Raw genomic sequence first — 72089 nt, 5'->3', positions numbered from 1 at the left:
AAAAAGAGGACATGTGAGAGTCACAATTTGCTTATGACCCTTGGGATTTCACCCCTTCCTGGTGGATTATTAAACTATGTTATCAGAGTGCATTTTTTGATGTCCTTATTTTAACATACAGCTATAAATATATGCATATATTCTGACCTTCCATTGTTCTCTTCTGTGCTTCTAACTTCCCATCAAGATTATATCTCAGTCCATTGTTTTTCCCGATGATTTATCACATAAAACCCCCAAGAAGAAAAAAGAAAACACTTTAGCCACAACTTACATTTCCTGTAGTTTCCAAAGAATTAAAACTGCTACTGATCATCTTATTTTCAATGTCAGAACAAAAAGCATAATTTTTATCCATACATTAAGATGACAACACAAAACTAAAAAGATAAAACAAACCACTCTATTTAAAGGACACTAGACTAATTATGTTCGTTAGTCCCAGAGGGGGATACTTTCTCAGCAGGAAGTATGTATTCTCAGGAATGGTGGAGGGTCCCTATTGATAGAGACATACTGTGTTAGTAATCTGAGCAAACCCTACAGCTGTCTATAAATCTGAGAGTCTTTGGTGATTTGCATGAGCACAAAGTATATCTTCCTTAAGTGACAATTTTTAGGTGATTGCTCACAGTCCCTTCAGGAGTCAATCCCAGTCAGGATACATAATGGTCATGAAGTCCCCTGCTTGGGCCCTGGCAATTTGGCTACTCTGTCTCTCAGTTAAGTTGTACAGGACAGAAAATTTTCCAGTCCAATTTATCCATTACTTCCCTTCTAATCGGATGATCGCTACTATACCATTGTTAATTATGTTAATTTTTGAGTGTTTGTTATTTACTGTCAGGTGCCATTTGTGACATTCAAGTGAAACAATCTCCATCCCTCATGTCAGCATCTCTAGGAGACAAAGTGACTATCACTTGCCTTGCAAGTCAGAGCATTAGTTATTACATGGGCAGGTACCAGCAGAAATCAGGACAATGCCCTACGCTCCTGATCTATAATGGGAAAAATTTCAATCTGGTGTTCCATCAAGATTCAGTGGACAATATTCTGGGAAAAGTTTCACTCTAAGTCTGGAGTTTGAAGATATTGCAACATATTTTTGTCTACAGCATCACATTGCTCTTCACACAGTGGTACAAGTCATGACATAAATTATTGAAGGAAGCCAAATTTTTACCCTCTGTTGTCCCAGCTGCTTTTTGTGGTGTTTCTGTGCTCAGATTAGTTGTAGATCAAGAAAGAGGTTTGCTTGAAAGTGCCCAGATATCTGCATATTAATCCTTCTCTCTCTGGTTCTCTGCCAGGATTCAGTGTGCCTTTATCATAACAGAATGAATGAACTGACTAGCAATGTGGCCCTTGAAAAGGGCTGAGAAGTTCTAGGAGACACTGTTGCTGCTTCAGTCTTCATGTGACATGACACAGGAGAGGCTCAAGCCTTGTCGAATATAGTTCACCACGTGTGCCAAAAGATGCTAACCGCCAACATCAAATTAAATGGAGGGAAACTCAATCCAATTCCTCTAAAATCAGGAACAAGACAAGGCTGTTGACTCTATCCATACCTCTTCAATATTGTTCTTGAAATTCTAGCTAGAGCAGTAAGACAACAAAAGGAGATCAAGGGAATACAAAGTACAAAGGAAGAAGTCAAACTCTCACTATTTGCAGACGGTATGATAGTCTATATAAGTGACCCAAAAAACTCTACCAAGAAACTCCTACAGCTGATAAACACCTTCAGCAAAGTGGCAGGATACAAGATTAACTCAAAAAATCTGTAGACCTACTATACCAATGACATATTGGAGGAGAAAGAAATCAGAGAGACATCACCCTTTACAATTGCCACAAACAACATAAAATAACTTGGGGTAACACTAACCAAAAATGTGAAAGACCTGTACCATAAGAATGTTGAGTTTCTAAAGAAATAAAGTAAAGAAGATACCAGAAAATGGAAAGATCTCCTATGCTCTTGGGTAGGCTGATCAACATAGTAAAAATTGCAATCTTGCCAAAAGCAATCTACAGATTCAAAGCAATCCCCATCGAAATCCCAAAACAATTATTCACAGAACTTGGATGAACAATTCTCAAATTTCTATGGAGAAACAAAAGACCCAGGATAGCCAAAACAACCCTGTACAATTGAGGAACTTCTGGAGGCATCACCATCCCTGACTTCAAACTATATTACAGAGCTATAGTCCTGAAAACAGCTTGGTATTGGCACACGTAAATGAATGAAATAGAGTTGAAAACCCTGATATTAACCCATACACCTACAAACACCTGATTTTTGATAAATAATCCAAATTCATATGATGGAGCAAAAAGAACATCTTCAACAAATGGTGCTGGCATAACTGGTTGCAGACATGTAGAAAACTGCAGCTAGCAAGAAGCCTATAGCCTTATACAATTCTTAAGTCAAAATGGATCAAAGACCTCAACATAAATCCAGCTACACTGCACCTATTACAAGACAAATTGATAAATAACCTTGAATTAATTGGTACAGGAGACCACTTCCTGAACATTACACCAGTAGTACAGACACTGAGATCAACAATTAATAAATGAATTAAGTAATTAATTAATGAAACTGAGAAGCTTCTGTAAGGCAAAGGACACAGTCAGCAAAACAAAACAGTAGCCCACAGATTGGAAAAGATATTCACCATCCCCACATCTGATAGAGGGCTGTTCTCCAAAATATACAAAGAACACAAGAAGCTAGTCTCCAAAACACCAAACAATCCAAATAAAAAGTGGGGTACAGAACTAAATAGACAATTCTCAATAGAGGAATCTAAAATGGCTGAAAGACAATTAAGAAAGTGTTCAGCATCCTTAGCCATCAGGAAAATGCAAATCAAAATAACTCTGAGACACCATCTTACTCCTGTCAGAATGGCCCAATTAAAACACACCAATGACAGTTCATGATGGAGAGGATGTGGAGAATGGGGAACACTTCTCCACTGCTGGTGGGAGTGCTAACTTGTGCAGCCACTTTGGAAATCAGTATGTTGACTCCTCAAGAAAATGGGAATCAGTCTACCTACAAGATCCAGCAATTCCACTCTTAGGCATATTCCCAAAAGAAGCACATTCATGCAACAAGTACATCTGTTCAAGGATGTTCATAGCAGCACTATTTGTAATAGCCAGAAACTGAAATGAGCCTAGACACCTCTCAACCATAGAATGGATTGAGAAAATTTGTTGCATTTACACAATGGAGTACTATTCAGCAGATAAAAATCAATGGAAACTTGAAATTTGCAGGAAAATGGATGGAACTAGAAGAAACCATTCTGAGTGAGGTAACTCAATTGCAAAAAGACAAACATGGTATGTACTCACTCATGTGCAGATTTTAGACATAGATTAAAGGATTACCAGCTTAATATCCACACTGCCAAAGGAGCTAATAAACAAGGAGGACCCAAAGAGAGACATACATGGTCCCCTGGAGAAGGGGAAAGTGTCAAGATAGGCTGAGAAAAGTGTGAGCATGGGAAGAGGGGGGAGGGAGCTAGGAGAATGAGAAGGGGAGAAGAGCAAGGATGCAGAGGACATGAGGGAGCAGAAAGGTTGAGTCAGTGGATGAATAGATGATAACAAGAATCAAGATATCATAATAGAGGGAGACATTTTTGGTTTACAGTGAAATCAGGCTCTAGGGAAATGTCTGGAAATCTACAAAGATGACACCAACTCACAATCTAAGTAACAGAGTAGAGGCTACCACAAATGCCCTACCCTTATAATGAGATTGATGACTAACTGATATGCCATCCTATAGCCTTCATCCAGTAGCTGGTGGAAGTAGAAGCAGGAACCAACAACAAATCCACGAACTGAACTGAAACCCAGATTCAGAGAAGGACGAGTGAAAAATCACAGGGGTCCAGGCCAGGCTGATGAAACCCACAGAAACAGCTGAACTGAACATCGGGGAACTCTCGCTCCCCAGACTGATAGCTGGAATACCATCATGGGCCTGATCCAGACCCCGGGACCTTGGTATTCTGTGAGGAATCCTCGGAAATCTATGGGACCTCCTGTAGAAGTTCAGTACTTATCCCTAGCATAGGTGTGGACTTTGGGAGCCCATTCCTTGTAGAGCAATGCTTCCTGAGCCAACACACATGGAGGTGGGCCTAGGCCCTTTCCCAAAGGATACAATAAACACTGATGTCAGCCTATGGGAGGCCTCATCATCTGGGGGATCAGAAAGGATATGTGATAGGGTTTTATTTGGGGGGGTCATAAGGGAAGACAGCTGGGAGAAGGGTACTGGGATTGTCAATTAAATCAATCCTGTTTCTAATTCAAATAAAAAAGTTGAAAGAAAAAGACATACACACACACAAAAGATAATAATTTCTTCTTTTTCTTCAAATTTCAGGGAGGATCTCTATTGAACAATCCCTATTCTGCAGAAAATAAGAGAAAAATAAATATTAACAGACAATACATTTACAGAATTACCTTTACTGCAGTTACAGAGATGATCAGATCATGAGAAATACGATTAAATCAATGGGGCAATACCATAATTAGTTTGCTACTTGAAAATATCATAAACAGCTTTTGGAATGAACAAGAATGTACTTGTTTGGAACATAGTTTTTCTATATTGGTTGTTATTCTTGGGAGATGTATCTTATCTGACTATGTCCATTGATCCATGCTTCTTGTGTGTCATGTATTTAATTGCTTCTACCATCTTGTTACACCATCATAATCTTCTACCTCACAGAGTCTAAATTAACAGCACCAATGTGGACTGAAATATATAAGGAGGTAACTTTGGCCACATTTTTGACCATCTGGAGGATATCCTTGTACAAAATATAACTTTGTGCCCTTCTCTCCATTTTCTTCTGGAAATGAACATCAAAACATGATTGTTTTTGTTCATTTGAATTATTATGTGTATAATTATTCATAAAGTCATTTATAATTCTACTACTGTGCTTTGATTTCTTGCTTATTATTTGTTTGTAATTTATTAATATTCCTCATAGAGGGCACCAAAATATTTTTATGAACATATTAAATAAATTCACATTAAGGAATAAAAACAGCAACTTCATCTTGGTCCAAGAAATTCAGACATACTCGACCAAGGAAAATGTATAATTCTCTCTCCTGAAGCTACTCAATGTTGACATATAGCAATTTAAACCACACAATCTAGCAATCTCTGCTCTGATCATTTGCTTACTGAGACAGAGAATTCACATACATTTCAGAATGCAACATCAGTATGCAAAACTATGCAGAGCATTGTCACCTGACAACAATTATAAACTAAACAAGAAATTAAAAATAAAAACTAGAGAATTCAGAATAAAAGAGGAGAGGTAAAGTTTAGAGGAATGAGAGTTAGAAATATATTAACCAAGGGTTTAAAATGCCTAGTTCTAGTTAGATTTCTGTTTATGTAATAAATATTGACCAAAACCATTTTGGAGTGTAAAGATTTATTTGGTTTTCCTGTCTTGCTTACAGTCCACACTTGAGTGACTTTAGGGTGATAAATCAAGCAGGAACTGGAGACAAGAACTGATGTAGAGACCATAGATCAATGCTGCTTATTGGCTCTTCCTTATGGCTCTCTGTTAATAGCTTGCTCATTCTTATTTCCTTATATATTCCAGGCCATCTGCCCAGTGATGCCACCCACATCAATCATCAGCCAAGAAAATATCCCACAGACTTGTCAGTAGGCCAATGTAATGGAAGCACATCTTTAGCTTAGGTTATTCTTTCCTGGATGAGCCACCTTGTGCTAAGTTGATAAATCAACCAACAACTGCCTATGCCTTAGGTGTGAAAACCTCATGAAAAACCCTAAAGCATAAAGATAGAGCAAAGACATCTTGTATTTTTCAAGTGGAGGAATCAATACTGTCAAAAATATATGTACTACACTTTGGTATTTAAAATTCAAAGCACTTTCTATCACAATACCAATGACACTACTCACAGGAATGTTAAGTCAATCTAAAATCATTTGCAATCACAAAATGCTTATTGAAAGAATTCTTCATCATAAATAACAAGCCAAGAGACCTGGTGTACTTTACCTTTAAACACACAGAAAAACTGTGATAAGTAAAACAGTATTTTACTGACATAAAACAAACATGTAGACCAATTGAGTAGATTAGACAGGATAGAAGTAGAATGTCACTTGTGGTTTCTATTATGAAATGTTAAGAACACACAATTGGATAATGCACCATCTTTTAAAAATGACATCATTTTAAATATTTATAATCTTTTAATTTATGTGCCTATATGTCTCTGTGTGTTTATGAAGGCATTGTGCAAGTACCCACAGATGCAAGAAGAGGACTCTGGATATCCAGTAGCTGGAGTTGCAGGTGGTTGTAAGCCACCTACCATTTGGGGTATTCACCAGAGAAGATTGATGAGACATGTGTTTAAGCCTATAGATAGTCTTTATTAGCTGGTGTTTGTGATCCCAGTATAGTGCTGATACTTTCTTAGGTTGAGCTTTTAAGTACAACAATGATGTTCTGGGTTGATACATTTCAGTTAACAAGAAAACTTAGTCAGAATTGGAACTGCAGAAGATTAAAAAGAAAGATTAGTACATTTTGAGACTTCTCAATAAGTACATGGTCTTATAAGTATTAGACCTCTGTTTTAGTTTTTACAGGTCTTCAGGAATGCACTAAATCTATAAAGTACACTGAAATAAAGAAAATTATGTCCTCAATAAGTGTCCCCTCACAAGGTATATATAAAAATAAGCCACATAACTAATAAGAAAAATATTTGTAACTTGGTCAAGAAATGAAACAGTAAATACATATCCTTTACATACATTAATCAATGGCAAATAGTTTCTTGAAAACAAGAATGGTCATTATACTCATGGCCACTTTCTCATAATTGGTATTTTTTTCATTAATAGGAGCAGGAAAATTTATTCATATTCCTCTATTCATTCATTCTTCACTATTTAATTCCCTGCAGTCTATGTGTTGGATATACAGATCTCTGTTGCACTTATGACATCACAAATAATGACTTTATCCATACTTTTGCATAAAGTATTGCAAAATGTATTAAACAACAGAATTAATTTCATTTGAGAGTCTAGAAATAAAAAATTATATCCCTAGTGAAAACAATTTAGTCAGGGTTTGATAAGCACATTTGTGAAAATTCATCTTAAAGACCTTTTTCAAAGTTACGTCTTCATAAAAGTATTACACACAGCATGAGATTTTTGTCCATTTAATATATGTTTGAATTTACTTGTATATATTCACTGTACATGGCACATTAGAACCATATATTGTACCTTGAACATAAAGTCCCATGTTCACCTTAATGTCCTCTGTATGGATAATTTTGAAAATACTTTGGACATTTAAATCAGTATACTTCATAATGTTAAGATTGCATTTGTTAAGTTGAGTAGAGTGAAAGAAGTAATTTCAAGAGTTTAATTATATTGCTTAATATCATCTATTGTAAAAGTGCTCTAGAATCTCTATGGGCAATGGTTCTGAGATACTGACTTATCCCTGGTGCTCAAAAGCTGTGTGTCATTCAGCAAATCCGCTAGATTCTCTTCACTTTACTTGGGCATCTATAGAAATAACTTTAGGTAAATATCACACTAGAACAAAGAAGTTGCTTGTTAATAAACATTCAACACTATTTTCACCTAAACATCCAAGGAAAAATAAAAGTTATTTGGAATTAGAGAAAATATCTAATTAGGATAATCAATCTTAAAAAAATAAAGAACAACCAACTGTGACAAATGTTTGCATGGATAGCTCTGGGAAGTTGAAACAAGGAGATCATTAAATTTATGACAGCCTGTCTAGTTATCTCAACAAAACAAAACAAACAAACACTTGGGACAATAAACAATATACAGTTTTTAATATTCTAAAAAAAATTACATGAATATCTATTAAAATAAAATTCATAGTTTATTCAATAAATCAAGTTGTTCAACATGTCTATTTGAAAATATGTCCTTTATATTTCTCACATTTTAAAAAAGTATAGGCTAGTTGCTATTTATGTAAATATTAGAATTAATACAGACAAGAATTATATAGTTTTCTTTATATCATCTGATATCCTTTTAGCAATCCAGTAACTGTCCTTCTAAAGCATGTGAATTTCACAATATTATCAAGTTCTATTCAGCTTGAAATGACTAGCATTGGTTGAGTGTTTAGGAATTAACATTTTCTCGTCATTTGGTGGGGTTACACCAGTTGACTAACTTTTCTGAGTAGTACTGTCCTACCATCAACTAACCCTAAAACCTTGCCAAGAGAAGACCCGGGGGACAGGATGTCATGTGTTTCACAGATAAGCCTGAGAAATTAAAAATGTGGATCTACGTTTTTGTTCCCTTAGATGGAGTCCTCTGTGAACTTGGACTCCATTGTTGTGACTCCATAACACAGAGACCGATGCGGGACATATATTCTCATTCAAGTTTAATGAGAATTTAACACAGTTTCATTTTCCATATAGAGAAAAACTCAGAATGGGGAAAGTTTTCCTAAAACTCAATAAAGAGGAACTATGAAACTGCTCCTGTTCATTCTTTTCAAGTCTTCTAAAAGTTCCTTTTCTCTTAAGAAGGCTTTCCTCCAGTTGGATATAGGAATTCTGTGACATGTCTGGAGGGCTGTCCTTGCAAGTCTAATCAGAGCCTTGTACATAGTAATGGAAACACCTAATTGGAATGGTACCTGCAGAAGCTAGGTCAGTCTCCAAAGCTCCTGATCTACAAAGCTCCTGATTTTCTGGGGTGCCTGGCAGGTTTAGTGGCAGTGGGTCAGGCACAGATTTCACCCTCAAGATCAGCAGAATGGACCCTGAGGTTTTTGGAGTATATTTCTGCTCTCAAGGTTCTCATGCTCCTCACACAGTGATTCCGATCCTAACAAAAACATCCTTGCTTGGGGTGGCCCAGCTGCCAAATACATTACATATCTGTTTGTTTGAGAGTGAGTCACTGCAGTACTCCAGATTATTTCTTGAAGAAGAGGGACTTATTATAGTGGGAAATTACCAATATGGAGTAAGGTAGAAATATAAGCGTATTTAATAGGGAAAAGCCTTACTTACAGAGCAACCTAGCCAGCCGGAGTGGCAACAGTCTGTACAGTAAGCCCCAAAGAGAAAACCGAAAGCAAAAACACAGTCACCCTACATCCCCTGACCACGCCCTCGCAAGCTTTCGAGGGTGTGGTCAAGCACACCTGTAGCCAGCACCTGAGTAGGCGTGGCTACAGCTTCCCCTACAATTCCCCTTTTAGTCTAAAAGAGGATTAAAACTTAACAATTTAAAGTATCCAAAATTAACAATCATAAAGGTAAAATATAAGAAGATACAACAATCTGCTTATGTCACATCCTAACTATCTATTTTAACTAAACCCTAAATTCATCTGAAAGAGGTGTCCAAGACTGAACACCTCCTTCCAATCCCAACCATAAACAATAGGAAGCTATCCCTAACTAGGTATATACACTATCCTAAGTGACAACAATGAGGAAAGGGGGTGTAGCATTCTCCAAGTTACTTCCTGCTGAAATGGGATGATGATAGTCATGTGGGGTCCTGTAGGAAGAAAATATTAGTGTACTAAAAGTCTTGAATGGATTGTATCCAGTCCACGTTATATGGGATTCTCTTGATAGAAGATCTCCCTTGAAATCCTCAACTTGATTGAAGTCAGTATCCGAAGCTTTGGCAAGAGTGTCAGTTGAAATGGATCAAGTTGGATCCAGTGCAGTTGAGGAGGTGTGGCCCATTTTCTTTCCGGGGTGTCCAGGGATTGCAGTCAGGCAAGTCTTCACTGGCTGTGTGGGACTCAAACATAAATAGTTATCAGAGAAATGTTTGCTTGTGTATGTACACATGCTGGGGAATGTAACCATGAGAGCATAACAATTATGAGAGGTTGTACACCTTGAGAGAAAGATCGAAGAAAAGACAAAGACAGTCCCAAAATTCTTCTTTTATTCTGTATTACACCAATTGGCCTCTTGATACAATACAGAGACACTAAAGTTTAGTTAAATAAGGTGCTTGGATTTTAGAGGAGGAAAGCCAAATCCACCTCTAAATCCAGCATTGGTTTAATTGAATAGGGACTAGGAAATAAAGAGAAATAGAGTTTTTTGAGAGACAGCTGTAAAGTTTACCGTACGACACATTCCTTTTATTTGATGGTTAGAGCTATCTTCTATTCTTAAGTATCTACCCATGCAGTGTCCTTTGCCTTCTGAAGATGAGTTTTCCTGTGAAGATAAAAGCAAAACACTTCCCTTTCCTTTGGGAGGTTTCTATTTAGTTTATAAGATATACCTTAGTAGAATACCTGTCGTTTGTCCTCGTCGAGAGGTTTTTCCTTTTCCACTCGAATCTTGATCAACTTTGATGGTATCCAAAGTTTTTCTTTTCCTGTGGAAACCAATGCAAAACCCCTTACCCAACGTAACACATGTCCTGGTTTCCATTCAGAAGTTAGTACGTATTTGAAGTATACTGGCTGATTGAGTTCAGCAGTTTTTTTCTGTAGTCCAGTGTCTCTCTGCAGCTGTTTGTCCTTTTTCATTGGCATTAAGAAAGTTTAGTGTTAATTAAGCATTATGCAACCTATGTTTGGGGGGTATAGTCGTCCAAGCTTGTTTGTTGAACATCTCCTTTAGTGTTGTATTAGATCTATCAACCACTGCTTGTCCTGTAGGATTGTATGGTATACCAGTAACATGCTTTATGTTATAATATTTGAAAAATTGTTTCAAATTCGTAGAGACATATGCTGGAACATTGTCAGTTTTTATTTGTGCAGGTATACCCATAACTGCCATCACCTCTAGCAGGTGTTTAATAACAGAATCAGCTTTTTCAGAGTTAAGAGCTTTAGCCCATTGGAACCGTGAGAATGTGTCTATTATGATGCACATATTTCAAATTTCCAAACTCTGCAAAGTGAAAGACATCCATCTGCCAAACCTCATTTCTCTGAATGCCCTTAGGATTACAACCTGCTGGCAATGGAGTTTGATTATAAAAGGAACAAGTAGGACAGTTTTTCACTATCTCCTTGGCTTGTTGTCAAGTGATGGAGAAGTCCTTTTTCAAACCTTTGTTATTTACATGATGTTTCTTATGAAATTCTGAGGCTTCTAGCACACTTCCAATTAATAAACGATCAATCTCATCATTGCCTTGTGCTGGTGGGCCTGACAGATCCGTATGGGATCTGATATGTGTAATGTATATAGGATTACTTCTGTTTCTGATAGTTTCCTGTAATTGTAAAAACAGAGAAGTTAATTCTGTATTATCAGGAACGAATTCTGCAGTCTCAATATGTAACACGACTCTCTCTGCATATTGAGAATCAGTAACTATATTAAGAGGTTCTGTAAAATCCATAAGAACCATGAGAAATGCATATTATTCTGCCTTCTGTATAGATTCATATGGACTTTGAACTACTTTACTTACCTCACCGGCTTTATAACCAGCCTTACCTGATTTGTTGGCATTAGAGGAGAAGGTAAGAACTCCAAAAATGGGAGTTTGTCTTACAATACGTGGAAGAATCCAGACTGTCTTTTTTATGAATTTAATTCTTTCAGTTTTGGGATAATTGTTGCCAAAAAAGTCAATAAGAGCTATTTGCCAATATTCATTATCTTTCCATAAGGAGGAAATTTCTTCATTAGTTAAAGGTATTATTATTTCTGCTGGATCTTTTCCAGTCAGTTGACGAAGTCTTAATTTTCCCTTTAAAATCAAATCAGTAATCTTTTCTACATATGTATTTAACTTTTTATTCTGTTTATATGGCAGCTATTCAAATATAGTGTCTTCCCTTTGCATCAAAATTCTAGAAGGGTATTCTCTGGATGGCAAGATAACCAGAATACAGTCTAAATTAAGGTTTATCCGATCTACATGTGCATCCAATATTCTGTTTTCTACCCATTGTAACTCTTTTTCTGCATTAGCAGATAATATTCTAGGACTGTTTATGTCCTTATCACCTTTAAGGGCCATTTTTAAGTCCTTTAAGTCATGTCCTTCTACACCAATAATTGTCTGTAATTGAGAAATTTCCCCTAATAATTTCTGAAGATAATTAAGAGTTTGATACAGATATCTCCTAATTTGTAACTTTTGAGTACAGTATCTTTTACATTATAATCAATGTTGGCTGCATACAAAACACATTCTTCTAGCAGAGCTGATCTGATCTTTAAAGGCAAAGGTATTCTTTTGCATATTGGGTTTGCATTCTCATAAGCTATAGTATATATAATTAATTGTCTTGTTTCTGGATCTGGTACCTGTAATTCTAGTTAACCTTTGTAAGAAGTCCTGGAACAGTTCTGTAGGTCCCTGTTCTATTCTGGTGTAAGCTTCTAGGCATTCTCCTGGCTCACGAACCTTATCCCAGGCATTTAATGCTGCTTTCCTTCATAGAGACAGTATATCGTCATCATATTCAGCCTGAATCTGTGGGTCAGCATAAATACCCTGACCAAGAAGCTTATCTAGAGGGGCTTCAAAACCTTCCTTTATGCCCTGATGCTCAAGGAGCTTTTCCTCTTCCCTTACTAATGCCTTCCACTGGCTTTCACATGAATTCTCAAGTACAGCTGCTACCAATTATTCCCAATCTGTGGGTGTCACCCTGTTAAAGGTTGCCCATGAATGTAATAGCTGTTTTACGTATGGGCTATGGAGACCATATGAGACAACTGATTCTTTAATATTCTTAAGATCCTTCAGCTGTATAGGTTGCCATTCATAAGCCATCCATCCATGAGCGTGTTTCTTAGAAGCTGGCTTTTCTACCATGGTAGCTGTGTACACTAATGGTGTACAAGTAACAAACTTAGAAGAATAGTCAGGATACCTGGGTGGAGTAGGTGCCTGGGATTGGAGTGATTCTGCTTCTTGAGGCATCCCAATGATCTTTAAGCCTAGTAATGATATCCTTTTGAAAAGTTTCAATCCCCTTAATCATAAAAGATTCCAACCATGTTAGTGAATCTGTAAATTGCTCTAACTTCTCATTTACATGTTTTTCTAGGTCTTTAATATGATCATCCTTAGGCAGCATCTTGATGGTATGGAAACTGCCTTCTAGGTATTGGAGTCTAGATTCGAGGTCATGATTTGCTGATTTTGAGTCCTCAGCAATCGACCGTATGGACCCATGTAATCTGTCAGCCCTGTACTATAAATTATCTTCCAAACATTCGAATCTAGACTCAAATTTGTGATCTGCTACCTTGGATGCTTCAATAATTGATTGAGAGCCGATTGGAGACGGGAGCCAACCAGGGCTGCATTGGAGGTTAAAATTGGGCAAGGATCCAACACCTTTTGACAGGTGTTTGAGAGCACCACTAGTACACAGTTCTGACAGTGTTTCATGACAATGGATGGCGACAGTTCCACAACCGACGCTTCTCAACTAGGGATTTCCGCAGACTACATTGGAGGAAGTCATTATGTTATCCAGCCTCATGATGATACTGAGGACAGCATGAATGATCATGAAGATACAAATGGTTCAAAAGAAAGTTTCAGAGAACAAGATATTTATCTTCCCATTGCAAATGTGGCTAGGATAATGAAAAATGCCATACCTCAAACAGGAAAGATTGCAAAAGATGCCAAAGAATGTGTTCAGGAGTGTGTGAGTGAGTTCATAAGCTTCATTACGTCTGAAGCAAGTGACGTCATCAGGAGAAGCGGAAGACCATCAACGGAGAGGACATTCTCTTCGCCATGTCCACTCTAGGCTTCGACAGCTACGTGGAGCCTCTGAAATTGTACCTTCAGAAGTTCAGAGAGGCCATGAAAGGAGAGAAGGGCATTGGTGGAGCGGTCTCGGCTACAGATGGGCTAAGCGAGGAGCTCACAGAAGAAGCATTCACTAACCAGTTACCGGCTGGCTTAATAACTGCAGATGGTCAACAACAAAATGTTATGGTTTACACGACGTCCTATCAACAGATTTCTGGTGTCCAGCAAATTCAGTTTTCGTGATCTGAAGAAATGATGGAACCGGGCTCTGGAGAGATTCCAACCAAGTCTGGAACAGGCATTGGGAGGAAGTGAGGGCGAAGACTCCTCTGTGTAAAATAAGTAGCTGTAATGTAGCTTCCTGACGCTTGACTAATTGAGGTGTTAATTCTGACTTGAGAATCTTTTTCATGAATGATTTTAAAGAAAAAATTGGATTTTAAAGGTATTAAAATATTTTTGTTTTGTACGAGAGTTTGTTGCTCTGTATGACGCCTGTATGCATTGTATATTGCAATTTATTACTGTCAGAGATTTGTAGACAGTTTCTTATTTTCATATTGAATCATGTTATTTTGTAATTCAAGTAAGCAGCTGGGTTAATTCATGATGTTTGCCCTTTTAATAAAATGTAAGGGTAGAGTTCATTTTGAATGAGAGTTGCCTTTATTATAAATTTGTCTTGGCTATATTCTATCTTGCATGATAAGCTAGCTAGATTTTTAGCATTTATTCTATTTATTGAAATTAATTTTTTGGTAAAACAGTCATAGCTTAGGCAGTGTCATTTTTTAAAATGTAATTGAATAATTAAGTTGGATGCAGAAGCAAGTATTGTCTGGCCTATAAACTTGGTGCCCGTCACTGTCCGTTCCTGTTCAGGTAGCTTTAGTTACTATTATGTGTGTTAGAATTCATTTCCCCCGGTGTAGTCCTAGCATCCTTGAAGTGGTCCTATTCTTAAAGTACTATAGTATCCTTGTCAAGGAGAGGGATTGTGTAATCCACTGATAATGTCATACTACCTTTTTCACTGAGGGGTCAGATTTTCTGTTAAGCTGTGGGAACTAAAACAGTGGGTGTAATTCTGCAGACGTTTTAAATCAACCAGTGAACAACCAGGGGAGCAGTGAGCGCTGGGATGATGGATGATGGGACACGGGAGCCTTTGGTTTGCTGTCATGCTATCTGCAATAAACTAACAATAGATGTTGTAAAAAAAAATAATTGATTGAATGGCATTGTCCAATTCTTCAACCCTATCCTAGGTATCTTGAACCTTTGCATCCAATTTCTGGGTAATATTGCCTGTCTGAGTTTTTAGCTGGCTACAGATATTTTTTAGCTCATCACGGTCTTCTGACAGCCTAGCCTCTAAGGTCTCAGACATGGCATAAATACGCTGCATCTCATCTTGGGTAACAGACAGCTCTGTCTTTTGTGTATTGGACACAGAGCCAAGCTTATCATCCAATTTCTGTTCCACTTGCTGCACAATTGTGGTCTGACCTAATCTGTTCTCCAAAGCCTCATTGCGTAAAGCTGTTATTTCCTGTAAGTAGGTGGTGAGGTTATTCTTATCCCTATTCCTGAGTCCTCTGGCTAGTAATATTATTTGTACCAGCAGGCTAACTGCCATTATGGTATATAGGCCGGTAATTGGCAGATTAGCATCCTCCTCAAACACTCAATTCATGTACTAAGCAAAAATATTACCAATTTTAGCAAATGATAAATATTCCGCCATAATTTTACCTGATTTCTACTCCAGATGCAGTAATTATATTTGACCAGCAGGTAGCACAGGCGTTCAGTTAGTCCACAGCATTTGGCAGCAGTTGGTCAGCGGTGGATAGAGGTCACAAAAGCGGCTGTGCTTATCTTAGAGAGTATATGGTCTTGTGGCTGCAACCACTGAAACAGATGGGGATTTACAGCAGCAGCGGCCAGGGGAAGCCTCTGTGAAAGCCAAGGCCTACCTCGACTCTAGGCAGCTAGAAACTGTCTCCGAGCTGTGTGGACGGTTCTGAGCAGCTCAGCGGCAGCGGTTCGGCTGCTAGCCAGGAGCACCTGTGAAGAGAGGGACCTTTCCCCGCCAAGGCCTCAGGTCCGGTGGGAACCACAGCCTGTCCCAAATGGGTTGTAGGTTTCCAATATCCCACTCCTGACAACCATATATAGAGGGAAATTACCAATACAGAGTCGGGTAGAAATATAAGGGTATTTAATAGGGAAAAGCCTTACTTACAGAGTGACCTAGCCAGCCTTCATGGCAGCAGTCTGTACACAAGCCCAAAAGAGAAACCGAATTTGAAAACGCAGTCACACTACGTCCCCTGACCACGCCCTCACAAGCTTTTGAGGGCGTGGTCAGGCATACCTGTAGGCAGCCCCTAAGTAGACGTGGCTACAGCTTCCCCTACAACTTATAATCTGAGCAACTGCCTTGGCTACACCTCATGTGTCATGAGTCTCAGTTCTCTTCATCTGTAATAACAATGAAATTGCCTCAGGAGAATGATTAAACAGTGGCATTCTCAGAAACCACAAATGATGAGGCTAAGGCTGAGTGAAAACTCATTCTGATCTTATAGCCCTCCTCTTTCTTCATCATTCAAAGTTATCATGTAAAAAGACATGAAACTGACATATTTCTTCATTAACCTGTCTCATTTACAACATAATTATTTTATTTGTCATGTTTTATGTTTTTAATTCCATTTTATTAATATATACATTGCATATTTTACTCTTCTTTGTTTCCTGTTTGTATAAAGAATGTTCACTGACTCTCTAAGTTCAGACTCTGTTACTCATGAATTCTTTCACTTCTGTTGAACAAACAGTTCTTTTCATCTCCTTCCAGGTATTTTGTCTCCATATTTTATTTCACACACATGCACAGTTAGTGAAGTTTAAGAAGATATCCATGCTAGTATTTTCTGATTGTTTTTAGTATTTTCCTTCCATTGTTTCAATTTATGTTTTGGTTTGGTGTTTTCATTTATTGATAACATTTTAGGTTTTTTCTTCTATATTTGTGTATATTTGGTCAATTTAATGTGAACCAATTTCCAGTTTAAATTACCTTTCTTTTTTCAAGAGAGTGTTGTGTTTCTTATATTTCTGAAATTTTCTGTTATTGGGGTGGGCAGGGAGATTTTACTTATTTTTTCTTGTTAGAACGTTGGCTATTACCTCCAACTTCTATTCTTATTAAGAAATTAGTGTCTGTTTAGTAGGATTCCCTTCAATGTAACTTATCCCTTTCCCCCTCTCTCTGTGTGTCTTTTATTTTTTCCCTGTGATTTGATATTTGGGACAGGTGTTTTGCATTAAATTTATTTGAAGTCTTTGAGCTTTCAGAAGTTCAGATAGAACTTCATTAGCTATGTTTTCTGTATGTTTAACTTCCTCAGCTCTTTCCATACACTCAACAACATAAGTTTGTATTTATTCAGTTGTGCCCCATATACTTCCTGGTTCTTCATTTTTTTGGAATTTATTACATACTTTGGAAATTTTAAAATGATAAACAATGATTATTTTATATTTTGTTTTTACTTCCAACTTTCTTCTCCAATTAACATTGAAACTATTATTCTCAACAACCTTTTTCAACAGTAATGATTTATTTTGAATCAGTGAGTTAATTTTATTGGCTTAAAAGTACATGGGTTGGATCTTATGTACTAGAACATGGCAGCATATTAATGACTAATGGCAATAATGGCTACAAAACTGCAGACAATGGCACAGTCTTCCCCAGAAGTCAATAACTTTAATAGATTGTTAGTGAAGAGTAGGAACTCATCAGCCTTTATTCCATCCATGATAAACTGTTGATTGTAGCACAAAAAACAAAAGATTCAGATACTGATATTGAGATTCAAGCTTCAATCTAAAGATCAGACAGACAAAGCAGCAAATCCACTAGCTCTTACCTGTATCTCAGACCAAAGAGGAGGCCCTCGGACTCCTACTGACTTCAGTGGTCATCAGATTCAATAAGACTACTAAGGTTTCCTCAACATGGCTAGAGACAAATTCGTAAGACTGAAAGCCTCTAACTTTAATGCCTTTCAATTTCTGGAATTAGAGGCATGAGCTCTTCTTCACTCTCTGGTAGCCCATGTTGGTCTTGGACTCTGAGATCCATCCTCCTTTCTCCTGAGTCCTAGGATGAAAGGTGTGTACAGTATCCAGGCTCCTTGTATATTTTCCATCTTTACATGGCTTTTGAATCTCTCTTCACTCAAAATCTTTACCCTTTTCTGGCACCTGGTCTTTTATGTGCTAAACAACATTGCTAAAATTAAAGCAGTGGTTGTTTTAGCTGCTGTCTTTCTAAGATGGTGGGGCTATATTTACTGCCAGGACTGAAAGCTGTGCTTATCGACTTGGTCTTTGCTGCCATCAAGGAGCATTTTGCCGGCTTGGAGATGTGGTCACTGCCACTGCCACTGCTTGTACACACCATTCAATTGTTAGCAGGGCCTCTTAAAGGGTAGTCCTGCAGCTTTTTCCACTTATGCTGCCTCACAAGACCTCCCTTAAGGGAGCCACTCCAGTCTCTGCTTATTTTTAACAAAACAGAGACCACCACAAAAAATGCTGCTACAAAGAAGTCTTGCTTTTCTCTGTTCTTTTGCTTCTAAAATCCCCTTTTAAGCTTTTGTGGAGTTTTTATGTGGAAGTTTGTAAAACCACCTGGTTACCATTTCTAATGATAACTCTTTCCTCCAGACTCATGAGTTACGCTTCCATGTTAGGGACCCAAATATCACACAGAGTCTTATATTATTGACAATGCTGCTGGCCAATGAGTAGGATTCTCATTTACTAGCTCTGTCTTAGGTATCAACCATAACCATTAATATATATGTTTTATAAAGACTAATCTTATCAAGGCCACCAGAAGCATGTGTCCTTTTTTCCTGGGATCACATGGTGACTCCTGTCTTTACTACATTTCCCAGAATCCTGCTCAAATCCTAGCCTCACCTATCTTACTTCCCTATTGGCCAACAGTGTTTTTATCAACCAATAAGACAAACATATACACAAAAAGAACTCCCCCATCAGTTTCTTTTACAAATGTGTGTGCCCTTATATTTGAGGCATAGATGTTATTATTGACACTTCATCTTGATGGACTTTTCCTGTGATGAATATGCAATGTCTTTCTTCATTTCATTTGATTAATTTTAGCTTGAAATCTACTTTGTTAGGTGTTGGGATACCTACACCAGTTTGTATCTTTAGTTCATTTGATTGGAAAAATCTTTTCCAAACCCTTTACTCTGAGGTAGTACCTGCCTTTTAAGTTAGGGTGTGTTTCTTATATGTAGCAGAAGGAAGGGTTGTGTTTTTGTATATATTTGGTTAGCCTGTGTCTTTTTGTAATCAAAATGAGACCATTGATATTTAGAGACAGTAATGTTCAGTGAATGCTAGTGCCTGTTATTTTAGATTTTGTTGTTGTGGGTTGTACTGTGTGTGTGTGTGTGTGTGTGTGTGTGTGTGTGTGTGTGTGTGTGTGTTTCCCTTCTTTGTGTTTTGCTAGTGTGGGATTATCTATTGTCTGTGTTTTTCTGATGTAAGTAACTTCCTTGAGTGAGAATTTTCATTCTAATACATTCTGTAGGGCTGGTTTTGTGGATATGTATTGTTTAAAACTGGTTTTGTCATGGAATATCCTGTTTTCTCTGTGTATGATTATTGAAAGCATTGCTAGCTGTAGTAGTCTGGACTCGAATCTATGGCCTCTTACTATCTTCAGATCATCTGTCCAAAACCTTCTGGCTTTCAGAGTTTCCATTGAGAAGTTAGTTATACTAGATCTGAAAGAAGTGCCTTTATAAGTTACTTGGCCTTTTTCCTTTGCAACCCTTAATAGTCATTATTATGCATGTTTAGTGTTTTGATGTAAAATAGTGAGAGGTTTTTTGTTTTGTTTTGTTTTTATTTTTGGTCCCGTCTATTTGGTGATATGTATGCTTCTTGTTCTTTCATTTGCATATCCTTTTTTAGGAGGGAAAAGTTTTCTTCTACGATTTTGCTAAATACATTTTATGTGCCTTGAGTTGGACATTTTATTCTATCCCTATTATTTTTAAGTTTGTTCTTTTCATGCTGTCATAGATTTCCTGGGTGTTGGATTTAACATTTCTTTGATGGGATTTCATCCGGGTGAGCATGTCTTGGACTATTTAGATGCATCATTTATGGTGTTTTTATTTTGGATCAATTCTTTTTATTTTACACTAGTTTACATGAAATTATTTGATGTAACTAAAATACTACCTATCATTCCTCTTCAATATTCTTCTACTTTCTCTTAGTATATACTTCAAATTAGAGATTTTCCCCAAGATTGGTTCAAGTAACAGTAAATTAGTTTGAATATATCACAGATAGGTGATTTATTCAAAACCCTTGAATTGATGGTAAGGCAGAATTAGCAGATAATACACAGAAAGACTAATCGATATAAACATTAGTCATTGCCTCTTGGTCTAATTGAGATCTAGTCCCTTTATTCCTTCTTGAATCTTGGGTCACAGGCTCAATGGGATATGAGAGAATACTTTATTATTGTTAAAAAGAAAGGTGCAAGAAAAGAAAGGTGCCCATACAACGAATTTTTTCATATTATGTATTGTTTCATCTTATGAATTAGTTTTTATTATAGACTTCTTCATACTATGGGGTTGAGTAGCTGTTTTCGGCTATTTCCAGATATATTCTCCTGAATTTAGTTTCATTTTCTACATAAGGAAATTGAGTTGCATGTTGATGAAGAGATGTTTCATCAACTTAATGAGATTATATAAATATGTTTCCTGGCTGAGAAATTTGGAACTATCAGCCTTTTTGTCCAATCACCTCCCTCAGTACTAAAGATTGCTCTTAATTTTTTAAAGAAATTATATTGTTATTTTATATGCATGGTTTTTTTGGATGTATGTCTATGTACTAAATGACTGCTTGCTGTCTGCAAAGTCCAATAAAGGGCTGTATCAGTTTATACTAGAGTTAAGGACAGTTGTGAGCTCCTGTTGTGTGTGTGCTATGTATCTAATAGGTCATCTGGAATGGAAGGCAGTCTTTTTAGCCATGAGCCATCTCTGTAGCCCCTGAAGCCTCAGATGTTTTATTGTTCTTGGAACAATGGCCACCAAATGTTAATAATGTAGAATGATTTCCAAAATCATATGACATCCTTCATCTCCAAGAGGATACATTGTGTATATTTTTATGTATCTCCTGTGATAAATGACTATTACATCATACCTTTCAGATTCACAATGAGATGATCTCATAGTAACAGGGTGTAATACTCTGTCTGAGTTAAAATCATATAGTGTCTGGGCTCTAATAAAATACAATGTCTAGTGCTCTAATAAAATAATCAATTTCTGCCTTTTCAACTCCAAGATGCCTAAAACACTTTTCTAAGTTCCCTTCTCTCCTCATTACAATATGCCTTTTTACTCCCATGTGTCCTTTATGGTGAAAATTAACCACCAGCAGTATGAGGACCTCATAATTATACTGATGTTTCCTATGTATTCAAAATATACCACTTTGTCATATACCAAATTTCTTTTAACATTATAAGTTTTTCAGTAACTGAATGCAGCATGTTTAGTTTCCACACCTCATTATAGATATATATTTGATAGAGATTTTGTAAATTTTATAAATTTGTTCTTTAGCTTAAACACTTGTTTTAACATTAAATGACAATATAATTATAGCAAGCCTCCTCCAAAGTATTAACTTTCATGGTACCAGAAGGTGCTATGGAAGCTGTCAAGGAAGGGAAGCCACCTATAGTCCTATTCTGTCTTATCATTCTAGCACAGATGACTGCTTTTTGCTAGATGCTTCCCAATATTTGGAGAGAGCAAAAATAAATTTCTTTTCAAATTCACTGAAAAATCTTTCAGTAGAGAAAAACAATCAATAGTCCTATCCAGATGAAACCCCAGGGAAGATTAGAGAATAATTTGTAAGATACAGGTAACTAACATAACTTCTAAGAGTGCTGGGAGATTATCTCTTCATCACACACACACACACACACACACACACACACACACACACACACACACAAGACAATTTCTCTTTCACACCAACACAGAGACAAAGACACAGGACAGACATTGACAGAGACAGAGAAACAGAGACTCTGAATATATTTTGAATTATTGAAATATTATTTTAAATGATTTATTGTTAAAAGTACCTTGTTTTTAGTGAGAACTTATGCATGTAATAAAGGAGGAGTGATGGTTCAGATGAAAGATTTTCCATAAGAATAAGGTAGAATGGAGTGCTATTTTATTGTCACCCACAGTGGGTGCACCTGAATCTACTGCTATTTCAGCTACTCGCTGGGGCTCTGCAATCACTGTTCCACTGCTCATATGAAGGCTTAATGGGACTGCTATAACCTGTCAGAACTGCCTCTGACTCTGCAGCCAAATTTACTTCTTACCCAAGTCTCTATTGTTCTATTTTTACCAATAAAGAACTGGGAGTCAGACTATGGGGTGCAAAACTTCTAGCTAAGAAAGTCAGGGAAGGAACTATTTGTATTCGTCCTTATCTGGCAACCTTAAGCAAGAGTTTCTTTTGTGATACTCAACCAAAAAGATGACCAAATTCACAAGTCTACAATCAATACTTCCTGGGCATTTTCTATCCAGTTTCTGGAGTCCCTCTAACAATCTATGGCTACTTCCTTTCAACTAGATCTTGGCTCCAAATTCTGGCCCAAGCTTTTATTTAAATAATACAAATTCAGGGTTCAAAATGTGATCAATATTCCACAAAATGAACAGATATCTAAACCAAGTCCTCTTAACCTGAGTGGGAAAGAGTCGTGCATTTTGGATGATGGTGAGTCTGTGAGTGACAAAGTTGCTGATAGAGCATGTTATTAACTCAGTCTCTCAATGTGTTAAGAACAGGTAAGGTGGCAATAGTGGAGGAGAAACCCAGTAATCTTAGTTTCCAATGCTGCAGAGCCTTAGGAAAAGGGTTAGGGAGTATATAATCACAGCCACCTAAAGCGTCCCCTATATGAAGAGGGCATAGCGCAGGGCATACAGCCCCCCTTCCAGCATCCCACAAAAGCCCTTGCCCCACAGACATTTCAAGAAATGACTGCGATCTTATCTGGAAGCAGCTCTGAGGGTATTGGGTCACTTGTTGGTTAAGTTCTGGGTAGTTTTAGAAGATCTTGTTTTTCCTGTTCTTACCTTTACTCTGTAGTAGGTCCCTTCTTAGAAGGGTCTAAATGTGGCATTTTCACTCTTCATTTCTCTAACATTTAATTTCATCTGTCCATTCACAATTGATTATGGAAAATACCATTCAGATTATCTGCAGACATTTGACTTGTTTCAGCCACTCTTCCAACATCCTTCCTTTTCTCTCTCTCTGTATTTCACTGTCTCATTGAGATGCAATTAGTGGTAGTATTATTTTATTTCATGTTCCACAATGTATTTACCTGTTTGGGAAGCATGAATTCTGTTATTTCCAACAGGCTATTAATGAATACAAATGAAATTTGAGATAGGTTAATAACCAGTAATTTATTAGGGTATATATTCACACAAGGGATCCAGTGACCAGGTTGGGACTGCAAGCAGGTCAGACCCAGAATGCTTTCCAGCGCCAGCTCAGCCTAGAGAGAAAGACCATATGCTGGGCCCATTGCTCTTATACACCCTGCTATGTGCCTGTGACTATGCCCAAATTTGGGCATGGTCTGCAGTACCTGTAATCAGGGTCTCTCCTTACTACAGGCTTTTCATTATCTGTTTCTTTTTGTTTCTACAAGTGTTAACTATATGAAGCTATAGCCATCAATACTACCACTTGAATTTAAATTCTAGGAAATTAATTCTATGGAAACTTGAAAACTTATTGTTATTAATTTCTAAACAAGATGCTATTTTCATTCATATTCATCATCTGGGAGGTCAATATATATCAGGAAACATAGGTGTACTAATTCATCTGGTAGTAATAATCTTCCCTCAATTACTTCCTTGAATTTTTGCAATTTGGAACATTCTTATTTTTGGAAGATTAATATGCACTGTCATAATTACTTTAATTTTCTTTCATTCCTCCTAGCATGTGTTGTTTCCAAAAGTCAAAAATTCTCTCAGTTTATATATTCTTTCCAAAAAGAGAAACCCTTTAAACATATTTGTAAGGAATGTGTACACATCAGACCTTGCTCTTTCATGCAGCCCATTTGTGAATTTTGGCTGGATAGGTTGAAATTGTTGCGATTTAGATCCTATTGATGTAGGAGAATGGTCTTACATTAGTATCCAGCAATTTGAGCATTAATACATCTCTAATTAGGATTAGACAGCAATGGGTCACAAAAGTTATTAGGAAAATCTACTGTGGTCCAGGAGGAATACCCTCCATCCCCAGCTGATAGGAAAATTGCTAGCATCATGCATGTGATACCGATTTTGGGAACAAGGAAAATATGGGATTGTGGTTGATATGGCATCTTTTCTGCAGCTTCAGAGTGCTGCTGATGGCAAGTATTCCTTTGGCAGGATGAATTCCCTCTGATGAAGCCCTGAGTGTCCCATCCTGAAGCTGAGACAATGAAGGCTTGTTTGCAAGAAAGACCTCGAAATATTGGATCTAGATGAACCATACAATATCTGAAATGCAGGTCTAACATACAGGTAACAGAAGCAAAACAGATGGAAGGAACTTCAAACATAATGAGTTCTGCACCCCAGCGATGTAACCTCTAAGAACATTGAAGGCTTTATTCTTCATGTTTAGTCCACTTTTGTAATCACAGTTTCATACTCCCGGTTTCATAAAAATTTCTCAAGAAATAATGATCCCCACTCATGTGGCTTAGCCCAAATATGGTCTGTGAAGGAAATTCTTGAAATGTAAAGTTCTCATAATTCTCTTCTCTATAGACTCCTTTGTCTGTATTTTTCTAAACAATTTGTCTAATTATAGTAGAATGAAAATGGCTGTCCATGTTCTTAACTGTGAAGATGGCATCCCTGTCCCTTTGTTATTGCTTTACTTTGAGTTTTCTAGAATCGTCTTACATTTGTACTAATTCATTAATTTCATTTTCTACAATATGCATTGCAATGGTTTAAATAGTATGCTTTTTATTGGTATGATTTGTTCCTAGAAAATTTTATATGTTCATATATTATATTATTATTGCACTCACTAATACCATTTTCCATATCATATCTTTTGTTTTTTTTTTCTGTTTTTCTGTTTAGTGTCCCCTGAGTTTGATTAGGATGTCTCTTTGATTTCTTGATTAGTTTGTATTTATCTGTTTTACATTAGTGAGCTACTTGATGGATACACAAATAAAGACATGGACTTTTCCTCTCCAAGAACATTTCAGTAGCCAGTAGTTCATCCTGATTATGTCTAGTGAAATATTTTCTAAACAACATTCTTTCAGACACAGCCTGTTGTCACTTTCTCATGTACCCAAAAGTGTGTTGTTATTTGCCATACTCCATCACCCACACAATGCCGGTGACTGTCTTCCTAAGTACATGATTACTTAGAATTGCTTCTGAACTTTCTTGAAAGGTATGTTCAATACTCAGACTTGAGGATTTGCTTTCAGGACCATAAACTTTTATAGCTCATGTGCTTCCCTCTCCCAGTATCTCATTCTCATATAACCCTACTATTTTGATCATGCTCTCTCTTTTGTCTTCCTTCTTGGCCCTGTCACTTGCCCCTCTCTCTTGGTCACATTTGTCCACACTCTCTTTGTCTTCCTCTCTCATTATTCGCACCCCCACCCCTGGCCTGGTTAGTCAGCTGGTCTTATTTAGTCTGCCACTTTCTCTCCCTGCTCTGGACATTTTCTAGATGTCTCTGTCTGTATGTTCCCTTAATTTACAATAAAAACTTTCTTCTCAACTGTGAAAAACAAGAATTGCTTTCAGAGGCATTGTTCAGGCAAAGTTTCAGGGATGTGTGGGTTCACTTCTTTATAGTACATGCATAAGTAAGGCTAGAATTCTGTAGCTATATCATTTGTGGTGGTGAGAAGTATTTTCCACAGAGCTCAGGGCATGATCCTGGACATGTTTTCCTTAAAAAGGGGGAAGGGAATGGAAACATCCATTCTATTTTATCTATGGTGCAGAACCCCCAGATTGGGGTGATGAAGGCCTGGTCATCAATGGATTGGGACAATGGCTGTGATGAGTGGTGGCAGGAGATCCATCTTTCTGAGCAAGACATTGGGGCCTTCAGCAAACTGAACCCCAAACCCAAATTCTTTGTTTACTGTGGAAATCTTATTCACACCATGCCAGGAATACCCTGGTGGTAAGAACAGACAAAGGACCTGCAGCAAGTGTTAATGTTCATTAACTAAGACATTGCACTGGTGCTGGTCAGTTGTAACCATGACTTGGGTAATGTTCCCACAGAGAAGACTATGGAGGAGTTCTGCAAGATGTGCAGAGATGACTAATTTAGCTTCTGGATAGTGTGCTCCCTCTTCATTCTGCTCGATTCTTAGTTATTCTTTGATGCCCCGGACTGAGGCCCATCTAGGACCATTCAGTTGACCAGCAATTGAGCATCACAGAGAAGCATGACCAGCATGCCATTGTCATCTAGCACATCCAAAATTTCCTGAAGAGTATTGATGAGGATAGGGACTACTTCAACCTCTCTAATGCTGTGCAAAAGGAGTTGGTAGACAAGGTCTTTAAGGTACCAGAGTTGTGTTATTGGGCCACTACCTCAAGAATGCTGGGGGAACCTAGCAAGAACTTGACATGGTGATTTCATTCCCAACCATGTGCCAGCTAGACAAAGACACACATGACCTCTCTGTGGTGGTCATCACTGCTGAGAAAATTGTTCACCAGTACTACAGCTTAGATGAGCTGAGTGAAAGAGGAATTTACCATGACATGAAGGAGCCGATTAAGGAGTGATTCCTCATGTTATCACTGACTTTTCATTCCTATGACATTCCATTTTGCTAGAATGTTCACAGTCCCTCCTAGCAATGTCTGAGTAGACGGGCAGGTTTTTTAGTGGATTTACTTTTACATATAACAATGTGCTATGTTTTATCCTTAATTATATTTAAAAGAGTGCATCTTCCCTTTAATAAACCAGAAAAGAAGGCTATGGATTTATCTAATTATGATGTGAGACTTTCCACATGATATTTGAATAAATTACCTTTATTGTGCATCTTTCAACAATGCCCTGGAATTCCAATGTTTCTGACAGTTTACAGACAATTCTCACCTCTTGTCCTCAATTCCAGCTCACTACTCAAGTGTGATTCTCAATTAATCCTCAGTGTAAACTACATCTGCATGCTGAAATTGTGGTCATGACTTCCAGAATTCTGGGAATACAAAGGTCCCTCCTCCCTGCATGACATGGCAAATATCACTACTCCCTTACAGGGCCATCTAAATTCCTCATTCCAGGGAGCTTCACAGCCTCCACTGATTGTGAGTTTCAAGATTTCTGTTACTGCTGATGGGATGAAGACAGGTGGTCCACACGATGGTGTGTTTGCTTTTTTGAAGACAGATGTCACACTCATGCACAGACTCTGTTTCAGAACAGAGACTGCAGCATGAAGACCCTGCACGGACCATTTTTCTGCCCTATTTATATTCTCCTGCTGCAGGCAGCTCACAGCATTATCAGATCACAATGAACCTGTTGGGAGAATTGGACTGGATGTAATCTTTTCCCAAGAACAAGACAGAACTGTCATTGGGCAGAATATACCATGTTAATTTCCACAGACATACAATATCCCTATACAAAAGAACAGAGTAAGTTAGTTAAAATCCATTTCCTTGTGGAATCTGCTCTGCTGCCTCCTCTGGGAGCCACCTGTTTGGCTCTTTTTCCATGTATCTCCTGACCTGATGCTAAAGTAATCAGTGTCACTGTATCCTGCTGCAGAAATTTTGCAACCCTGCAGAGGCACAGGGCAATATTAAACTGACTTTTAAAACTCACTGACCATTAAATTAAAAAACTTTCTTGTTAAAAACCTCATGTCACAATAGCAAAACCATGAGAAATTAAATAAAAAGACAGCTGGATATCTAAATTCATATTGAAGAAAAAATGTAACAATTTATTTATGTGAGAGATTAGTTACACACGAGAGCTCATTGCTAGGTTTCTCTAGATTTTGAATCTAGAGAAAAAAGTTTTTTTCAAGTCTTTTTAAGATTTATTTATTATGTATACAGTATTTCCTCTGCATGTATGCCTGCAGGTCAGAAGAGGGCACCAGATCTCATTACAGATGGCTGTGAGCCACCACGTGGTTGCTGAAAATTGAATTCACGACCCCTGGAAGAGCAGTCAGTGCTCTTAACCTCTGAACCATCTCTCCAGCCCAGGATATTTAAAATTATGTATCTTAGGTAGAGTTATAGTACTGTGATGAAAGACCATGGTCAAAATCAAGTTGGGAAGCTAAGGGTATATTTAGCATATGCTTCCACATTACTGCACATCATCAAAGGAAGAAAGGATAGAAACTCTAACATGGCGGGAACTTAAACTCAGGAACCATTATAGAAGACAGAGGAAGACTTTACTCCACATGACTTACTCAGCTTGCCTTCTTATAGAACCTATGTGTGGCATTAGTATAAGCTGGGCCCTCACCCATCAATTAGTAACTTATGTAATTACCCATAGGACTGTATACAGTATTACCTTATGGAGACATTCTCAATTCTTGTTTCCTCTTCTCAGATGACTTTAGCTTGTGTCAAGTTGACATAAGACTAACTAACCAGGTGTCAACCTAGAAGAGATACTTGATGTGGAATTTGCAGGTTTCTGGGTCAGAGTATTTTCAAGGATGGACTCGGTCTGCAGATCCTCTGCTTTTGACAGGGAAGAGCTTGAATAAGAAAGATTATGAATGGTGATCCCAGAGTGTCAGAGACACTGATCTGGGAAATATTTAGTGTTCTGAGAGAAAGAAATATGCCTGAGACTTTCAAAACACAGAGAACAATTAAGATCCTTAAATTGGCTGAGTGAGAAAGGGCTTTGAGAAATATAGGACAACACTCATGTGAGGGTGACATTTCAGTTATGACACTCAGTATCTAGTCTCTTCCCTGTAGAGAAATAAACAATGTTTTTCAAAGTGTAATTTACATGTACTTATTTTTTAAAAATATGTATATATATGTATATATATATATATTTTTCTTTTCCCTTCTATGCATCTAACTTTTAGTAAAAGTTATATCTCAGCCCATTGCTTGTCCTGATGATAAAATATGTAAAACCCCCAAGAAGAAAAAAGAAAATACGTTGGCCTCAAGTTAAATTTCTTGCCATTTCCAAAGAATTAAATGTCCAATTGATCATCTTATATTCAAAGTTAGAATGAAAAGTATAATTTTTATCTGTGCATTAAGAAAACAAATCAAAAGAAAACAAAGTAAAACCAAACCACTGTATTTAAAGGACACTAGACACCTGTCCTGTAGGTGGGAATGCTTTCTCAACAAGAAGTGTTTGTCTCTCAAGACTAGAGGAGGGTCCCTATAGACTAAGATACCCTATGTTACTGAACTGAGCAAAGGCTACAGCTCTCCATAGGACTGACATATTTTTCTGATTTACATGATCCCATTACAAATCCAACTTAACTGGCAGATTCATAGGTGACTGTTCAGAGTCCCTGCAGGAGTCAGTCACTGTCAGGAAATAGCTTGACAATGAAATCTCATGCTCATTCACTTGCAATTTGGCTAATATTGCTGTCAGGTAATTGGTAGAGGACAGAAATTTCATTCAGCCCAGAGTATCAAACAGGTCCTTACTAATCAGGGAATTTCTACTAAACACTGTTAATTGTGTTACTTTTTTTATTTTTCTACTGCCAGGTGCCAGATTGTGATCTTTTAAGGAAACAATTTGCAGTCAAGATTAAGTAGCCAATATTCTGGGAAAAGTTTCATTCTAAGCATCAGCAGCCTGGAGCCTGAATATGTTGCAACCTATTATTGTCTACAGCATTACAGAGTTCCTCAAACAGTGATACAAGCCATGACATAAACTGCTGAGGGAAGCATATGTTGGAAGCTTTGTTGTCCAAGCTGCTACACCCTATGTGTTTATGTGCTCAGATTGCTTATATATACAGAAATATTTTTGCTTGAAATTGCCTAGACATTTGCATATTAATCTCTCTTTTGTCCTCTACCAGCATTCAGAATGCATCTAGAACAACAGAGAGAATAAACTTTCTAGCCACATGATCCTTGGAGAGGTCTCAGAAGTTCAAGGACACACCATGGATGCTTTAATCTGCATGTATGTATCACAGGAGAAGCTCAATCTTCGTTGCATATGATTTACTACAGGGACTAATGGATGCTGGCATGTAGAAGATTGAAGACAAATCCATATCTATCGCCATACACAAAACAAAGTCCAAATGTATCAAAGACCTCAACATAAATCCAGCCACACTGAATCTCTTACAAGAGAAAGTAGGTGGTACCCTTGAACAAATTAGTACAGGAGACCACTTCCTGATCCTAACACCATTAGCAAAGACACTGAGATCTACAATTAATCAATGGGACCTCCTGAAACTGAGAGGTTTTGTAAGGCAAAGGACACAGTCAACAAGACAAAACGGCAGCCCACAGAATGGAAAATGATATTGACAAACCCCACATCTGACAGAGGGCTAATTTCCAAAATATACAAAGAACTCAAGTAGTTAGTTCTAAAACACCAACTAATCCAATTAAAAAGTGGGGTACAGAAGTAAAGAGAAAATTCTCAATGGAGGAAACTAAAATGGCTGAAAGACATAGAAGAAAGTGCTCAACATCTTTAGCCATCAGGGAAATGTAAATCAAAACAACTCTAAGATACCATCTTACTCCTGCCAGAATAGCTACAATCAAAAACACCAATGACAGTTTATGCTGGAGAAGATATAAAGAAAGAGGAATACTCCTCCACTCCTGATGTGAGTGCTAACTCATGCAACCACTTTGGAAATCAGTATGGCGAATCCTCAGGAAAATGAGAACCAGTCTACCACAAGATCCAGCAATTCCACTCTTAGGCATATACCCCTAAGATCCATATTCATACAACAAGAACATCTGTTCAACCATGTTCAGAACAGCATTATTTGTAAACTCCAGAACCTGGAAGCAACCTAGATGCCCCTCAGTTGAATAATGGATAGAGAAAATGTTGTAAGTTTACTCAATGGAGTACTTCTCAGCAGAAAGAAAAAAACAGTGGAATCTTGAAATTTGCAGGCAAATGGATGGAATTAGAAGAAACCATCCTGAGTGAGGTAACCCAGTCACAAAAAGACAAAAATGGTGAACACAGGAGTACCAGCCTAAAATTCACATCACCAGGGAAGCAAGGAAAATCCTAAGAGACACATCATGTTCTCCCAGAGAAGGGGAAAGTGACAAGCTCTCCTGAGTGAATTGGGAGCATGGCAGGAAGGGAGAAGAAGCTAGAAGAAAGATAGGGGGAGAAGAGGAGGGGAGAGGAGGACATGAGAGAGCAGGAAGATTTATTCAGGGGAAGAATAGAGAAGAGGAAGAAAAGAGATACCATAACAGAGGGAGCCATTATATTTAAAGATAATTCTGTCACTAGGGAAATGTCCTGAGATCTACAAGTTTGACCCCAGCTAACAATCTTAGCAACAGTTGAGAGGCTACCTTAAATACCCTTGTCTGATAATGAGAATGATGACTATGCCATCCTAGAATCTTCATCCAGTAGCTGATGGAAGCAGCAGCAGACATGAGCAGCTAAAAAATGAGCTGAACTCTGGAATCCAGTTACATAGAGGGAGGAGTGATGAGCAAAGCAGTCAAGACCAGGCTGGAGAAACCCACAGAAACAGCAAACCAGAACAAGGGGTTGCTCTTGGACCCCAGACTGATATCTGTGAAGCCAGTGTAGGACTGATCCAGACCCCTGTGAACAAGGATGTCAGTTTGGAGGTCTGGGCAATCTCTGGGTTCTCTGGTAGTGGATAGGTATTTATCCCTAGTACATGAATGGATTTCTGGAGCCCATTCCACATAGAGGGATACTCTTTCAGCCTAGACACATGGAGGAGGGTCTGGGCCCTGCTCCAAATGATATGACAGACTTTGAAGATCCCCCGTGGCAGGTCTCACCCTCTCTGGGGAGCAGAAAGGGTTTGGGATGGGGGATGGGGGTAGGGGAGGAGGAGAGTCAATGGGAATTGGGATTGACATGCAAAAGAAACTTGGTTTTAATTTTAAATTGGTCTAATTACAATTATAAAAAATTCTAAAATCATAAGACAATTCCCTTCCCTTCCCTCCCTTCCTTTTAAATGCATGTCTGTTTTGTACTTCCTCACGAGGTAGCTTCGATGAATATCTTCCCATTTTCAGTTTGCTAGGAAAACCCAGAGAAAAGAGTTTGTTATTCTGACTTTGCCTTTGAAAGTGCGCATTGGATACCTCTTCCTGTCTCTGTTCTCCTTCCATCAGTCTCAGAGTTCTGATATTTGTGATGTCCAAATAACACTCCCAGCTGAGTAACACTTAGTGTAATGAAAGCTTCTGTGCCTCACAGTTGCAGGCATTGTTTTAATAAAAAATGAGGAATCTTTCCTAAGGGGTGTCATCAAAACTATCCTAAATTTGATGACATGGATATATTAACAGATTCAAATGATGCCAGAAAAGGAGGAACTAAGTGGGCCTAAAATTTAACTGAGGCCCAGTCCTGTGCATACCACAGAAAAACTGAGGTCAATGAATTAGAGGAATGGCAATGGCTGAAAGTGAGGAATCAGCTCTGGGAATGTTCCTGGTATTGGAAGTAGGAGTCTGGATCAACTTGTACAATGAGTACTCTGCCTCCCATATTCCCCACCACTGTACCTGTAAGTGTTCTCAACCTTAATCTATTGTCTGAAGTTACATATTTTCCATTTTATGAGGATCACAAAACCCATACCATTAATTTGGAGAGGACAGGCTTTATTCAGCTTACAGTTTATAGGCCATTATTAGGTCAAGTCAAGGCAGGAATTAAATGCCTGTAGGCAAGAATTAAAAATGAGGTAACAGATGACAACCTAAGATCATCTGTCCAGCCATGGAACTGCTTACAATGGGCTGATCCCTCCCACATCAATCATTAATGAAGAACAAACTCCAAAGGACAATCCAATGGAAGTATGCTTAGGTCTGCAAATGGATGGAAGAAGTCATAAATGCTTTCACCATGTTAATAGCTGCTTACCTTCAGGCTTCTGGAGGTCATTATACATGTAACACTGGAGAAATTGGAAGAAGATAATATATGTGAAAAGAAATATTGTGAGTAAACTTAAGAAGAGACAGGAAAAATGGTTGTGAAAACTGGTTGAAAATAAAAGAATGACTAAATAGCACTAAGGACACAGATTGCTGGTAAACCTGATAGATCTGATTTTGCCATCACATAGCCTGTACATCCATCAGGGGTCACCATGAACACATGTCTTTCCAGTTAAGAGTCCCCACCTTAAGGATCAGTGAGTGAGCAGAAAGAAGGATAGAATGTACACACCAGGAGAAACTGAATCATAGCAATACAATGAAGGGCTTGCATTTGGCTTTCTTGGAGAATTTCTATCTGGAATTATATTTGGTTTCAATAATCTATTTAATGCACATAAGTTAAAGTTTTTGTAGTCAGTTGGTGTTTACAGAATGTGTATTGATTTGAGTGAGAACATTTTGGTAGTGAGGTTGGAAACATGCTCATTTCCTTTTTCATTCTACAGCATAAACATAAAGGACCACTGGAGAACCATGACTTAAAATCAATCTACTCTCAGTCTATAGTATTACTTAAAACCCAGGATAAAGTTGCACATAATTACATTTTTATATGTATGAAATTGTTTTTTCAAATATTCACAGAAATATTTGAAATTTGAAGTAATTGAGTTATCTTAGCCTGAACAGTATTCGCAAATGGTTTCCTTTGTTACATGAGTCACATATCCAAGAACTTGATGTTCATAGAGAATAGAGGAAAGTGGCTTTGAGCATACATACAAGCGAACATTTTTAAATGAAATTAACAGCAACATTGGTAATCTTCAATGACTCATTCAGCTGACATAGCACATGTTTTATATCGAATAAGTTTTCTCAATTCATTCTTCTTCATGAGATATGCATTAGTTTCTTCAGAAAAAATATACTGCTCTCTATTGGAGCTATAACATGTAAAACACAGAAATTAAAAGACACCAAATTAGACTTGTTTACATAAGAGATGGAACTTATATTTTGCCTCTCCTGATTTTGCATATTGAAGCTGTCGTTTCCTTGATCACATCCAGAGAGGTAAGGCTTTTAACAACAGGTAACAAGTCCTTGAATTGGTCTGTGGATGAGTTTCTCTGATGCTGGCAGGGAATGATTGAACGAAATTTGATAATGGGGCTTCTGTGAGTGCCCCAGGACATTTCCCAACAGGAAAGGATTATCTTGCTTGATATTTCTTGATTTCTATTCATTAGTAAAATGTCATCCATTGCCACATCTTCTTCATCCCACAGAAGTGTAAGGCCTTCTGCTTGGTTTATTTCTTGAAAAAATATTGTTTCTAGGACTGCTTTATCTACAATCCCTTTTAAATGACCTTGTATACCATAAATATAACATCTGACAATTTTATTTTTATTAAATTTCGTGGAAATTACATTTCCTATTAAAGCAACATCCTAAGTGTGAGAGCCATTATCAGCCATATTTCTGATCTTATCATCTATGGGTTATGATATTACCTTTAAAGGCATAATCACTCTTTTGCATTCTGAATTAGCATTTCCAAAATCAAAAAAATCACTGAATATGTATCTAAATTCTGGATCTTACCTCATTATATTTATAGATGAAATAATTCTTCATAAAAAATAAGTGAATAGTTTTGATGATTGACTCAGCCTTCTTTTCTGATTTTCAACCCTGTCCCAAGCATTCAAAGCTGCTAAAGAACACAGGGCCAAGGTGTGATCATCAAATCCAATCTGTCTTTGAAATTCAGCATTTTGGCTTTCACCAAGCATGGGAAATATCAGTACCTCTAGCCCTATTTCATTTTTTCCCTTTTTAAAAATTTGAATTAGAAACAAAATTGTTTTTACATGCCAATCCCAGTTCCTTCTCTCTCCCTTCCTCCCCTACCACACCCCAACTAAAACCCTACCTATCACACATCATTTCTGCTCCCCAGGGATGGTGAGGCCTCCCATAGGGGTTCATCAGAGTGTATTATATCCTTTGAGATATGGCATAGGCCCACCTCCATGTGTCTTGGTTCAGGGAGTATCCCTCTATGTGGAATGGGCTCCAAAGTTCACACCTATTCTAGGGATAAGTACTGTAGATTTCTCAAGTCTCCTTGTGAAACCCACTTTCCTGGGGTCTGAATCTGTCCCATGATGGTATCCTAGCTATCAGTCTGGGGACCAACTGTTCCCCGTTGTTCAGGTCAGCTGTTTCTGTGGGTTTCACCACCCTGGTTTGGACCCCTTTGCCCATCACTCATCCTTCTCTGCAACTGGATTCCAGTTCAATTCAGTGATTATTTGTGGGTGTCTGCTTCTAATTCCACCAGCTGCTGGATGAAGGCTTTGGATGGCATATAAGTCAGTTCAATCTCATTTATCAGGGGAGGGCATTTAAGGTAGCCTCGCCTCTGTTGCTTACATTGTTAACTAGTGTCATCTTTCTAGATCTTCAGACATTTCCCTAGTACCTGATTTCTCTGTAAACCTAAAATGTCTCCCTCTATTATACTATCTCCTTTCTTGTTTTCTTCAATTCTTCCCCTGATTCAATCTTTTTGCTCCCTCACATCATCATCACCCTCCTCTTTTCCCCTTCTCATTTTCCTAGCTCCCTCCCCCTCCTCCTGTGATACGAATTGGGTCAGGAGATCTTGTTCCTTTCCTCTTCTCCAGGGGACCATGTATGTCTCTCTTAGGGTCTTCATTGTTTACTGTTTATTGTTTTATAGGCCTAATTTCCTTGTTCTGCCATGTTCTGCACTATAACTGAGGGCCAGGTTCCAATATTCCTCTACTTAAATCTTTCCAAACTTGGGGGTAATTATATTCTGAGCGGCTCATGAATTTACTATCTGCTTCATATGTTGTGAATGCATACCATCTAATGTTCTCTTCTTTAAATCTCTTCAAATGTAACATTCCTACAAGATTTCATTTTAATTTACCAAAACCTCAGGCTTACCCATTTTCTGCTGCTCATTCTTGCATAGCAACAAGATTAAACAAAGATTTGTTTTCTAATAATCTTGGTCCATTAATCTTCAGCTTCATCATACTGTGGTTTGGTACATTCTTGTCTAAATCCCTCTGTTTGTGTCTGAGTATGCTTCTTGTTTCTGTTTCATATTTTTTCTTTTTTCCTCACTTTTTAAATTTAAATTATAAACAATCTTATTTTATATACCAATCCCATTTCCCTCTCCCTTCTATCTTCCCTACTACCCCCAACTTTCCCCTATCCTGCTGTCCCTGTCCACTACTCAGAAGAGGTGAGACTTCTCACGGATTGTCATCAAACTCTGTCACATCATTTGGGGCAGTAATGAGGTCCCCTTCCTCCACACACTGTATCTAGGTTAAGCAAGGTATCCCGCCATAATGAATGGGTTCCAAAAAGCTAGTTCATGCACAAGGGAGAAATACTGGTTCCACTGGGGGAAGCCCTGTAGACTGCACAAGGCCCCCGACTGACACTCACATTCAGCATGCCTTGTTCAGTCTTATGCACCTTCCCCTGTTTGGAGTCTGTTAGCTCCTACTTGCTCGGTCAGCTGTATCCATTTCTTACCCCGGCATGATCTTGACTCCTTTGCTCATTACTCCTCTCTCTCTAAAACTGGCCTCCAGGAGTTTGGCTCAGTGCTTAGCTGTGAATCTCTGCTTCTGTTTCCATCAGCTGCTCGAGGAAGGCTCTATGATGGCATTTGATGTAGTCATCAATCTCTTTATAGGTGTAGGGAATCTAAGGTAGACACTCCACTACTTCTCAGATTGTTAATTGGCGTCATTCCTGTGTATTTCTGGGAATTTCCCTAGTACCAGGTTTCTCATTAACCCTATAATGCTTCCCTCTATCAAGGTATCTCTTTCCTTGCTCTCCTCTTTCCTTCTCCCAACTTGACACTCCTGATTCCTCATATTCTTTCCTCTCCTCTTCCCCCTTTCTGTTTCTCCTCTCTCCCCCTCACCCCCATGATCCTAATTTACTCAAGAGATCTTGTGCCTTTCCCCTTCTCAGGGGTCCATATATGTCTCTCTTCGGGTACTCCTGGTGTCCTAGCTTCTTGGGGTTGTGTATTATAGGCCATTTATCCTTTCCTCTACGACCAATATCCACTTATAAGTGAGTACATAGTATGTTTATCTTTATGTGTCTGGGTTACCTCACTCAGGATTGTTTCTTCTTGTTCCACCAATTTGACTACAAATTTCAAGATGTCATTATTTATTATTGCTAAGTAGTATTCCATTGTGTATATGTATCATATTTTATCCATTCTTCAGTTGAGGTAGAAAATTTTCTACTCTCAAAATACTATACTAAAATCAGTTCAGTGAGAGAACTGGTGAGAAATTGTAACAAACAAAAATTTCTGCTGACAAGGGACAAGTGCTGGAATAAAAGGTGTATACCACCACTGCCTGGCTGACAATTATTTTTAAAATCCATCATTTTTACATTTTCATGATAAACATGTAAAATATGATTTCCTAGTATGACTATTTGTTTTTGTGCTCCTGCAGAATCAATTCCTATAAACTCATTAAAGATAGATCCTAATTTCTATATTTAACATTCATAAAAGAGGTATTTCTCTGTAAAATTGGTTTGAGAGGAGCAAAAGCATAGTTATTCAGCTCATAGAGGATAATTGCATACCTATCCTCATTTTCACTCCTTCTAGTGCTCCTTTAATACAGTACTGATTAAGTGTCCAGTGTCCTACAGATTGACAGATTTTATTGTGTTCTTTTCCTATAAATCACATTTTGTTTTATTATTATCTTCCCTGGCATACAAGATGCTGCATGCTTTCTGTAATCATGAGAAGTCTTCATTACTGGTTCCTCTATCTATATGGTAACACTAAACCTGACCTTTGCATATTACTCCCTAGGGAGGACCCACCCTTGCTAGTATGAGATAAAAGCTCAGTTGACATCCTGTGGCTAGTGATCAGGCTCCACAGACTGCCTATTCAAAATGAAGTTTCCTTTTCTTCTGTTGGCACTGCTGTTGTTCATGATTCCTGGTGAGGACAAATGGAAGTGAGAAAAGAGGATGGATAGGGAGGATTAACCCTGGGGCCCTCTGCTGATTACATGTATTCTGTCTATGTTTGATAAGACAAGATATATCTTGTCCTACAGGAGGGGAATATGAGGATTACATCTATTACAGGGAGGATTCAGATAGAAGATAAGTTGTTGTATGATGAATATTATGACACAGAACAGCATGATATAATTCATGCCTTGAATCCCTTTTAGGGCTTTCAATTCATTAGGTATATCAATAAAGGTATTTTAATGTATAAAGAATTATATGTAAAAATAAACATCTCATCTGAAATAAATATAAAAAAGAATACATAAGGATTTTTTATGAAGTGTGTCCTTAACATTGTACTTCTCTGTCTGTATTTCAGCTTCCAGAGGTGATGTTGTGATGACCCAAACTCCAACTTTCTTGCCTGTCAGCCTTGGAGAGCAAGTCTCCATCTCTTGCAAGTCTAGTCAGAGCTTTGTACATGGTGATGGAAACACCTATTTGAATTGGCTCCTTCAGAAGCCAGGCCAGTCTCCAAAACTTCTGATCTATAAGATTTCCACACGAGCTTCTGGGGTACCAGACAGGTTCAGTGGCAGTGGGTCAGGCACAGACTTCACACTCAAGATCAGCAGAATGGAACCTGAGGATTTTGGACTTTATTACTGCCTGCAAGCTTCACATGCTCCTCCCACAGTGATTCAGACCCTATCAAAAACATCCTTGCTTGGGGTGATGCAGCTGAGCAGTATGTTACTTATTTCTGTGTAATAGAGGTACTGTGGTGCTCCAGATTATTGCTTGAAGCTGAAGGACTTGTAGTATGAGCACCTGCATTGGCTACACCTCAAGGGTCAAGAGTCTCAGTTCTCTTTATTCACAATAACATTGAAATTGCCTCAGAAAAACCGTGAACAGGGACATTCTCAAAACCATGAATGATGGGCTGAGTGAAAACCCATTTTGATTATATACAGATTCTCTGCTGTCTTTATTCAAAATTATCCTGTGAAGCAGACAGAAAGTGAGACACATCCCTTCTTTAACCTGTCTCCTGAACTATATAATTAATTCATTTTTACATTTGTGCTTTGACTTAAATTCCATTTTATTATTATAACTATTGCATATTCTATTTCCATTTGTTTTCTCTTTATGTAAAGTATGATTTGGACTCTGTAAGTTAAGACTCTGTTGTTACTGGTGAATTTTTTTTTGTTTCTGATGAACAACTAGTTCTTTTTATCTCCATTCAGCTGTTTTTACCATTTTGACTCCATATTTTTTCCAAGCACATGAACAGTTACTGATGAGTTGCAAAATATCCATGATACCATTTTCTGGATGTTTTTATTATTTTATTCTATTGTTTGAATATGTTTCTGATTTTGTGTTTTCATATATAGACAAAATTTTAATTGCTCTTCTACAGTTATGTAAACTTAATGATTTTAGTATAAATGTATTTTCAGTTTAAATTATAATTTTTTCTTTTTCCGAAGTGTGCTTATGTTTCTTTCATTTCTTAAATTTTCTGCTAATTGTATTTTTTGGGCGTGTCAGGGAACTTTTTGTTGTTATTTCATGTTAGACCTTTGGCTATATTGCCCAATTACCTCCTACCTTGATATTTTAATTAAGAAATTGTGTCAGTTTAGTAGAATTCCCATCAACGTATCTTATCCCTTCATGCTTTTCTCTCTGTTTCTCTCTCTCTCTCTCTTTCCCTCTGTATTTTCTATTTGCCCTGACATTTAATATTTTGGACAGGTGCTTTGCACTGAAATGACTTGAGAGTCTTTGAGCTTCCAGGAACTACATGTTCAGACAGAGCTTCATTACCTATATTTACTTTTTTTACACATCTTTCCAAAAACTCAGTAACATAACTTTGTATGCATTCAGTGTTGTTCTATATATGGCCTGGTTGGTCATTTCATTATTTTGTTTTATTTTAATTTATTTTAGAAATTTAAAAAGATAAATAAAGACAATTTTTAGAATTTCAGTTTTACTCCCAATTATCTTCTTCCCTCTAACTCTGAAACTCTTATTCTCGAAAACCTCCGTCAAGAGTAATGATTTTGTTTTGAGTCAGTGAGTTAATTTTCTTGGCTTCAATTATGAGTTGGGTATTATGTAATGGAACATAGCAGAATTTTCATACTAATGGCAAGAATGTTACAATGCTGAAGAGAGTGCATAACCTTTCTCAGAAGCCATTAATACTAATAGTCTGTTACTATATCAGGTGTTCTTAGAAAAAATCTGAGTATCTCCTGGAAGTAAGTAATTGTCAATAGCTTCTTTGTTCAGGACAGCTTGTCTTTACCATCTATCTCAATTTTCCATGCTGAGATTTGGTCTGGCCTGACCAAATATTAAGATTTTTAGAGATCTTTTTAGTAGCTACCTTTGAAAATAGGATATGAAAAATCAGGTGACCATGGGTGTGTGGATTTATGTCTGGATTTTTATTTGATCCATTAATAAATGTCTGTTTTTTCTACCAATACCATGAGTCATTGAAGCATTTTCAACAAATGGTATGGATATAAATTGATGTCTGCATGTACAAGAATGAAAATCAATCAGTATTTATCATCTTGTGCAAAGCTCAATTCCAAGTGGATCAATGATCTCAACATTAAACCAGACACACTTAATCTGGTAGGATAAAATTTAGGGAAGAGCATTGAATGCTTAGACATAGGACACAATTCCTGAAAAGAACACTGATAGCCCAGGCACTCAGTTCAAAAATAATAAATAGAATCTGATGAAAATGAAAAACTTCTGCAAGGCAAAGGACATTGTCAACAGGCCAAAACATCAGCCCACAGCATGGCAAAATATTTTTATCAACTCCACATCAAATAGAGAGATAATATACAAAATATGTAAATAATTCAAGAAGGTAAATGTCAACAAACTAAGTAATCCAGTTAAAAATGGAGTACATATGTAAACAGAAAATTCTCAATAGAGGAGTTTGAAATGGCTGAGAAACACTTAAATAAATGTTCAAAATACTTAGCCATCAGGGAAATTCAAAACAAACTACTTCAAATGTTCATCTCTCTCTTTTTTTTTTTGGTTTTTCAAGACAGGCTTTTTCTGTGGCTTTGGAGGCTGTACTGGAACTAGGTTTTGTAGACCAAGCTGGTCTTGAACTCACAGAGATATGCCAGTCTCTGCCTTCCAAGTGCTGGGATTAAAAGAGTGCACCACAACCACCAGGCTCAAATGTTCATCTTATTCCTTATAGAATTCCAAATATAAAAACCTCAAGTGACAGTTCATGTTGTCATGGATGTGGAGTAAGGTAAATACTTAATTGCTGGTGTGAGGGCAATGTTTTTCAGCCACTACAGAAATCAATATGGCAGTTCCTCAGAAAATTGGAAATCAATCCATCTCAAGATCCACCTAATTCTTTTGGTCATATACCCAAAGGATGCTCCATCCTACATAAGGACACTTCATAGCAGCTTTATTCATAATACCTAGAAACTGGAAATTACCCAGATGTCCCTCAACTGAAGAATGTGTTATATTCACACAATGAAGTATTAACCAGCTGATAGAAAAAAAAAACTGACAACCGGAAATTTGCAGGCTAATATATGGAACTAGAAACCATCCCAAGGGAGGTAACTGTGACCTAGAAAGACAAACATGATATGTATTCACTGATAACTGGATTTAGCTATTAAGGAATGTATAATCACTCTTCAATCCACAGACCTAGAGAGGCTGGACAACAATGAAGGCTTTAATAGAGACCCATTGTTCTATTTGGGAAGGGGAAATAGAATAGATCCTGCGGGTGAATTGGGAAGGGGAAAGGATGGACATGGGAACAGGAGGGATCATGTGGAACAGCAAGGGACAGAGAGAAATAGTACAAAGACAGACTACTGGAATATGGAGCATTTATGGTGCATGTGTAAACTTAGTGCAGTGGAATCTTCATGGAACCTATGACAGTGACCCTAGGGAGGATTCATGTGGTGGCAACACAGCCATGAAAACTTTCATCCACAGTTTTACTATAACAATACCCAGCCAAATTCTTGTCTAAGTTGGGGTCCAAGTAAGGAGAGGAATCCCATGTCTGACACTGCCTGAATGGCAAGGAAAATGAAACTGAATGGCATAGAGACCTAGGGTAGAATCAACAGTGAGGCTTTCTCTGGCAGCTGATGTGAGGAGCTCCAGAGACCCACACCCAAACATAGGCTGATCTGAGGAACTCCAAGGCAGTAGGGATGAAGATTACAGTAACCAAGATGGTCAGGAAACAAGAATACAGTTAACATAATCAATAAACAGGGCTTATGGGGGCTTGCAGAGACTGATGCAACAATCACCGGGCCTGCATAAGGTTTCATTAGGTAATTGGCATCCATGCTGTGGTTATTTAGGACAGTTTTGTGGGGGGAATTCTAAATGTGAGATAAGAGGTGTCTCTGACTTTTTGACCACTCTTGGGAACTTTTCCCTTCTCCTGGGTTGCCTCATCCAGTCTTGATAGGAGGGCTTGTTTCTAATCATGTTGCATCTTGTTCTGCTATTCTCTGTTCTCATCTCTGGGAGGCCTCCTCTTTTATGAAGGAAAATTTAGAATCGTTGGATCCAGAGGAGAAGGTGGCTGGGGTTTTCTAGGAGGAGTGGATGGAGGGAAGGCTTTGTGTGTGATGTATTGTATGAGAGAAAAAAAAAGAATATGAGGACTAAGTGACATGAAATCTAAAATACTTTTGCTATATTATGGCATCTATAAAATGTCTTCATGATTTTATTTCTGCAGGTTACTTGAATTTTGGTATTAGGTATACATGTTTTCAGTGTGGCTCTTCTAGTAACCACAAATATCTTTCCAATCACTCCATTCCTTGTTGCTTCAAAATGCACTAGAATGTTCTTCCTGCAATTCTACCATTAGTGGGAGGCATAACTCTTTTCTTTTTAATTAGAGGGATTGCAACTCGGCATCTCATTTTTTGTGAGGACTTCAAGTGATCAAGCCTTTTAATTTTTCCTTTTTTCTTTTCAAATAATTATACCCTCATAGGAAACTGTCACGAACTTATAGATAGGACTTATTTACCTTATACACTGCCTTCTCTTGGGATGATATTTTCTACAAGGATGTAAATGAGGAAATTGGAAGAATTTTCTTGTTAGTAATGAACTCATTTGCACTGGTTTATGAGGATGTCATGTGTGCATGTGGGGTCTCTCTAGGCATAATTGTCACATTGTCTGTTGTCTGAACCATAATCTTGGGTTTATCTGCACTGTTACTACTAAACTGCCAGTTTAGACCCTTTAAGGTCATATAATCCCTACACTCACTGCAAGCACTATAGAAAAGACTATGCAATGCATACAATTTCACATTGACTTATTTTACTTGAGATTCTTCCAAGTTGTGTGTATGAATAATTATCTTATACTTGGTTAAAAGTAGAAACGATGGTATCAAAAAGTCCAGTTTATCTGTTTAGCAGATGAAGAACATTTAAGCAGTTACTCAAATTCAGCAACTTCTGGAAGACTTTTATGTATATAATTAACATCCTGTCCATAGTTTCTCCTCCCACTTCTCCTCTCAGTTCTCCTCCCTGTCCCCACCCTCCCAATCTACTCTTCCTCCATTTGTGTTAAGACTGGGCAAGGCAATTCAGTATGCGTAGTAGGATCCCAAAAACCAATAGAAGGGTCAGAGTCAGTCCCTGCTCCCAATGTTAGGAATCCCACAAAGCTACACAATTATAACATATGTATATTGTGCCTAGATTAGTCCCATGTAGGATACCTGGTGTCAGTTATGTCTCTGTTATCCACTGTGAGCCAGTTTAGTTGATTCTGTGGGTTATCTTGTGGTGCTCCTGACCCTTCTGTATCCTAAAATCCTCTCCTAGAGGATTCCACAAGCTCTGCCTAATGTTTGCTGTGAGTCTGCATCTGTTTTCATCAGGTGCTTGATGAAGCCTTTCTGATGACAATTGGGTTAAGCAACAATCTAGAATATAGCAGGATATCATTAGGCATCATTACACTGACATTTTTCTTCAGTATTTTTTGTTCTATCCTATGTCTCTGTATCATTCTGTCTGTTTTTTTTTTCTGGTGCTCCAGGATGTTTCAGTGTTGGACTTACTCCCCTGGCATGGTTTTATGTTTGACTAGTCATTGGCTAGCCACTCCCTCAAATTTTAGTCCAACCTTTCTCTAGGCAAGACATACTGTAGGTGTGTCTAGGTTTGTGTATCAAGTTCTCCACTTGAAATCTTGCCTGGTCACTGGAGATGGCTAATTGAGACTATGCTTCTGTTATTTCTAGGACTTTTAGCTGGAGTCATCCTTGTGCATTCCTGGCCATTCCCCTGTGACAGGTTTCTACCTGACAGAGATATCTCCCTTTTCAGTATCACTTACAGTATTCTTGCCTTCATCTACCCCCATCAACCTAATAGCTCATGTTCTCATCACCACCTACCTTCTGGCCACTCATGAAGTCTCTTCTATTTCCCCTTACCAGAGAACTCTGGGCATCCTCACTTGAACCCTATTTATGATGTACTCTCTCTGGTTCTGTAGACTGTAGCACAGTTATCCTTTTTTGTACAGCTTATATCCATTTATGAGTGAGTGGATACCATGTTTGTATTTTTAAAATAAATTTATTTTACATCCTTGCCTTAATTTCTGCTCCATCCTCTTCTTCCAGTCCCTCCCCCAGCCTCTGTTCCCACTCCTAAACCAATTTATCCTCCATTTCTGATCAGGTAATGACAAATCTCCCATAGGTATGAACAAAGCATGGCATATCAAGTTTCAGCATAACTAAGAATCTCTCCATGTATTAAGGCTTGATAAGGTGACACAACTTGAGGACTAGAGTTCCAAAAGCCAGTATAAGTGTTAGAGGAAGCCCCTTCTCCCACTGTTAGGTGGATATGGGTTACTTCACTAGGGACAATTTTTAGTCCCATCCATTTGCTTGCAAACTTCAAGATGTTTTTAACAGCTGAGTAATAATTCATTGTGTAAATGTACCACACATTTCTTTATCCATTGTTCAGTTGAGGGACATCTAGGTTGTTCTAGAAGAACCTTTTTGAAGCATTTTTCAAGGGGTATTGTGTCAAAATTAGTCTTTATTTCTCTGCAAAATTATCCAAGAATTATTTTAGCAGAATTGTTGAGTGACTTTTCTTCATTGGTAGAAAGATTTGACAAGGTGATTTTTACTGCTATCACTTCATAGTCTGATTAACAATATCATTTATCCACTTCTCTTGAATATTTATAATCAGGATGCTAACACTGTATTTTGAATTGTGTCATTTCATAGCTACATATAGATTGAACATGGCTTTCTTTACCAACTAACTTTGTTTAACATATTTAAAAAACGGTGTCTTCTCTATGTTCTATTCAGGAAATTATCCATGCCTATCTTTTCCCATGATCTGATTAGACTGTTACATAATGCATGGTATGGTTTTATTCATTTTGAATTTGGTTGTTCTTTTTTACATTTTGAATAGCAGTCCCTTGTTGAATACATAATTTCCATGCACCATATTTGAGCCTGAAATTTATCACTCTATTCATCAGCTAGGTTCTTTTTTAGGCATAATTTCTTTTTTTAAACATTGAAGTCTAAGTAAGTAATATTTCCTTTTATGCATTTGGGATTATGTCAGCAAATCACAACCTCAATTCAACATGCAAACTCTGGTCTCTGGTTTTGTTAGCACATGTTCACTGAAGAGTTTTTATCTGATTCAGTTCTGGATTTGATGTATAATCACTTTTGTTACAGTAAATACACACTTAGAGGCATTTTAATCCATTCTTTCTACACATTCACTGTCTTGGAACTTTTTATAAAGTTATTTAGTATTACTCTCCATAAATTTTTATTACTATATCATTTCATATAAAATGGGACTATTCATGATGTGTTCTTTTATTTTCTTACACAGATTATTTTCTACTGTGCAGCATTTTTGTTTAAGAAGAATTTACTGCTTATAATTCCACAGTTTCATTTATTTTTCCTTATATATTGATGTGCATATAATTACATATATGTGTTTATAACACATATGTGTTCATAACATATATGTGTGAATATCTGTGTAATGATAAATCTTTCCACCAAGCTGCCTGAACCCCTCCACAATGTGGGTGCCCAAAATAACACAGACAGACTTATATTTGGTACAATGCTGCTGGCCAATGACTATGATTTTTTATATGCTTGCTCTGTTTTAAGTACCAACCATAGTCATTAATCTACATATTTATAAAGACTTATCTTATGAAGGAGGCTGGCAGCATGAGTCCTCTTCCCAGAATCACATTGGCAGCTCCATAGAGAACAGAGGAGGAGGAAGAGAGCAATTACCTGCTTGTCCCTGCTTACAATGTGAGTCTGCCTGTTATGTCACATCCTGCCTGGATCACAAGATTTGTCTTTACTACAAATTCTCCTTGACTCCTAGTCCTGCATAACTTGTTTCTCTATTGGCCAACAGTACTTTATCAACCAATAAGACAATCATATAAAAAGAAGTACATCCCCCATCATCTTCTCCTTTCTGTCTAAATAAAAAGAAGACTTTTAACATTAACATAGTAAAATATATAACAAGACTGTTATCAAGTAAGAACTATGGTTATGATATTTAGTTCATTAACATTTAGCAAGATTTAAAGAAAATATTTTATCATCTATCCTGTCTTTGTGAGTTCAAGGTCTTATATGTAGCTTATCTTTTATAGTAACTAAGGAAAACTATAACCATAACTATCTGTCTTCAACTCCATGAAAGACCACATATAGATAATATATAAACTCTAGATCTGATAGAGACATCTCACTATCTGGACAGTCACCTGAAGTTCCTCTGTAACTTTGGGCCATAAATCTTCAGCCTATAGGCCACAGTGTGTCTGGCAGACTTCTCAGTGAAGCAGGAACCCTTAAGGACCGTTCATCTTGTTTTGTAAGTTTAGCAGCAACTTTCTTTTGGATCCTGTATATCCAGTTTATACAGCAACAAACAGTCCATGCAAGGGCAGTTTCTTGCCCAGATGGCTTATCTTGCCATGTTGAAAGCAAACTCCATATTGAGATTCACTGATGCCCATCCTCCTTTCTGATGTAACTGGTGTGCCAGGAGCAGTTGTGTCTCACTGTCATGAAAAACTCTAAACCATTTAAATGCTATATATTCTGTAGGTCTTTGAATGGTTTGAAGAATATCCATCCATCTCAAATACACCTCTATATATCGAGAAAACCTAAGGAACCTAATTATAAGTTTTGACTATCATAGATGACTATATAATCTGTATTTAATTATGTATTACAATTCAAAAGATCTGTATAAACACAATAGCAAACAACTGGATAAACAACAAAATTAACCATAAATTTGTGTCAATAAATGAAAATCCATACCAATGTAAATATTCATTTCTATATTCTATTCCACTTTTTTCCTTTAAAAAGAGATTAACTGTGATCATTACCATTTATAACCAACCACATTTAAATGAAAATCAACATTTAAAAAATTATTTAGGAATTTGTGCATCATTCATTCCAAAATGCACACGTACACCATGTGGGCCTTAATTTAGAGTATATTCTGGTTATGTTACCATCCAGAGAATACCCTTCAGGGATTCTGATGAAGAGGGAAGATATTATATTAGAATGAATATTTTGCCACATAAAAGGAATAAAAAGTTAAAGACATACATAGAAAATATTTCCGATTTGATTCTAAGAGGCAAATTAAGACATCATCAACTGACTGGAAAAGATGCAATGGAAATTATAGCAACTTTAACTAATGAGGAATTTCTCCTTATGGAAGGACAATGAATACTGGCTTTTACTGACTTTTTGGGAACAATTAGCCAAAATTATCCCCAAACTGACAGAATTAACAGCATAAAATAGACAGCATGTATCCTTCTAACTATTGTAAGAAAAACTACTATCTGCAGTTCTTACCTTCTACACTGATTCGAACAAATCAGGTAAGGTAGGATATCAATCAAGAGATGTAAGTAAAGTAGTTCAAAGTCCATATACCTCTGTACAGAGGGCAGAATTGATACAATTCTTATGGTACTCATGGATTTTACAGAGCCTCTTAATATAGTTACTGATTCTCAATATGCAGGGCTTAATGTGTTACACACTGATACTGCAGAATTCATTCCTGACAATACAGAACTAACTTCACTGCTTATACAATTACACGATACAATCACAAACAGGATTAATCCTATATGTATAAAACACATATCAAATCCCACTCCAGACACAATTTTGTAACAAAAAATCTTTTTGCCAAGCCACCTGAGCCCTGCCATGTGGGCACCTAAAATAACACAGAGACTGATATTAGGTACAATGCTGCTGGCCAATGACAAGGATTTCTTATATGCTTACTCTGTCTTAAATATCAACCATAGCCATTAATCTATATATTTATAAAGACTTATGGAGGGCACTGGAGGCATAGGTCCTCTTCCTGGGAGCACATGGTGGCTCCACAGCAAAGACAACCATTTCCTGCTTGTCCCTGCTTACATTCAAGTCTGCCTGCTATGTCACTTCCTGCCTGTGTCCCTTTACTACATTTCACAGAATCCTCCTTGCCTCCTAGTCCTGCCTAACTTTCTTCCCTATTAGCCAACAGTACATTATTTATCAATCAATAAGACAAGCATATACATAGAAGGACTTCCCCTATCTTATCTGTCAATATGTGATTCTGTGTGAAAATTCACAGGAATATTTTGATTCTTTTGGAATTCCTTATTCAACTGTCTTCATATACACCTTGGTAAAGAAATTGGTGTATTAAAATATAGTTTATTAATTTTGTTTTAGAAATAATCATAATTTTGTAGTTGCTCATCCTCATTTTTCTCCTATTTGACAGAAATTACCATATCAATTTTCAAATCTTGAATCTATCACATAAAAATAGAGATCTATAGTAAAGAGAAATATTGTATGCAAGATGCAACTCACAGCAGTTACACTGGAAACCTACTTACTTGCTCTTTTTTAGGGAAAATAAAATGTAAAATTATGAGTGTCAGGCATTGGTGGTGCAAGTCTGTAATCCTAACACTCAGAAGACAGAGGCAGGTGGATGTCTGTCAGTTCAAGGCCACCCTGGTCTCCAGAGTAAGGATAGGCTCCAAAGCTACACAGAAAAATCCTGTCTCAAAAAAAAAAAAAAACAAGAAAATGAAAAATCATGGCCTTTATTCTAGATAGATGCATTTTAGTAAAGTGTGATGAATTTCCAATAGAGTGTGTGTATTTGTTAACATCATATGACTGTAGAATTGATAATAAGGATATTTGGCATGCAGACAGGAGTCATATTTATGAGTTGATTATCTTAACTCTCTCTATCACAAATGATGGGATATTGTGAGGGGAAAGAGGGACAATTTCAGTTACATCAATGTGACCTCACCCTCTGTTGGGTCAATATAACAATGAAACTTGAAAAGCACAGTCTGGTGCAGAAGACTAGAAGAGAGGAAACATTTTGAATGTAGGCTCATAAGCAATAGCACAGCTGTGAAGAAACACCAAGTACAGACTCTATGTGGCCATTCACAATGTCTATTCACCTCTGCTTCCCCAACCATTTTCATATTCAATATAATTTGCATTACCACATCAAACTCTCTGATGATATGTAATGCTTGCTGTCAAGCTGAGTAGGAAACTGGCTAGCACCCACAGTCATGCTCTTGTTCCAATCTCAGTTCGGCAACTTCCTCCTCCTCTGGATCACTGGTAAGGAAAATAGTTGTTATTCTTCATGACTTTCATTAAGTGTTTATAATCATCACAAAGTTATATAGTATCCAAAAATGTTGAGTCTTTATTGTATAAGAATATGTTACTTTTGGTTTGTCTTTCTTATTTTTCTTCCATTAACAGATTCCAGGCATCCATTCAGATGCTGCTGCAGATTACTTCTTTCAGCAAAATGATAACGTGTCTCACACAGTGATATATTCTCTTATAGAATCCTGCAGATGCTGTCTGTATTACTGCCATAGCTGCTCCTGAAACTGTTCAGTGTGCAAAAAAAATTTTGTCAGGCTTTGGTGTTTATTATATCCAGCACATACATTATTACTTCATTTTTCAATTTATCTAGCCTCCACAGCCCCTTATTCTGTTCTTGACATACTTCACTTTGAAAAGACTGAAACATCTTTTACATCATTTTCTAGTGAAGTCATTAACATGCTGTATTGCAAGGGTAAGTTACTTTTCACTACCACACTCATTTCCACCTGTGAGATCAAATCAAAGCACTAATAAATCTGGTTTAGACTGTAGATGGCATTGGTAAGTCTTCTTTTTTCATTCATCAAATACCAGGAAATGGGCATCTTAATGGAGGCAATATTTATTGATCTTGCTTCATGGTTCAAAGGATACAGATTATTATGGTGGAACAGAAAATCTATTCAAGAAAATTATAGAAGGAAGTTTTCCTGACCTAAAGAAGGACATGCATATGAAGGCACAAGAATCTTAGAGAACACCAAATAGACTATACCAAACAAAAGTCGCCTAGCCACATAATAATGAAAACACCAAACATACAGAATAAAGAAACAATATTAAGAGCTGCAAAGGAAAAAGTCCAAGCAACATACAAAGGCAGACCTATCAGAATCACACCTGACTTCTCAATGGAAACTCTGAAAGCCAGAAGGTTCTGGATAGACTTTCTGCAGATACTAAGAAACCATGTATGTCTTTTTCATTTATTCCAGGGTTCTAGATCTTACATGAATGCTGAGATTTCTGTGAGGTTTCTTTATACACATATCAAATTTCTATAATTAGTCAAGCTAAGATTATAATTTAGAAAATTAAAATTTTATTACATTTTTGTCCTCATGATGTGATTTGTTTCTAACTCACCAGACAAAGATTTCCTCCAATGTTCCACTTTTTATTCAAAATAATTTAGATCATAATAATATTTGAAAAGGACAGTACTATTTAACCCTTTAAGGAACGATGTCCCTTTCCTTTAATTACTAAACACTAGCTCTGTTATAGTGTTGATTATAAGGATAAGGATTTTGTCCTAACACTGGTATATTAAGTGTTTATGTAGCTCAATAACCAAATTACCAGAGAATAAAATTAACATTTATTGATTTCTGGACACTGATTGCCTTATTATCCAAGCCAATGCATGTTGTGAAATGCTCATAACAAGAGTAAGCCTGCATAGAATCTTTCCAAGTCTAAAATTTATCCTACTGTTCAGAATTAATTATGCAGTCATCTCCTAATATTGTTAGCAAGTTGTTCATTGCATTTTTTAGTATGGGTATATGCCCATAGTATATTCTAGAAAGATTCCCAGGCTGCCAAGTGAAACTTGTGTGTGTAAATAACTCAAACAATTGGAGTCTTTGGGTTCTAATACAATCCTTATTTGTGCATGTTTAAAAGTCCCTGCTTCTATTCTGTTAATCTAAGTTTTGTTTTTAATGGAGAATTAACTCCATTGCTATTGAGAGACATCAATGAACAATGATGGGTAACTCCAGCTATTTTGCTGTTGTGGTGGTTGGTGGTGTTGATGGTGTTTGTGTGTTATTCCCTTTGGTTTTGCTGATGTGAGATTATTTCTTGTATTTTCATGGGTGTAGTTAACCTCCTTAGTTTGGATTTTTCCTTCTAGCACATTTGGTAAGACCAGAGTTTAAATATGCCTTTATTATGGAATATCTTACTTTCTCTGTTCATGGTAATTGAAAGTTTTGCTGGGTATAGAAATCTACACTGGCATCCATGGTTTAGAGACAGCAGGTTATTTGTGGGGATCTTTCCGGCATTTAGTGTTTCCATAGAGAATTTAGGTGTAATTCTATTAGATCTGGCTTTATATGTAACTTAGTTGCTTCCTTTGCATCTAACATTCTGTCTTTGTTCTGCCTGGTTAGTGTTTTGATTCTTACATTGTAGGGGGACATTCTTTTCTGGTACTATCTCTTTGGTGTTCTATATTCTTCTTGTACCTTTATAAGCATGACCTCCTATAGATTAGGAAAAATTTCTTCTATGACTTTGTTCAAAATACTTTCTGGGCTTTTGATGGGGGGTTCTTCTTCCCCTATACATATTATTCATTTGCTTAATCCTTTCAGCGTGCCCCAGAGGTCCTGGATGTATTGTGTCAGAAACTTTTTAGATTTAATATTGTCTTTTATCCATGTAGTCATTTCTTCTACTGTAGCTTCTATTTCTGGGATTCCCTTTTCACCTATTTTATTTAAATTAGTAACAAGCTTGCTTCACATGTCAATTCCAGCTCCCTCTCCCTCTACCCCTCTCCTGCCCCCAACCAACTCTCCAACCCCCACCCCACAGACCCTCTGCTCCCAAGGGAGGGTGAGGCCTTCCATGGGGGATCTCCAAAAGTCTGTCATATCATCCCAGGAAGGGCCTAGAACCTACCCCACATGTGCAGGCTGAGAGAGCATCCCTCCATGTGGAATGGTCTCCCAAATTACATTCATGCACCAGGAATAAATACTGATCTACTACCTGAGGTCCCATAGATTCCTGAGGGCTCCTAACTGACACCCACATTCAGGGGGTCTGGATAAGTCCCATGCTGGCCTCTCAGCCATCAGTTTTTGATCCATGAGCTCCCACTTGTTCAGGTCAGCTAATTCTGTGGATTTCACCATCCCTGTCTTGACTCCTTTGCTCATCACTCCTCCACTCTGCAACTGGTTTTCAGGAGTTCAATTCAGTGTTTAGATGTGGGTGACTGCCTCTGCTTCCTTCCACCACTGGATGAAGGCTCTAGAATGTCATATAAGGTAGTCATCAACCTCATCAGGAAAGGGCATTTAAGGTAATCTTTCCACTATTACTAAGATTGCCAGGTGGTGTCATCTTTGTAGATCTCTGCATGTCTCCCTAATGCCAGTTCTCTCCTCAAACCTATGATGACTCCCTCTATTATGGTGTCTTTCATCCTGATCTCTATTATTCCACCTCTCCATCTCTTATATTTGGGTTGGTGAAGGTTGCCTCTGTACTTCCTATTTTTATTCTTAAAATGTTTGTTCACATGATTTACTCAGTTTGTGTATACTTTATTGCTTCTGTTTCCATTTTCAGATCTTGAACAGTTTTATTTCCTTTAAATATTTATTTCCCAGGCTTCCCTTGAAGGATTTATTCACTTCCTTTTTAAATACCACTATCATCTTTGTTTAGTTAGTTTTATGGCCATTTTTCTTGTGAGCCAGATTCAGTGCCTGATGTGATAGAATATCTGGTCCCTGGTGGTGACAAAGTGCCCTGGGTGTTACTGATTTTGTTCTATGCTGTCATATATGCATGTGCATTTGGAGTGATTATATGTCTAGGTGACAATATTTTGTTTTTTCTTGGTTGGATGGGTGTCTGTGGCTTCTGTTACTCCCTGGGTTTTTAGAGAGTGTGTTGACTGGGTGTTGCCTAGTTTGCTAGCCTGCTAGGCTTGTGTGTTTGAGGTGCAGGGGAAGCAGTGGGAATACTTGCTGGTTTTGGAGGCTGGGAGAAGGGGAGGTCAGGGAGAGATAATATGAAGGATCCACAAGAGGTATGTACAGAGGGAGGAAATGTTGCCATTAGTGTTCTTTTATAGAATTAGAGTTGACTCAGAGTATGGCAAAGGTCGACAGTCAGCCAACCTGGTTTTCTAGTGGGCTTGCTTATGGTTGAGCAAGGGGGATGTCTGTCCCATTTGGTGACTGAGACACAGGGATGAGGCCAGAATAGAAGGGCAGTGGGGAATGATATGTGGGATCCAGAAGAGGTGTGCACAGGGGTGAGAATGTGCAGCTGCTGCTTGTGTTCTGTTGCAGTGCTAGGGGTGACTCTGGTAATTGTGTCTGGGGTAATAAAGAGAGTGGGGAAAGTCCATGGTTCCTTTGTGACTTTTCAAACATAAGAATCCTGAATAGCTGGGCATTGGTGGTGCACGCCTTTAGTCCCAGCCTTCAGGAGGCAGAGGCAGGTGGATCTCTGTCAGTTCAAGACCAGCCTGGTGTACAAGAGCTAGTTCCAGGACAGCCTCCAAAGCTACAGAAAAACCCTGTCTCGAAAAAAAAAACAAGCAAGCAACAAACAAACAAAAAACAAATAATCCTGAATAATTTCTCCTTCCTAAACTACTGTATCCATCACAATATTTACATATTGCTCTACAGGGTGGACTTTCCATTGCTGGTCAGAGATAAAAGTTCATCAGTAATCTTGCATTGACTGTTCACTTTCCTAATTTCATCTTCTGAAAATGAATTATTCTCTTCATTCCCTGGGGCTGATAATACTATGGATTGCTGGTAGTGAATAAAATAGAATACAAAAGGAAAATGGTGAGGTGACCTCTAGGGTAGCTGCATTCCAAGTTTTTACTTTCCTCATAAGTAATTGTAGGCTCTGTCTTCTAGGATGCAAATGTGATGTTTATTACTGTAAAAGTGAGATGTCAGAGGAGACAGTATTTATCATACTGGGAAGATTTGGACACACATGGAATTCAGTTAGCTAATTTATAATACTTTGAAATTCTCTTCAAAATGATATACTCACATATTTTATGAAAATGTGTTTGTTATGCAGACAAAAATTTTACCCATAATATGCAAAGGTCTCTCTTGAAATATATGACATGAAGACAATCTTAAATATTGCTGGTGAATTTTTCATGTGATTTTGTCTGTGTCTCTTATAGTGACATAGACACTAACATGAACTTGTTTGGTGTGGCCCAGGTTTCAAATGTTTTTCTTGTCACAAGAGAAACACAGCACATTGTATATGTGTAACATGTTATTTTTATCTCAATTTGTTTTATTTTATTTTAGACTAACTAGGTTATTTAAAAGGGTTCTTTTTAAGGTTATGGATTATTGTATTCATTCTGAAATATATAACGTTATTTTTCATTTTAAATGATTATTTGAATATTCTTTGAAATTTATTAATAGAATAGAATTGTCATCAGTTTTCCCATTGAAAGTCATTATTTTGGAAATGTTTTTGGAATGAAGTCCCAATAAAGTAGATTAGATTCAGCTAAAGTTGGGCACAATGTGGTAGTATTTGTTCATCCTCTTAAGATTAATAAATTTAACACAGTATCTATGGGTTAGAACTGAAAATTCATTAGTACAGAGCATTTCACCTCTTTGTTTTATAGTACACAATATACTTAATCACCAGAAGTTACTCTCAAAATAAACCAAATGTATTGTAACATAAGTTGAACTGACAAAGATCTACAATATTTTAAATGTCTACAAACTAAAGAATACACATTCCCAGCAGCCCATAAAAATTTCCCCAAAATTGATACATGAAGAGACAAAAAAGAGGGCATTATGTCCTTGGGAACTGGAGTTATGGGTGGTTGTAAGACACCATGTGGTTGCTAGGAACTGAACACATTACCTATGAAAGAATAGAGAACGCTACTACTGATACATCTATAATATATAGATGTATAATAAAATTAAATAAAATAATACACCTTCATAGCATACACACACACACACACACACACACACACACACACACACACACACACATTGTTTTTTTGAGACAGGGATTCTCTGTGTATCTCTGGCTTTCCTGGAACTCCCTCTGCAGACCAAGCTGAACTTATATACTGAGATACACCTACCTCAGCCTACTGAGATCTGGGATGAAAGGCATGTGCCACCATGCATAGCTACTTGCTTCATATTTTTAATGTAATTTGAAAAAACCACCTTCTTAGGAATTTCATGCATGCTACAATATACTTTGACAATATTCATGCCTTTTTTTCTATAATTTTTCTCATATTGGCTCTAACCCTTTTCAGATTTCATATACTGTTTTTTTTTTGATAACCTACCTACCTGGGGCCACTCCCTAAAGAAAACTGATTCTTAATAATGTAAGAGCCTTTAATTGTAATAAAAAATCAAAACACAAAGCATGTCTCAATAACTTAGTACAGCTCACATGATATTGTGTTTGACCTGATGAGCTACAATATGGGCAGCACTCTTATAATACAAGCCAACTTTAACCATAGTTGCTTGAAAATCACTGTAAAACAAAATACTTTCGGATTGGATTTAATTCCAATTTCATAAGATGAATTCAATACCTGACACAATTATTGGGGCCAGGAATATTTGGCTAGAAGTCCTAGACCCTATAATACGATTTGTAAATGAAGTGACATGGATAAAGTAGTACAAAAAATGGATAAAGAACACTGAAATAAGGAAACTTTGTAAGGCATAGGACTCTTATTGTGTCCTCAATAAGAGTCTCTATACAAGATTATATATAAAAGAAGGTCTATAACTAATAAGAAAAAATTGCTACTTGATCAAGAAATGTAAAATATAAATGCAACTTCTTGTCATAATTTAATCAATGGAAAACAATTTATTGAAAAAAAGAATGAACTTTACACTCATGGCTACGCTCCTATGATTGGTATTTGCTTAGTACCAGGAGCAGGAAAATTAATTTATATTTCTCTGTTCAAGTATTCATGTCTATTTTATGGCCTATAATATATGTATTGGAACTACAGACCTCAGCTGCAATTATGTCAAACAATGACTTTTCCATATTTTTGCATAAAAACATTATGAAATATCATCATCCAGAGAATTCATTTCATATGAGAGTTTAGAAATGAAAAATCAAATTCCTAGAGAAAACAAGTTGGTCAGGGTTTGTTTGATAATTACATATATAAAAATTCATCTGAAAGACCTTCTTGAAGTTGCAAAAATATTTTAGATCTTTATAAAAGCAGTTGATTCAGCATGAATCCATTCCATTCTACTGTGTGAGATTTTTATTCATTTAACTTGTGTTTGAATTTTCATTGTATATATTCTTTGTACATGATACATAAGAGTCATAATATATTGTACCTTTGACATTAACCTCTATATTCACGTTAATACACTTTCTCTGTATTGCTTTTTGAAAAATTTTGGACATTTAAATATATATGCTTCATAATATTAAAATGGCATTTGAGTAGAGTTGAATAGAGTGAAAAACAGTAAGTTCAAAAATTAAATTATATTGTTTCATGTCATCTGTTGTTGCAATGCAATAGGAACTCTATAGGAAATGATTCTGAGATCTTGACTCATCCTTGAGGATTAAAAGCTGTTTGTCATTCAGCAAGTCTCCTCGGTACTCTAAAATTTAGTTGGGCATCCATAAAATAAGTTTAAGTAAATCTCACACTGGGTCAAAGAGGTAATTTTTTAATCAAAATTCAAAATCAGTTTCAAATAACTATTCAAGGAAAAAGGAAAGTTATTTAGAAATCAAGAAAATAACTAAGTAGGTAAATAATTCGTTTGAAAAAAAGTAAGGTGAATATCTTTTCCCATTCAGTGGGCTGCTGTTTTGTTTTGCTGACTGTGTCCTATGCCTTACAAAAGCTTCTCAGTTTCAGGAAGTCCCTTTTATTAATTGTTTATCTCAGTGTCTGTGCCACTGGTGTATTGTTCAGGAAGGGGTCTCCAGTACCAATTAATTCAAGGGTTTTTCGCACTTTCACTTCCAATAGGTTCAGTGTGGCTGGATGTATGTTGAGGTCTCTGATCCATTTGGACTAAAGTTTTGTGCATGTTGAAAGACATGGTTCTATCTCTAGTCTTCTACATTCCGGCATCCAGTTATGCCAGCACCATTTGTTGAAGATGCTTTCTTTAGTCCATCATATAAATTTAGCTTCTTTTAAAAAAATCAGGTGTTCTTAGCTGTGTGGTTTAATATCAGAGTTTTCAACTCTATTCCCTTGTCTACCTGTCTATTTTTGTGCGAATACCAAGCTGTTTTCAGGATTATACCTCTGTCAGAGAGCTTGAAGTCAGGTGGGTGATGCCTCCAGAAATTTCTCTGAAGTACAGGGTTGTTTTGGCTATCCTGGGTCTTTTGTTTCTCCATATATAGTTGAGAATTGTTTTGTCAAGGTCTGTGAAGAATTGTGTTGGGATTTCGATGGAGATTGCATTAAATTTGTAGATTGCTTTTGGCAACATTGCCATTTTTAGTGTATTGATCCTACATATCCAACAACATGGGAGAATCTTCCTAATTTCTAATATCTTTCTTTAATTTCTTTCTTTAGAGAATCAAAATTATTATGGCACAGTTCTTTCACTTTTTTGGTTACCATTACCACAAGGTATTTTATGTTGTTTGTGACAATTGTAAACACTGATGTTTCTCTGATTTCGTTCTCCCCAAATGTATCATCTATATGTAGTAGGGCTACAGATTTTTTTGAGTTAATCTTGTATCCTGCCACTTTGCTGAAGGTGTTTGTCAGCTGTAGCAGTTCTCTGGAAGAGGTTTCTGGGTCACCTATGTAGACTATAATATCATCTGCAAATACTGAAAATTTTACTTCTTCCTTTCCTATTTGTATCCCCTTGATATTGGTTTGTTTTCTTATTGCTCTAGCTAGAAGTTATAGGACAATATTGAAGTGGTATGGAGATAGTTTACAGTCTTGTCTTGTCCTTGATTTTAGAGAAATCATTTTGTGTTTCTCTGAATTTAATTTGATTCTGGATGTCAGCTTGCTGTATATTGCTTTTATTATGTTAAGGTATGTTCCTGTTATCCCTGATCTCTCTAAGACCTTTATCATGAAATGGTGTTGGACTTTGTCAAAGTGATATCATCTAGTGAGATGATCTTGTGTTTTTTTTCCCTCAGATTGTTTATATGGTGTATGGATTTTCGTATATTGAACCATTCCTGGGATGAAGCCTACTGGATCATGTTGGATGATTTCTCTGATGTGTTCTTGGATTCGATTTCCCAGTATTTTGTTGAGTATTTTTATATCAATGTTCATGAAGGATATTGGTCTGGAGTTCTCTTTCTTGCTTGTATCTTTGTGTGGCTTGGGTATCAAGGATATTGAAGCCTCATAAAAAGAGTTTGGCAATGACACTTCTTCTATTGTGTGGAATACTTTGAGGAGAATTGTTATGAGCTGTTCCTGGAATTTATGGTAGAATTCTGCACTGAAGCCATCTGGCCATGGGCTTTTGTTTTGGTTGGGAGACTTTTCCAGATGTCTCTGGCCTGGCATACCTTTATATCTACAATAAAAACATTATCCTCAACCATGAAATAAATAATTGCTTATAGAGAAACTGTTCAGGCAGTGCTGCAGGCAAGTCCAGGCAAGGCCAGAAAGTGGCTTGCCATGTCACCTCAGACATGGAGAATGTTGTCCACAGATCCTGGGATGGGACTCTGGATGTATTTTCCTCATAAAAGAAAAGGGAATGGAAAGGCCCATTCTATGTCATCCAAGGGGAAGACCCCCAGTTTTGGCAGATAAAGGCCTGGTCCATTGGGGATTGTGACAATGACTTGATGAATGGGACAAGAGATCTAATTCACTAAATAAGCCATTGATACCATGAGCAAGGTGAACCTAAAACTCAAATTCTTTGTTCACTGTTCCAGCCTCATCCATGCAATGCCAGGGACTCACTGTGGGGGGTAGACCATGAACTTGAAGTAAGTACTAAAGCCAATTGACCAAGACATTTCACTGGTGTTGGTCAGTGGCAACAAGGACTTGGGCAATGTTCCCACAGCCGAGATTGTGGAGTAGTTCTGCCATACATGGGTAGATGACTATTTCAGCTTCTGGGTAGTGAGCCTCCTGTTGCTGGTGCTCAATTCATAGTTCTTCTATGATGTCTCCAAGTTTCCTGCACTGAAGCAGGCCCAGGACTATTGACTAGGCCAATAGCTGAGTGTTGCAGTGCAGCGGAGGTGCTAGTAAGCCATTGTCTTCCAGACATCCAGCAGTTCATGTAGAGTATTGATGAGGATAAAGACTACCTCAATTTTATCAAGACTGTCTGGAAGTAGGTGGTAGACAAGGTTACTAAAGAAGTTATCAGAGTTGTGTTCTTTAGCCACTATCACAGGACTGGTGGGAGAACCTACCAGGATGTTAGCATGGTGGTTTCATCTGCAATCTGGTTCCAGAAAAGGAAATCACACCCATGAGTTCTGTGTGGTGGTCATCACTGCTGAGAGAGTTTTTCACTATTACTACAGCTTAGTTGAGGTGAGCAAGAGAGGAATTTATGATGACCTGAAACAGCCGATGAAGGAGTGATTCCCTCTATAACTCACTGAGTTTTCATGCCCATGACAATTCATCTTGCTAGAATGTTCACAGCCCCTCATAGCAATGTCTGAGTTGACAGGCAGGTTTTTGAATGGATTTGACCTTTTGTGAATCAATATGCTAGTTCCTATCCTGAATTATATTCAAAAGAAGGCAATCTTCTTCTTAAAAAGTCAGAAAAGAAGAGAAAGATAAAGAGTAATAGACAATATCCTTCCAGAAAAATTCTGAGGGCAATTCCAGACATTATCAGATCATGAGTGATCCAAAGCTGTTGAAAATATTTCAGGATCTATGGTGAGACAAATATTTCTATAAAATAAAAGAGAGTTCTTTAGCACTTCACTTTCATGAAATGATCTGCAAGAAAAAAATCAGATTAATGAATGCAACTGATGAAAAAGACCTCATGAATATTTGTGCAGTATTATCACATGTTAGTTTTAGAAAATGCCTCATTCTTTTTATCAAAAGAAACATTGTCCAAAATATAAAGTATGATATACTACAAGATAAATCTTAAAATTTTAAGAATACAACAAAGCAACCAAAATAGATATTAATTGAATCAATGCATAAATTTTTAAATTATCCAAACAATGAACACACTCTTGAATAGCAAACAGAATAATAGATAACTATTAATTAGACATTTAAATTTTAATTTAAATGCATTCATGTAAAATTTAAATACAGAAGCACAAAGCTCTCAGATACTTCTTGTTTTGCATAGTATCAATTACTTGTGAATGCAAAGGGTCCTCAGGACACTTACTCTGATTTTAGCAGGTGTGAAAGATCAGTGTGTGGAAAAGATTATAAAGAGTGTTTTTGAAAAAAGTTTGTTTAAATTTGTGTGCTGTCAGTATGTGCTTTGTTGTATTTATTTATCTCACCTGACTCAAATTTCTAAAATAAAATATTTTCCATAATGAAAAAAGACACCTTATTAATGAATGTTTGACAAGAAAAAGCCACAAATATTCAATATTAATATTGATAGGCCCAACACCATCTCTACCTTCACTGCTGTGAATCCTTCCCTCAGTTGCAATGGTTTTATCCTATCCACTGATTCATTCTTCTTCTCTATCAACATTATTTTTGCACAGGTAGACACAATTTCATTTTTATTTAAAAATAACATCCATTTCAGATTTTAAACCTGAATTTGTGTATTTATTCTATTCAGAAGATCATGGTGTTAAACACTTTGGGGTGAATGAATTCTATATAAAATGATTACACAATGAATGAAAGTTTTACAAAAATGGGACAGGGGTTGGAAATACAGTTAAGTGTTAAGAACATTTCTTTTTATTGCCAGGGAACCAGGGTTAGGTTCTCAGCAGTTGCATGGCAGCTCACAACCATTTGTAATTGAAATTTAATGGGATCTAATGATCTCTTCTGAGCTCTGGTGCACCTATATGTCTGCAGATAAAACATTCATACATGTAATATTTTTTAAAGTGACAAACACAGAATTGAAATTTAACCATGGTGTGGCTTATGCCTAGACTGTTGTTATAAACTTCAGATTTACAGTGCTGATTGCATTTTAAAATGTCACTGACATTTGTCTTTATTAGTACATAGACTTTGCATTACTAAATAAGGAAATTTGTCTACATTTATCACTAACACAAATATTTAAGGAGGTAAAATCTCACTATTTTTCTTTGCTCACTATTTTCTTTGCACACCCCCCTCCATCCACACATACACTGTTGTTCATCGCCAATACAGGAACCACTTCTCCAGCACTTTTCATTTCCCATGTCAGGGTCATCACATGTCAGGCTCAGGGTAGACTGGTTTCACCAGGAACTGCCACAGAGACACCCCTTTATCCATGTGAAGTTTCTCTGTGCTTCACATGATTATGTGATTTCCTTTCATGCTGTCTAAATACCTGAAAATCACTAATTTACCTTATGCAATCTTAGTCCAACATAGAAGTCCAAAGGAAATTCATTTGTCCACCTCTATTTTTATGAGACTGATAATTCTATGTCCATTTCAAATATCTACTAACTCAATATTTTTCTCTCCATTGATTCGCATGAGTGTAGCTGTACTCTAAAATTTTCACCTTTTGCTGGTACCAAAATATGATGCACACATAGATGGCATTTGTAGCTCTTTCTCTTAACATTAATTTGTCAGGAAACTCAATTTCTTTGGAACTCCAGGTTTTTTTTGCATTTTTTTTGGTTTTTCTAGAAAGGGTTTCTCTGTGTAGCTTTGGAGCCTATTCTGGAACTCGCTCTGGAGACCAGGCTGGCCTCGAACTCACAGAGATCCATCTGCCTCTGCCTCCCACATTCTGGGATTAAAGGTGTGTGCCACCAATGCCCAGCTGGAACTCCAGTTTTATGAATCATTTATGATAGGACATGAAGATGTGGAAATGATTTCACTCTTTGTTATTACATCCTGGTACACTTTATTAGAAACCTGTCCATGAAAATTGAATAATTTAAGGCCCAATTATAAAGCTAACATTAAGAATGACCACTGTTGAGTTCAATCACACTATTACTTTTGACAAGTTTGGCAACCGTAGTTTGCAAAATCAGAGCATGTATTTAAATAAAGTTTCACATTTCCAGCAAGGCCTTATGGTCTTTGACCAAAAAGGAGTTTGTATTCTGGTGATTAAATAGTGTTGAACAAGAATCTTAATGGCTGATCTTGTAAGTCATTAATAAGTATTTTCAAAAATCCCAGACCTTGTCTGTTTAGCCTCAAGGGGTAACATTGTTATGACCCAGTTTTCAGCAGTCCTGATGTGATTCCAGGTAAATACTGATCATCAATATTAGAGCCAAACTTCACATTGGCATGAGTGCAGATTGGTATCAAAAAGAAGAAGGAAAAAGAGAAGAGAACCTCTAAGGCACTACATCAAGTGTTCATCACAGACCATATCTTGGTCCACTCTAGTTTAATTGTTAGTGGATCAAGGACATCCAGATTTCACCTTCACCATCAGTAGTCTGCATCCAAAAGACTCTGTAACTTTCAACTGTCAATAGGGAACTATCTAATATTTCAACATGTATAGATCAGAGCATAAACCACCCAAGAAGAAGAAGTCCTAGTTTGAGCTGCCTCTACTGCTCCTTATGGTGTATCCACCTGATTGAAAAAAGGCAGACTATCCAAGCTTTCATTTGTAAACATATTTAGGGTAAACAAACTTTGGGACCTTGCTGCAGGTGACCTCTCTCTTCATTATACATCAGGATCAGACTCAGGGTCAGAATTAGAGAGCTTAAACTGTCTCTCTTGCTTTGAAAGACACTCATCCTCTTTCTGGGGAGCATCTCCAAATCAAATGGTGCCTAATATTGATGCAAACTCATGAGCTGAATACATTTAACATGCTCTTTAGTTTCAGCACTTCATTTGATTAACTATAATGAAAATAGGCATGACCTCTGAATTGCCACTGGAAAGGGGGAGGGATGATACAATCTGCAGGGATAGTTTTAGCTGAAACCAGGAAAAATAAATAAGGAACTACAGACACAAATATAGCCAACATAATATAGGAAACGGAGAATCTCAGGCATTGAAGACAAACTAGGTGAAATACATTCATCCAACAAATAAAATCTTAAGTCCAACAAATCCCTAAAACAAAATATCTAGGAAATATGGGACACTGTGAAAAGGCTAAACATGAGAATAATAGGTATAGAAGAAGTTGAAGAAACCCAACTCATAGGTGAAGAAAACATATTCAACAACATAATAGAAGAAAACTTTATCAATTTAAAGAAAGACATGCCAATGAAACTATAAGAAGCCTACAGAACTCCAGGTAAAGTGGACCACAAAAAATACTCCCCTCATCAAATAGCAATTTAAACAACAAACATAATACAGAATGAAGAAAGAATTTTAAGAGAGGCAAGGGAAGATTATTAGCTAACATGTAAACATAAACCTGTCAGAATTACAACTGATTTTTCCCATGGAAACTCTGAAAGCCAAACGGTATTAGATCAATATTCAACAAACACTAAGAGACCAGGGATGTCAGCCCCAACCACTATACCCAGAAAAGCTTTCAATCACTATAGATATAGAAAACAAGATATTCCACGACAAATCCAGATTTAAACAATATCCAGCACTACACAAACTAGTGGAAGGAAAATTCCAACCTAAGAAGTTAACTATTCTCACAAAAACATAGGCAATAGATAATCCCCCTTTACCAAAAGCCAAAAGAAAAAGCACAAACAATACCAGCACTACCAACAAATCAATAACAAACAAGTATAAGCACTCAATGGTCCTTAATTTCCTTCCTTAAAAAGACACAGGCTAACAAAAGTGATACAATGACAGAGTCCATCCTTCTGCTGCATAGAAGAAACACACCTCAACTTCAAATATAGACAGTACCTCAGAGTAAAGGGTTTGGAAGGATCTTCCAATCAAATGGACACATGAAACAATAAAAATCACAGTGAAAATACATCATGATTATGTCTCAATTCTAAACATCTATGCCCCAAATTCAAAGGCATACATGTTTGTTAAAGAAATATTATTAAAACACAAATCACACATAAAACCTGACACAGCTATAGTGGGAGACTTCAACACCCCGCTCTCACCACAGGACAGGACCAGCAGACAGAAACTTAACAAAGAGACAAAGGAAATAGCAGAAGTTATGACCGAATTGGCATTAACAGACATCTATAGCACATTCCATCCAAACACAAAAGAATATACATTCTTTTCAGCATCACATGGAACCTTCTATATAATTGAACATTTATACTGAAATATAGCAAAACTCAACAGGTACAAAAATTTGAATAAACCCCTGTGTCTGATCAGACCCCCATGCTTTAAACTTATAATTCACCAACATCATAAATTGTAGAAACAACAACTCAGGTAAATTTTCCAATGGGCAACTGCACCATTCCTGGATCAAGGAAGAAATAAAGAAAGAAATTAAAACTTCCTGGAATTCAATGAAAATAAAGACACAACATACCCAAACTTTGGGACACTTTGAAAGCAGTACTATGAGGAAAGTTCAAAGCTCTATGTGCTCATGTGAAGAAATTAGAGAATAGTCACACCAGAGAATTGATAGCACAACTTAAAGCTGTAGAATAAATAGAAGCAAATTCACTGAGGAGGAGTAGACACCAGGAAAAAATCAAACTGAGGGCAGAAATCAATAAAGTTCAATAAAAAAAAAACATTTCAAAGAATCAGTGTAACAAAGAGTTGGTTCTTTGAGAAAATCAACAGGATAGACAAACCTTTATCCAAACAAACCAAAAGGTAGATGTCCCGCGCAATAGTCTCGCCAGCAAGAACCACACAGGACATTCGGATCCTTCTGTAGGAAAGCTTTAATGTGTCTTGAGAGGAGAGCATAAGCTTACCAGAGCGGAGACCCCGAGCCAAGAATCCCGTCCCCTAATAAAGGCTGGCAGCCGCTGCCTGGGACGTGTCACCCTATGATTGGCTTCAGCTCCTCAGGCCATATGAGCCACGGAATAGGCAGAGATCAAGGAAATGGAAAATTACCCAGCGCCTGCGCAATAATTTACATTCAGTGCCTGCAGGCACCATCATTGTAATGGAGAATGCAGGGACGGCTCCCTACATCTCCCCCTTTTTTTATTAATTAATGATAAGGCTTTATATTTTTACAAGCAAATAGGTCACCCATATGTTGAGGGATAGAGGCAGAGGTTGTACCTTCCCAATCAAACATTAAGACTGTGTACAAGAGTCGCCATCAGGCTGTTAGCTTGACCCGAAGCGCTCTCGACCTGTCCTCTGCCGTTTTTCTGGGAAAGGGAGACTAGGGCAGGCAACCCTTATGCAGGACAACATGCCTCCCAGAGAAGCCTGCATACTGGGCAACTCTCTGTGTGATGCCTTGTTCAACATCCCTCATGGGCTGCTCAAACCAGACACTCTACCCTGTGCAATGAGCCTAGGCTCCGGGTGTGCAAGAGCTGTCTGGCCGGCGGCCTATTGCTTAAGCATAGTTAGCCAAATATCAGTGGAAGCCCCTTGTTCCAAAGCTACAAGCGCTTGGGCGATAACCACCTTGTCTCTCTTAGTTTGAGCCCTGAGCTTACAGACCAGCCAGAGAAGTAACATCAATCCGCAGCAAACGGCTGCACCAAACAATCCCATCCCCACCCATTAAGCGATCTATGATGACAATCTCTCCGTCAAGGACAGGAGTTAATCTGGATAATAGTGGATCTCAACTCCCTGGGAGAGGGTGGAGTTCCGACTTTTGAAGGTCCGAAGGGGCTCTTTGGGTGAGTCTTTTCGGGATCCACAGGGGATTCTCTTCATCCTGTGGAAAAACACATATAGCTCCCCTGGATCTTATGAGAATAGGATCCGGGCCTCTCCAAAGACCAGTTAAGATATCTTTCCATTTTATCATTTCCTTTGGCCTTTCAGGTTCTGAGGTGTGGCGCTTGGCCGCAGTATGGCCCTGAGCATCAATGTTTAGAAAATTAAGGGTAAAGAGTGCCATGGATATTGTAACTCTGTTTTGTAAGCAGTTGGTGGCGGGGCTCAAACACAACCACGAGTGGCAGGTACCAAGTAGAACGCTCTGTCGAAGTAACCGCTGAGCTAAAGCCAGCCCTTAAGAAGGCATGGCTACAGCTTCCCCTACAGGTAGAGGCATGCAAATTAACAAAATCAGAGATGAACAGCAGGACACAACAAGGGATACTGAGGAAATACAGAGAAACTACAGGTCATACTTTTAAAATGTGTACTACACAAATTTCAAAAATTTAAAGATAATGGACAATTTCCTGGAGAGATATCACTTATCATAATTGAATCAAGAACAGACAAGTAACATAAAATGACATGTAAGCCATAATGAAATAGAAGCATTCATCAAAATTCTCCCAACAAAAAGAAGTCCAGGGTCAGATGTCTTAATTGCTGAATTCTACCAGAAATTCAAAGAAGAACTAATACCAGTACTCCTCAAATTTTTCCATAAAAAGCTGAAGGTTCATTGCCAAATTGTTATTTTTAATTTAAATTAGAAACAAGATTATTTCCCATGACAATCCCAGTTCCCTTCTCCCTACACTCCTCCCCTACCACCTCCCCAAATAAACCCTACCTACCACATATAATTGCTGCTCCCTCTGGATGGTGAGGCCTTCAGTATGGTGTCATCAGAGTCTATAATATCATTTGGGATAGGGCCTAGGTCTGCCCCATGTGTCTTGGCTTAGGGAGTATTCCTCTATGTGAAATACGCTCCCAAAGTCCCCAATTATGCTAGGGATAAGTGCTGAACTACTACAGGAGGTCCTGTAGATTTCCAAGGTTTCCTCACTGAAACCCATGTTCCTAGGTTCTGCATCAGTCCCGTGCTGGTATACAAGCTATGAGTCTGGGGAGCAAGAGTTCCCCGATGTTCAAGTCAGTTGTTTCTGTGGGTTTAACCAGCCTGCTGTGCACTACTTTGCTCTTCACTTGTCCTACTCGGCACGCTGATTCCAGTTCAGTTCAGGGAATAGTTGTGGGAGTATGCCTTCTACTTCTACCAACTGCTGGATAAGGGCTATCTAATTGGTGGCATATAAGTCAGACATCAATTTTATTATCAGTGGAGGGCATTTGAGGTAGCCACTCCTCTGTTGCTTAGATTATTAGTTGGTGTCATCTTTGTAGATTTTCAGATATAAACCTAGTGCCTTATTTCTCTGTAAACCTAAAATGTATCCATTATGGTATCTCCATTCTTATCTTCTATTATTCCCCTGAGTAATCCATTCTGCTCCCTCAAGTCCTCTGCATCACTCTTCTTCTCCCCTTCTCTTTCTCCTAGCTCTAATCTCCATTTTGCCATGATCTCAATTTGATCAGTGGATCCTAAATCTTTCCCCTTCTCCAGAGGACCATAAAAGTCTCTCTTAGGGTCCTAGTTTACTAGCTTCTCTGGCAGTGCGGATTGTAGGCCGGTAATCCTTTACTCTATGTCTAAAATCCATATATAATTGAGTGCATACCAAGTTTGTATTTTTGTGATTGGGTTACCACACTCAGAATGGTTTCTTCTAGTTCCATCCATTTTTCTGCAAATTTCAAAATTCCATCATTTTTTCTGCTGAGTAGTACTCAATTCTGTAAATGTACCACATTTTCTCTATCCATTCTTTGGTTGAGGTGCATCTAGGCTGCTTCTAGTCTGGCTAATACAAGTATTGCTGCCATGAAAATCTTTTAACAGATGTCCTTGTGGTATGAATGTGCTTCTTTGGGTATATGCTTAAGATTGGAATTGCTGGATCTGTGGTAGACTGATTCCCATTTTCTTGGAGAGTCCTCATACTGATTTCCAAAGTGGCTTTACTGGTTGGCTCTCCCACCCACAGTGAAGAAGTGTTCCCATGTCTCCACATCCTCCCCAGCACAAACTTTCATTGGTGTTTTTGATTTTGGTGATTCTGACAGGAGTAACATGGTATCTCAGACTTGTTTTGATTTGCGTTTCCCTGATGGCTAAGAATTTTGAACACTTTCTTATGTGTCTTTCATCCATTTTAGATTCCTCTATTGAGAATTGTGTATTTAGTTCTATACCCCACTTTTTAAATGTATTGTTTGGTGTTTTGGAGACCAGCTTCTTCAATTCTTTGTATATTTTGGAGATAAGCCCTCTGTCAGATGTGGGGTTGGTGAATATATTTTCCCAGTCTGTGGGCTGCCAATTTGTCTTGCTGACTGTGTCCTTTGACTTACAGAAGCTTCTCAGTTTCAGGAGGTCCTATTTATCAATTGTTGATCTCAGTGTCTGTGCTACTTGTGTAATGTTCAGGATGCACTCTCCTGTACCAATTAATTTAAGGGTATTTCCCACATTGTTTTCTAATAGGGTTACTGTGGCTAGATTTATGTTGAGTTCTTTGTTACATTTTTATTTAAGTTTTGTGTATGGCGATAGGCTTTGGTCTATCTGCAGTCTTCTGCATGCCAGAATCCAGTTATGCCAGCACCATTTGTTGAAGATGTTCTCTTTGTTCCAGCATTATATTTGGATTGTTTGTCAAAAGTCAGGTTTTCATAGGTATGTGGGTTAATTTCAGGGTTTTCAACTCTATTCCACTGGTCTACCTGTCTATTTTTGTGCCACTACCAATCTGTTTTCTGTACTATGGTTCTATACAAGAGTTTGAAGTCAGGGATTGTGATGTCTCCAGAAGTTCCTTTATTGTACAGGGTTGTTTTGTCTATCATGGTCATTTGTTTCTCCTTATAAAGTTAACAATTTTTCTTTCAAGTTCTGTGAAAAACTGTTTTTGGATTTTCATGGTGATTGCATTCAGTCTGTATATTGCTTTTGGCAACACTGCCATTTTTACTATGTTGATCCTGCCTATCAAAGAACATGGGAGATCTTTCCATTTTCTTTTATCTTTTTTAATTTGTTTCGTTAGTGACTCAAAATTCTTATGGTACAGGTTTTTCACATTTTTGGTTAGTGTTACCACAAGGTGTTTTATGTTGTTTGTGGCATTTGTGAAGGGTGATGTTTCTCTGATTCCTTTCTCCACCAATATGCCATCTGTATATAGTAGGGCTACAGATTTTTTTGAGTTCATATTGTATCGTGCCACTTTGCTGAAGGTGTTTGTCATCTTTAGGGGTTCCCTAGTAGAGTTTTTCTGGTCACTTATGTAGATTAACATTTCCTCTACAAATTGTGAGAATTTGACTTCTTCCCTTCTGATTTGAATTTCCTTGGTCTCCTTTTTTTGTTTTATTGCTCGAGCTAGAACTTCAAGAACAATATTGAAGAGGTATGGAGAGAGTGGACAGCCTTGTCTTGTCTCTGATTTTTGAGGAATTGCATTGAGTTTCTCTTTACTTAATTTGATGTTGCTTGCTGGGTTGCTGTATATTGCTTTTATTATGTTGAGGTATGTTCTTGTTATCCCTGATTTCTCTAAGGCCTTTATCATGAAGGGGTGTTGGATTTTGTCAAAACTTTTTTGGCATCCAGTGAGATGATCATGTGTTTTTTCGCTCAGTCTGTTTATATGGTGGATTACATTAATTTATTTTTGTATGTTGAACCATCGTTGCATCCCTGGAATGAAGCCTAGTTGATCATGGTTGATGATTCTGTGATGTGTTCTTTTATTCAATTGAAGCATTGTAAAAGAGTTTCATTGCCAAAAGAAGCAGAAGTTTCATTGCCAAACTCTTATTATGAGGCTACAATTTCCTTGGTATCCAAGCCACACAAAGATACAACTTAATAAAGAGAACTACAGACCAATATCCCTCATGAACATAGATGCAAAAATACACAATAAAATACTGGCAAACAGAATCCAGAAATATATCATAAAACTCATCCACTATGATCAAGTAGGCTTCATCCCTGGGATGCAGTGTGGGTTCAACACATGAAAATCTATCAATGTAATCCACCATATAACCAGACTGAGGGAAAAAAAAGCATTTGATCATCTCACTACGTGCCAGAAATTCCTTTGACAAATCCAACACCCCTTCATGCTAAAGGTTTTCGATAGATCAGGGATAACAGGAAATTACTGCTCATAATGAAAACAATAGACAGTAAACCTATAGCCAATGTCAAACTAAAAGGACACAGTCATAAAGACAAAATGGCAGTGCACAGAGTGAGAAAAGCTATTCACCAAGCCCAATCTGACAGAGGGCTGATATCCAATCTTTCCAAAAATCTCAATAAGCTAGTGTCCAAAGCACCAAATAATACAAGTAATTAGTGGGGTACTGAAATAAATAGAGAATTCTCTACAGAAGATTCTAAAAAGTCTGAATGACACATAAAGTATTTAACATCCTTAGCCAACAGGTATATTCCAATTAAAAAAACTATGAAATACCATCTTCTTCCTGTCAGAATGGCTGAAAAAAAACACCAATGATAACTTATGCTAGATAACATATAGAGAAAGGGGAACACTCCTCCCTTGCTTCTGGGAGTGCCAAGTCTACAGCCCCTTTGGAAATCAGTATGGAGATTCCTCAGAAAAATGGGAATCAATCTACCACAAGATCCACCAATTCCACTCTTAGGCATATACCCAAAAGACGCACATTCATACAACAAGGACATCTGTTCAAGTATGTTCATAGAAGCATTATTTGTAATAGCCACAACCAAGAAGCAACCTACAGGCCCCTCAACTGAAGAATGGACAGAGAAATGTAAGTTTACACAATGGAGTACTATTCAGCAGAAAGAAACAATGGAATCTTGAAATTTGCAGGAAAGTGGATGGAACTACAAGAAACCATTGTGAGTGAGGTAATCCAGTCACAAAAGACAAACTTGGTATGCTCTCATATATATGGATTTTACACATAGAACAAAGTATCACCAGCTTTCAATCTACACCA

At 37.4% G+C, this 72089-nt stretch overlaps 1 protein-coding gene, 2 pseudogenes and 1 gene segment (V, D, J or C); all 4 read left to right on the top strand.

Annotated features, from left to right (window-relative positions):
• Positions 1 to 13390: 13390 nt before the first annotated feature.
• On the top strand, positions 13391 to 14533 carry LOC103162651 (nuclear transcription factor Y subunit beta-like). The gene is given in 2 exon segments (XM_027392767.2): positions 13391 to 13809; positions 13812 to 14533. Coding segments are annotated over 2 exon segments (618 nt in total). The 5' UTR covers positions 13391 to 13502; the 3' UTR covers positions 14123 to 14533.
• A 9891-nt stretch (positions 14534 to 24424) lies between these two features.
• Positions 24425 to 26886, top strand: LOC113833059 (annotated as a pseudogene).
• Positions 26887 to 38268: 11382 nt separating this feature from the next.
• Positions 38269 to 39105, top strand: LOC103158772. The segment is given in 2 exon segments: positions 38269 to 38317; positions 38714 to 39105. Coding segments are annotated over 2 exon segments (441 nt in total).
• A 20608-nt stretch (positions 39106 to 59713) lies between these two features.
• LOC113833060 lies at positions 59714 to 60632 on the top strand (annotated as a pseudogene).
• The last annotated feature ends 11457 nt before the right edge of the window (positions 60633 to 72089 follow it).

The sequence above is a fragment of the Cricetulus griseus genome, unplaced genomic scaffold, assembly GCF_003668045.3.
Source record: "Cricetulus griseus strain 17A/GY unplaced genomic scaffold, alternate assembly CriGri-PICRH-1.0 unplaced_scaffold_40, whole genome shotgun sequence".
NCBI classification, from domain to species: Eukaryota; Metazoa; Chordata; class Mammalia; order Rodentia; family Cricetidae; genus Cricetulus; species Cricetulus griseus.
The sequence above is the reverse complement of the archived record's forward strand: the minus strand, read 5'-3'. Positions and strand labels throughout refer to the sequence as shown.